This window comes from Cryptomeria japonica, chromosome 3, assembly GCF_030272615.1.
Source record: "Cryptomeria japonica chromosome 3, Sugi_1.0, whole genome shotgun sequence".
NCBI lineage: Eukaryota > Viridiplantae > Streptophyta > Pinopsida > Cupressales > Cupressaceae > Cryptomeria > Cryptomeria japonica.
The window spans coordinates 481,929,141-482,001,229 of record NC_081407.1 but is presented as its reverse complement, the minus strand read 5'-3'; the positions used below and the strand labels follow the sequence as shown (position 1 = coordinate 482,001,229).

Sequence of the window (72,089 nt, the reverse complement as noted above, 5' to 3'; positions counted from 1 at the left end):
TTAACCAAACAAAGGAAACATCAAGATAAATGAAAACATTAATACTCAAGTGGTAGCCACGACATTAGGTGTGGCCCCTTTATCCAAATACTTCTGGAAAAAAAATTACACCTCTTTTTGAGTCTTTGCATAGTATAATGTTGAGATTGATAAATAATTTAATGTGTTGAAACTTCCTCCCATCAAGCCAATTGATACCTCCAAACCTTTTCCATCTTATCATGATCCCAAAACCTTTTGCCAATATCACTGCCAACCCGATTATGACACTGAGAAGTGTTATACTTTAAGGAGTAAAATTCAAGATTTCATTGATAATAATATCATATATGTAGCTAGTGTGAATTACAAAGGAAACAAAATTGTAGCACCTCCTATTCAAAATCTCCAAATATTCACCAATCATTTGCCTTTTCACTCAACTAATGTTGTTGAATCTGAGTCTCTTGCCTTTTCTCCTGATGACCTTGGGGTTAAATCTAATAATATTGTGAATCTTGTTGACAAACCTACACCTCCTAAGGACCTATGCATTACCTTTGATCCTAATGAAACTATTGGTGCACTTGATGGCCCATTATATATCACTGCAAAGATCAAAGATAAATCTCATGAGGAGTGCTCATTGATCCAGTGTGTATAGTGAATATGATCACTAAAGAATGCCTTTACATTTTACAATTGCATCAAGTAACATATGATAAATTTAATGTCATGGTAAAGGTGTATGATGATTTCTCTTGCCGTACTATTGGCTTTATTACTCTTCCCATTGAGGTTGGTGCTAAATGCTTAGATGTGACTTTTTATATCATTCCTACATTGGATAAATTTCATGTGAAGTTGGGACATCCATGGCTCTCTTCCATGAAAGCTATCCCTTCTACTATTCATAAATGTCTAAAATTCCCTCATCATGACACTATCATAAAAATTAATCATAGCATGTACCAACCCATGGCAAAGCATGGAAATTTCACTCTTGATTACTTTTGGCCTACACAACTTGAGCCTCTAAAGTCTCGAAGTGTCCTTTTTCTATCTTATCATAAGTGAAAGAATGAGATGATATTACCTTTTAGTAAGTCTAGAGATCCTAGACCTATTCCTCCTCCTCATGATGGACTTGGTATCCTTCCCGCACCTTCTATCCCTCTCATATATGCCATAGTATTGCCTCCTATGTCTTACAAAGGAAATTGCTTGCCATCTTGTTAGAAATTAGGATCTTAGGATATTAATCATTATAAACAAGATCATAAAATAAATGAAATGATAATCATACATGCATAAATGTACACATTACACAAGATATACATGGGGAAAACCCTTTCGGGTAAAAAACCCCATAAAGCATCATTTCATTAAAACACTTACAAATATAGTCTATCATAAAATAGACTCGAACCTAGGGACACTCTTCCAATACTTCCACATGGCCAATAATACCTCATATGCATAGTGATACAGCTCACCACAAAGCTCCAAATTCTCACACCTCTCAAATGAGAGAGAACCTCCTTAAGTATAGGAGGAAGGGTGGCTTCACTAGTCACACCTTTTCAATAGCCCCCACTCATAAATAATGAATAATCTAATAGTTATTAGATTATAATTATTTCAAATGGGATATGCTTATAAATCACATAATATATAAGATTTTATAACCTTATATTAGAACATTATATATAAATGTTATAAGGATGTGATCCCTAATAACATTATGTTCTAACACTCCCCCTTAATGTTAATAGGGGATCACATGTCAATTTCTATTGAAGAAAAAAATTAAGTACCCCAGTAACATAGGTCTTCTTTGACAGTGATAAATAGGAACACAAATATATGCCAACATGAAGATCGTGCATTGTGGACTACATGAAAGTCATCTTGTCATAATTTATAATCCCAGTGTTTTAAAAATGATTCTATGAGGTCTTACAAAACTATATTGGAGCCGCGGTCTCCTCAAATTAGCCTCTCTCTAGGTTCATTACATAGTGCCCGTAGGACTTAATACAATGCTTTCACAAGTGGAAGATTTACAAGGAGAAGAATTTATAATATGCCCGTAGGACTTAAGCACAAATGTGCCTATAGGACTTATTAATGCCTACCTACAGTAATTAAAACAAAAAAGGAATTACATATGCCTATCTACAGGCTTAAAGGACTTACTAATGCCTATATAGGTCTTATTTCATACCTATTAGGACATATGCCTACCCGTAGGATTTAAAACTAGGATTTAGCCACTAGGTGGTGTCATTGACATGCACACTCCCCCTCAATGGAATAACCTAAGGCCAAGCATTATTTGAATTTGGAGCATATTATGCCTAACGGTCTTATGCCTATTAGGTCTTACATTTAGGATTTAGCCACTAGGTGGTGTCATGTACACTCCCCCTTAATGGTATCACCTAAAGCCAACCACTGCATAGAGGATTTCAAAATGATGGCTAAAATTTCAATATATAGCATGTGCCCATGATATTCAAAGTTTCTTTATTATAGAATGATTTCACTTGAGTGAGGTGCCCATGATCTTCAAGGTGCCTTTATTATAGAATGCTTTCACTTGAGTGAGGTGCCCATGATATTCAATATTCATTTTGATCTTTAGAAATTATATTATCTAGAAAGACTAAAGTAACTTCAAGTAATATGGTACTTTCATATGTATCCAAATGGAACTCTTCCATAAATCTTCAAGGCCATATTGATTCTTCAAGAGCTACATTCATATTTTGCCCATTTGATTCAAAGACACATAGAAGATAGTCTTCTTGTTAAAGTATTGCACCATCCATGTAATAGAACTTGCACCATATGTTTTGAAGGCATAACCTCACCATAGAAGAAACAATATAGTTAGTAACATAGTAATCAACTTCATTTTTGGTGCAAAGAAAGAACATAATATTATTTTTTTGTCATTTTCCAAAGATCATATAATATTCCTTATAAATGTAAAATATAGTCCAATAATTCATAGCAAGGAGATCAACATATATTTTCATTAGAATAAGAATGAATAACTAGTTGTCTTGTTTAAAAAATAGACATACTACTACATATAGTAATGATCCATAAAAAAAATTAGGCAACAGGTGAGCTATCCTTTCCAGGTTTGCTCCTTAGGCGGTTATAAGGGCGATAGCCACCCATTATAATAAGGTCCATTAAACTCAAGAAGTATTAAAGGGTTCTTTCAATACATGATATTATATATAATAAAAAAATGTGAAATATAGGTAAATATTTTACCCCTTATCATATTTAATCTTATAGTCAATTAACAATTAATGAGATATCATGTTATCTCTTTATTTAATGTGGTTACAAATTTTGAGAAACTTTCACACTCCAATAGTAAAATGGGGGCAAGCTTAAGTCTTTAACTTTTTCCTTTTGAAGAATATTTCATGGATTTTTAAGTTGTAAGATTAAGAGACTTTCTCATGCAATTGAGCCTCTTCTTATTTCCCATATATTGACCATAAGCCTTGCCTTATTAGGTATGTGATAGTCATCAATAGTGCAATTTTCTCTAGATTCATGGGGCAAAATCAATGTGATTAAAGTGCCTTTTTACCCACATATTGAAAGAATTTCATATTTACTACATAGAAATAGATGCTCCAGAAGGCTTGCACACACAAGAATACTAGTTCCTTGAAAAAAATTTACAATTATATTTAATAGCATGAAGTTGGAACTTAAGTTTATTACCAACTATGTTTATATAATCCATATTGTAAACATTCTCTTGTAGGTGCTATCTAAGATCATGCTCCAATTTAAATTACCAAGTAACCTCACATGTTCATATATCATGATTAGGAGTATAGACCAATATTTTATTGAACATGAAGTTAAAAAGTATAAAAAATTAATAAAATTTTGAAATGAAAAATATTGTCACTTCTCATTAAGGAGGTACATGACCAACTATCAAAGATGAGAAATTATTTTGACATGATGGGAGTGCAAGAATGATCTCAATATATTACCCATCCATTGTATCCATTGCCACATGGCCACTGTGGTCATTATTGTCACCCTTGTCCTCGTGCTTCTCCAAAAAATTGTTATAGAAAAATGATCCCTTGCCAGCCAAAGGTCTAATACACATTTTAAACTAGATATTACTCATCCAATAAATTGATCTTATCTAATATTTTAGGAAGGTAATGATCAAAAGTTTTGTTGTTTATGGATGGGTTGGTTGTCTTTAGCTCCCTAGTCTTAGGAATCATTTCTATTGCTTCAACATGGTGATGTATTCAAAATATTAAAATAGTAATATGATCACATTAGAGAGGCATACGATTGGGCAAGGATTCAAAATGAGACATACCTAGTCATCTTAACATGAATTGTTCTTGATTACGACATGGTCGAGGCATAAATCATTGATTGATTTTCGACTTTGTTTGTAGTTCCATAGGCAACAATTTTTTTATAACTCTGGTTTTTTTTATATAGACAGTGTTACCATCTGATCTGAAACTAATGTGTTTGTCTTGAAACAAGATGAACAAAGACTTAATAAAGGTTATTAGCACCCAAAATGTAGAACTTTTTATATTGGTTACTAGTGGCTCGATAAGATTCTTGAGCGACAGATCGTGGATGAGCACAAAATTTGAAATACGTGTGCATGGATAAGAATATCTATGCAATAATCTTTTTTAACACTACACATTGTACTATAAAAAAAGTGGAAATCCATGCAGATTGACAAATAAATGAAGTTTCCTATCCAGTATATGTGTGCATTACTTGGTGCTTATAGGATTATCATAAAAACATAAAAGATAATCATTCACCATAAACAATAATAGCCTTCGGGAAAATGGTAGCGTGAAGGATGACATAGAGAGCACGCTCGGGGTGTTTCTCGGACAGAAGACTTTGACAGAGGCAAGCATTAATTAGTGGAAGTCGGCTGATATAAATAGAGGTTCGATCGAGCTTCTTTCACCTTAGCGTGTATTTCCTTGTTGTATTGACATCTTTGCAAGCATTGTATACTATTGGCATGAATATCTAAAGAGTGTTGTGGACCTACATGGGTATTTTCTGTCATTGCTTCATATTCTAGATGTAAGGGGTGAATGTTATCTCTTCTTTCAGCGATATTATTGGCCATTACATTTGCATGGCAGAATAGTGGAATTGCTTTCAAAGTTGTTTTTTCTCAGTGACCCCTTCCACAGAATTGGTGATATAATTAAGAGGTTTGAAGTGCAAATGTTAAATCCACATTTTTCAATGTCATGCAGAAGGTAAGCAAATTGTTTGAAAGAATTCCTCAAATAGATTATATCTCATGGACTGCGATGATAGCTAAATAGGTACAAAATAAATGAATTTGATTTCTCTATATAGGGAGTGTCATTATTGGCCATGTGAGAAAGGAGACGTCATTATTATTGGCCATATGAGAAAGGAGATGTCAGTTGGGAAGATAGCCACCTCGGGAAAATGAATTAGTAAAGGTTGCGACTCATTTACCTTCAATCGGTTGCAAAGAAAGCCCTTTTTGACTTTTATAAGGATAACTGTTATTTCCTTGAGTAATATAAGGACACAAACTTGTATGAAAAATTACATGAAGATAAGAAATTTGACATAGATGAAGGCTTCAATAAGTGGTTCAATTTCTTTGAAGATTTCTTTTAACAACTCCTATTTAAATAATGGTTTGATTAAGTTTATACTTAACAAACTTAAATATATGGATAGATTAAAATTGTTGGAGTTATCTTTTCTTAGCTAATAATTATTTATTTAATTATTAGTCTATTATACTCCATTCGTAAGCTAAACTTAGGAATCTTATAATTCTTTAGGGTTTTCTCCTTTAGGGTTTTGAGTATCCTTTTATAAGGATTCTCTCTTTGTATTTTCATAACAACTGTAATTATTGAATTGCATTCTTGTTGCACAATCAATATGACTCCTCTTTTTTGGATCTCTGAATTCTAGTCTCCATAGCTATTTTGCTTCTCTCTTTTTGTGACAGGTTTGCATGTAGGTGATCTTTGGGAGCTGTAGAGTTGTTTTTTCCTCAACTCCAATATGGTATTAGAGCTCCAGATCTGCATGCCCCTATTCTCTTCATGAGAGTTTTTGGGCCTTGTTTAGTTGTTGTTTTTCCATTTCTGGGGGTAGCTGATTTTTTGGTACATTTTGGTGCCAAAAGGACCTCTTAGATGGATTCAGAAGGCTGATTCCATGAATTTTGATATATAATTTGCCTATTTTTGGTGATAGGGGCATCAAGGGCGTGATTTTCTATTAACACACTTTACGAGGTGCAAAAACCTGTATGGTTGTACCTGCAAATGCATTAGAAATTTTTTCTCTAATTTTTTTTTTCGTTAACCCTTTTTATGCCCTAAAAGAGGGTTTTTTTTTCTTTTGGTCGTAACTTGGTCATACAGAGGCGTTTTTTTGAAAACTTTATATCGTCGGAAAGCTCTTTTTGAGCTCTCTTCAGATCTGGAGGTTTGATCTTCTGATTTTTCTTTTTTGATGGTGTTTTTTTTTTCTATCAAAGCCATAAATTCATTTTTGCACTCCAAGAGACATAACTTGAGCATCTGAACTTCATTTTTTGAAAAATTTATATTGTTGAAAAGCTTGTTCTGTGTTCTTTCCATTAATATGAGTTTTCTTTCCAGATTATGCTCCAGGTATATTTTATTCAAAAAATTTTCTCTTCCGCACTCTGGTGAATATCTTGGATGTTTCAGGTCCTGGGATCTCTTTCTTTGAGTAGGATGTCTCGTCTTTGGCTGTTCTTTCTGTTTCCAGTCCTTTGTCTTTACCTGGTCACGTTCTATTTCAGTGGAGGTTCTTCAGATCAGCAGTTACTCTTCGACAGTGTTTGCAGCTATTTCATGCTTCAGTGGTGTTCTTCATTCTCTCTTTTTTGTTCCTATCTTCTGGAACACTCTTGTTTGGAGGCTTCTTAGTCCTTCACTTGAGCTTTCATCTCTTCTTGGAGATGAGTTTTGTTCCCACTAGGTTTTCTACTTTTTCTCCACTTTACAAAGATTTTATTGTACTTGGGTACCTCATCAGGCCTAATTGTCGGGACCCATTGTTGATTTCCTGCATTTTTTACATGCTTTTTTTAGTCCTTAGTTGTTTTTTAGATACTCCCTAAGTTCATCTTAAGGGGGGTTGTTGGAGTTATCTTTTCTTAGTTAATAATTCTTTATTTAATTATTAGTCTATTATACTCCATGCTTAAGCTAAACTTAGGAATCTTATAATTCTTTAGGGTTTTCTCCTTTAGGGTTTCGAGTATCCTTTTATAAGGATTCTCTCTTTGTATTTTCATAACAACTGTAATTATTGAATTGCATTCTTGTTGCACAATCAACATGACTCCTCTTTTCTGGATCTCTGAATTCTGGCCTCCATAGTTGTTTTGCTTCTCTCCTTCTGTGACAAGTTTGCATGCAGGTGATCTTTAGGAGCTGTAGAGTTGATTTTTGCTCAACTTCAATAAAAATGTTGATTAAATGTTGTAATGTATTTTTCATATTATTTCATAAAAGAAAATGTCATTATCTTATATCAATTATCATCAAATTACAAGTAAAATGGTGTTTTATTGAAATGTCATGTTCAAGAGCTATGAATTTTATTTTTCTTTGATAAGTTGAAAAACAAGTTTTTGACTTTTATAAAGACATCAAATTTTATAAAAGACTTCATGAATTCAATTTTAAGGTTAAACACCTCAAGTTTCTAAGCCTTGTATCAAGCTATTTTTTTTTATAATTGCTAATCTCACATATCTCTCTAAAGAGAAACAACATCCAACTTTCTAAAGGACTTGATCTAGTAACTAAAGCACAACTTTCTATACAATTGGCACTAAAAAGGGTTTTGTGACTATGTACTTCTCTTATAATGGACTAATTTTGAGTTAATAAGATTATGAAATTTGATGTTATTAAAAAATATATGTTATACTTCACTTAATAATCAAATATTTGACCCTCGCAATCCAATGCTAAAAAAAAAGAAATATTATTGAAAATATCACACTTATAAAAAGTAATAGTTAGAATTTCCTTACTTGACCTTGATAAATTGATTTTAAATCAATAGAGAAGGCACACTAAATATATAGCACAAATGGCCTTACACGTGTGTTGATTTAACATAAATAATTTTTCCATCAAGTTTTATATGTCTTCTAGTATAACTTGTAAAAATGATTAGTACTAGCCTAACCTGCTCTGATACCATGTTAGAAATTAGGATCTTAGGATACTAATCATTATAAACAAGATCATAAAATAAATGAAATGAGAATCATACATGCATAAATGTACACATTACACAAGATATATATGGGGAAAACCCTTTCGGGTAAAAAACCCCATAAAGCATCATTTTATTAAAACACTTACAAATATAGTCTATCATAAAATAGACTCGAACCTGGGGACACTCTTCCAATACTTCCACATGACCAATAATACCTCATATGCATAGTGATACAACTCACCATAAAGCTCCAATTTCTCACACCTCTCAAATGGGAGAGAACCTCCTTAAATATAGGAGGAAGGGTGGCTTCACTAGTCACACCTTTTCAATAGCCCCCACTCATAAATAATGAATAATCTAATAGTTATTAGATTATAATTATTTCAAATGGGATATGCTTATAAATCATCTAATATATAAGATTTTATAACCTTATATTAGAACATTATATATAAATATTATAAGGATGTGGTCCCTAATAACATTATGTTCTAACAAATCTCATATTTCTCAACCTAGTAGACCTTATCTTGTTCCTCCTCCTCTAAAGGAAGAAAATAAACCTATTTCCATTGATACTCAACCTTCCCAACCTTCAACTAATACTAAAAGAAACCATTGTGCGAGAGAACACCAATGAAGATGTTGTGCTAAGGCTTGTGAACTTGCTTCTCAAACCATTTCCTCCTCGAAGACACCAAATGTTGACTTGGTCCCATTTGTCCAGCCTTCACCTAACCCTAGGGAGGAAGTTCAACCTAAATCACCAAGATTAAAGATGCTTAAGAAAAATGATGGTTCATGTGAGAGATCCCATTTTTATTAATTTAGATGATGATGTTGTTCATGCTAACAATGTTGATTCTAATGATTCTGATTATTTGTATGAGCTTGTTGATGTTAATAATGATCTATCTAAACATTTTTCAAAGGCATTAATCCTAGCTCCCAGTGACAAACAAAGTGACTCATTATTAGAGCATGGTACTTGTTTGGAACTTGCAGTAGCTCCATCTACCATGCTTGAAGTTGCTCCTCTTGCATCTTGTCCACCTTCCCCAAAAAATGTTCAACAAGATTGGGAGGCGAATGATTTGCTTAATTAGCTTCATTCATGTCGTAGATTCTCTCTCCTTCTTTTTCTTGTTCATGAGGTGTTATGTTAGGTTCTCTTTAAATAATCATTGGCACTCCATTGGTGCAAGGTAATAAAAAGGTCGAATATGTTGTGACATTCTTAAATTTGTATCTCAATTCTTCTATTTGTTGTCCCTTGTGTTGTCTACTCGGGGACGATGCAAAGTGTTGATATCTCTTTTGGTCTCTTCCATGTTGACTCAAATAGACACATGTTCCCTTCTTCCATCGTGCTTGTGATGTCATGCTACCTTTAGTGGATGAGGTTAATTCAATGCAAATATTCATAATATACATTATTTATCATAAGAGCATATTGAACCCAAAGTTGGTGGACCCCTTATGTGTTTTTTTATTTTGTGACCAATATCCTTTGATTTGTCCTCTCTTAAGGGTATCTCATGATAGTTCTGATACTTAAAGTAAGTACAGATCCAATAGCCAACAAGGTGAGAGGGGGGGGTGAATCATACAAACTTAATCTTCCATAAAAACATCAAATTCAACCTCGGTAACATATACTTCAGTAATATAACCAAAACTGCTAAACATGCAAACTCAAAAGCATATAAACATCATAAACCTCATAACACCAGATTTAACGTGGAAACCCAAATAGGGAAAAACCACTGTGGGATTTCGGACCCACTAAGAAATATACTCTTCTAGAGTATGCTCGGTTAAAAGCAAATCCTGTTAAAGATTACAAATACATTGCTAGATGTGACCCGGTTAAGGGATTTCCCTCAGATCTGTTAGGATCTTCACCTTGTTAGAGGTGACCTTGTTAAAGGATTTCGAACACTCAATCAGAATGTCACCTTGCTAGAGGGTTTTACAAATAAAACTGTTAAGTCCACTCGGTTAAGAGATTTTCTATCACTTTCACAAAATAACAGTAATAAAAATCTATCTGCAACTTCACATCTAAAATGCTAAAGCAGATTCTTATTTGCTCAATACAATCTAGACATAGAACTAATCTTGTCCATCTGCTGGGCTTCTATACTCTGTTATTCAAACAGGTCTTCAAGCTTTTGTGCTCGGTAATCACTATGTAGCATCCCTGTGCATACATTTGCCCGCATACATTGTTTATCAACAACTCCCTATTTATAAACAATTAGCCAACCCGCTTAATCTCTTTGATCACATTTCCCATGATCAATCATAGCCATCAAATCTTCAATCTTGTCCAGGTTCAATGTATCCTTTGATCTGAATCACGTTTTACCCCACCTAGGAACTTGCATACATTTCTTGGAACTTGTGCTAGGGTAATGTGGTTCAATCTGCGCTGTAGATCTTCATGCCGATTTTCCTTTGCCATAGATTCATTAACAAACTTCATGCACGACATACCAATCATTTAATTAGTTCCAGCTCATCAACTTCCTTCATTAAATAATGCATGTAACCATTTAATGTATTCTGTTACAGCTCGGTTACAACTCGGTAACAACTCGGTAAATACTAAACTTCACTCGGTAGACATTCCGCCTTCATTAACCGATAGCGATAACCTTAGGGTTTACCGACTAGGTTCTTTGCTCGGTAACATAGTATAGTATTAACCTTACAATTTACAACATATGTATGATGTTAAAACAATCTAAACATCATGATCTCATCATTGTCTGACTCGATAATAGTTTCCCATTAAATACCTTATTCATCCCCTTATTCATCATATTCTTTCTGTGTCTTTTACCAACATCTTTATACTCATCAAATTATACTTCTCAAGATATGGCAAAATCATATTGAATTAGAAAATCAATTTCTTGGCATCAATGACAAAATAATAACATTAAGACAATAAACATCCTTAATCAGTTATATCCATAATCATCAACAACCTTCTCAATATCCTTATTGAAATGCCAACAATCTCCCATTGTCTGTTATAATGCCAAATGCCAACAATCTCCCCCTTTGGCATTGATGGCAAAACCAATTGATTTGACCTAATTGATTCGGATTGCTGTGAGTTGTTTGTGAGATTCTGAAATGCTCTCTTCCTGTCATCAGAATTCTCCCCCATACATTAGACTTCTCCTCTTTTCTCAGTCTTTCTTTTCTGCTTTTTTTTTCAGTCTTCTCAGTCTTTTCCAGTCTTCTCCCCCTTTGACAACAATGCCAAAAAGTAAAGAATTAAAACATAATTTCTTCCTATATGAAGTGAATTCCTACTGTAATGTGTCCACTTAGTCTCGGTCAGAGCATTTTGTCTTCAATTCTTGTTTCCTGTATTGTATCCTGCACACCTTTAGAAAACATCCTAAAGTGTGTAAATCAGCATCAACTCTTAAAAGATATTCGATAGAGTCATCAAATTGATGCTTTCACCAAACTTGGTCAGTGAGTAGAAGATAGGGGTAGGACCCCTAACTTAACTCTGAGATACTCAAAAGTGTCCCTTGGTAGTGGCTTGGTGAAGATATCTGCTATTTGTTCCTTTGTGCTAACATACTCCAACACCACTTTCTTCTCTTGAGCTTCTTCTCTAAGATAATGATATTTGATAGAGATGTGCTTTATCTTAGAGTGCATAACAGGATTCTTCGAAATGTTAATGGCACTAGTATTGTCACAGAATATAGTTACTGGCTCGGTAACTTTCTCATTTATACCTTCCAACAATTGTTTGATCCATGCTATGTTGGTACAATTCAATGATGCAGCAATGTATTCAACTTCTGCTGTTGACTGTGAAACACATCCTTGTTTCTTGCTAAGCCAACTCACTAATCTTTCTCCTAAAAAGAAAGCTCATTCACTTGCGCTTTTTCTGTCATCAATGTTGCCTGCCCAATCAACATCAGTATAAACTTTTAAATCAAAATCATTTCTTTTCTAATATACTAAGCCATAATCCTCAATGCCTTTCAAGTATCTAAAAATTCTTTTGATTGATGTCATGTGTGTTTCCTTAGGATCTGCAGAGAATCTTGCAATTATACCTACTACATGTGCTATGTCTGGTCTGCTGTGAACAACATATTGTAGGTTTCCAATCATGGATCGGTAAAGTGTCTCATCAACAGACGCAGATTCATCATTCTTTGATAGTTTATAGTTGGTAGTCATAGGAGTACTTACTGGTTTTGAATCCTCCATTCCAAATTTCTTCAAGATTTCCTTTATGTACTTGGATTGAGTAATGAAAATCTCATTTTTCATTTGCAGTATCTATAAACCTATAAAATACTTTATCTCACCGATTAATGACATCTCAAATTCTTTGCTCATTTCATTTCCAAAGTTCTTGCATAAAGAGTCATTTCCACAAAATATAATATCATCAACAAATATGGCTGAGATCAGTATTCCATTTTCATCATTCTTCATGTAAATATTGTTGTTTTCACTTGTCCTTATAAAACCAATCTTAATCAAATAAGAGTGCAATCTTTCATGCCATGCTCTAGGTGCTTGTTTCAGACCATATAATGCTTTGTTCAATTTACATACCTGATCTTTACTCTTGTTTTCAACAAATCCTTCAGGTTGTTCAATAAAAACTTCTTCTTCTAATATTCCATTCAGAAATGCAGATTTGACATCCATTTGATATACCTTGAAGTTTTTGAAAGCATCATATGCCAACAATGTTCTTACTCCTTCAAGTCTAGCCACAGGTGCAAAAGTTTCACCATAATCAATTCCTTCTTCTTGGGCATAACCTTTGCAAACTAGTCTTGCTTTATTTCGAATGACCTCACCTTTTTCATTTAGCTTGTTTTTGAAAATCCACTTTGTACCGATTACATTTTTGTCCTTCGGTCTTGGGATTAGTGTCCATGTGTCATTCTTCTTGATTTGATCAATCTCTTCTGTCATAGCATTTATCCAATCTTCACTGTTAAATGCCTCTTTCACTATTCTCGGTTCAAATTTAGATATTAGACATGTGTTCTGTCTCAGTTTGTTCCTTGTCATCACTGGATCATCCTTATCTCCTCTAATCTGACTTGGTGCATGATGTCTTCTAACATACTTGGCTAATACAGGCTCGGTAGGCTCTGTATGATCTTCTTCATCACTCGGTAACTGGATATTCTCTTCATTTTCTTCAACAGTTTTCTCGGTAGGACTTGCCGATTGAACATAGACAAATTCATCATAATCTTCTGGTTCTTTGGAATTTCCTTCATCATTTCTTTCTGCAAATTCATCAGTTTTCACATTTGCACTTTCTACTATTTTGTTAGATGATTTGATCAGACATTTAAATACTTTGCTTCTAGAAGAATAACCTAAAAATGTTCCTTCTTCACTTTTCTGATCAAACTTGCCATTTCTATCATCTTTGTGTACATAGCATCTACTTCCAAAGATTTTAAAATAAATTACATTAGGTTTCTTGTCATACCAGATTTCATATGGTGTCTTCAAAGTACCTTTCTTCAGTTGTACTCGGTTCAGGGTGTAAACTGTTGTGCTTATTGCTTCCCTCCAAAATGTTTGTGGCACTTTCTTTTCAATCATCAGGGTTCTGGCACAATCCACAATAGATCTGTTTCTTCTCTTAGCAATTCCATTTTGTTGTGGAGTTCTCGGTGCAGAGACTTGTCTTTTAATACCATGATCATTGCAGAATAAGTTGAACTGATCAGATGTGAACTCTCCTCCTCTATCCGATCTAAGACATTTCAGTTGTCTTTCCTGTTTCATTTTCAACTCTTGCCTTGTACCATTTAAACATTTGAAAAGCTTCTGATTTTTCTTTTAAAAACATTACTGACATCATCCTTGAATAGTCATCCACAAATAATATGAAATATTTATCACCATAATAACTTTGAACTTTCATAGGACCACAAAGATCAGTGTGCACAAGATCTAAAATTCCCTTAGAAGTGTAAGACTTACTCGTAAAGCTTGATCTTGTCATTTTACCCATCTGGCATCCTCGACACATAGTATTCTCAGGTTTTTCAAGACTCAGTAGACCTCTTACTTGGTGCTTCTTACTTATTTTGATCAAATTATCAAAATTTACATGACAAAACCTTTTATGCCATAACCAGGTATCATCTATCTTTGCATATAGACACTTGTTCCGAGTTGAGTCAAGGTGAAATGTATTACCTATTGTTTGTGTCCCGGGTAGCAGCTAACTTTCCATGCTTGTCATGAACTTTGACAATTCCTTTCTGAAATTCTATTCAGTAACCTATATTGTTTAGCTGTGCTACACTCAACAAATTGTATTTCAAACCTTCAACCCAATAAACATCATTGCATCTTGCATTGTCAAGAAGTGTTATAGATCCTTTACCTCTTACTGGACATGGTGCATCATTACCAAGTCTTACATAGCCTCCATCATAATCTTCTAACATAACAAACTTGTGTTTATCACCTGTCATATGATGTGAGCATCCACTATCTATGATCCAAGAATCATTAGTATTTATGTGAGATATTAGGGATTTTTCTTCATACCTTTCTTCATCTGATCCATCTTTGATAGCCACATAAACTACTTCCTCTGTATCAGTTTCATCTGATTTATCATCGTTGGATTCCTCATCGGCTATTAAGCATGTCTTTCTATCTCTTCTTCTGAAGTCTGAGTGTCCTCTGTAATGATTATCTTTTTGTCTGTCATCTCGGTAATCTCTCTTTTCAGTAGAATCTTTGTCAGGACAGTTAGAAGCCATATGTCCTATTTTATCACAATTGAAACATTTCAAAGGTAGTTTTCCTTTATACTTACCTTTGCCTCTCGGTAACCTTCTGGCTAATAGTGCTTCAAACTCTTCCTGCTTTCTGATTTCCTCATACAGTTTGTGTACTTCTTCCATGTTCTTACGAAATCTTTCACTTGCTCCACTGTGATCTCCTTCAGAGTACTTGTACTTTCTTTCATTGTAATCATTAGATTCATCAAGATGAAAAGAACTAAATGCAGATTCAACTTTATTTACCGAAGATCCATTGTTATCAAAGTTACTTAACTCAAATGCATAAAGCTTACCAATAGTAGCATCTAAAGAAACTGGCATATTAGGTACAGACCTCAATTCATTGATTGCAGAGACTCGGATTGCATAAGCCGGTAGAAGGGTTCTTAACAACTTAATTGTTATATCATTTTCTTCAATAGTTCCACCTGCTCCTTTGATTTGATTGACAATCTCCTTTAGTCTTGTACTGTACTGGGTTATGTTCTCACCTTCATTCATCCTTATAGATTCAAGTTGTCCTCTTAGACTGTCTACTTTTGCTCTTTGAACATGCTCATCACCGCCATATACAAATATGAGCTTGTCCCACACTGCCTTTGCATCATTGCAGCCTTCTAGATCATTAAACTTTGAGTCGGTCAATGCAGATGTTATTTCAATCGTTGCTTGGATATGTTCTTGTTTTGCCTTTATTTCTTCCATAGTCAATGGATAGGTGCTTGATGTGATGAAATCATTCTCCAGATAATATACAACATATTCTCCAATTCTTGATAGGTGTAGCTTCATCCTTTTCTGCCATGTAGAGAAACTTGACTTGTTCAACTTCGGTGCATCCCTCTTATACATCTTTGGATCTTTGCCTCAAGTACCTTTAAACTTTTTCTTCCGGAGTCCAAAGCTCTGATACCAATGGATAGTTCTGATACTTAAAGTATGTACAGATCCAATAGCCAACAAGATGAGAGGGGGGGGTGGGTGAATCATACAAACTTAATCTTCCATAAAAACATCAGATTCAACCTCGGTAACATATACTTCAGTAATATAACCAAAACTGCTAAACATGCAAACTCAAAAGCATATAAACATCATAAACCTCATAACACCAGATTTAACGTGGAAACCCAAATAGGGAAAAACCACCGTGGGATTTCGGACCCACTAAGAAATATACTCTTGTAGAGTATGCTCGGTTAAAAGCAAATCTTGTTAAAGATTGCAAATACATTGCTAGATGTGACCTGGTTAAGGGATTTCCCTCAGATCTGTTAGGATCTTCACCTTGTTAGAGGTGACCTTGTTAAAGGATTTCGAACACTCAATTAGAATGTCACCTTGCTAGAGGGTTTTACAAATAAGACTGTTAAGTCCACTTGGTTAAGAGATTTTCTGTCACTTTCACAAAATAACAGTAATAAAAATCTATCTGCAACTTCACATCTAAAATGCTAAAGCAGATTCTTATTTGCTCAATACAATCTAGACATAGAACTAATCTTGTCCATTTGCTGGGCTTCTATACTCTGTTATTCAAACAGGTCTTCAAGCTTCTGTGCTCGGTAATCACTATGTAGCATCCCTGTGCATACATTTGCCCGCATACATTGTTTATCAACAGCTCCCTATTTATAAACAATTAGCCAACCCGCTTAATCTCTTTGATCACATTTCCCATGATCAATCATAGCCATCAGATCTTCAATCTTGTCCAGGTTCAATGTATCCTTTGATCTGAAAAATGTTTTACCCCACCTAGGAACTTGCATACATTTCTTGGAACTTGTGCTAGGGTAATGCGGTTCAATATGCGTTGTAGATCTTCATGCCGGTTTTCCTTTGCCATAGATTCATTAACAAACTTCATGCACGACATACCAATCATTTAATTAGTTCCATCTCATTAGCTTCCTTCATTAAATAATGCATGTAACCATTTAATGTATTCTGTTACAGCTCGGTTACAACTCGGTAACAACTTGGTAAATACTAAACTTCACTCGGTAGACATTCCGCCTTCATTAACCGATAGCGATAACCCTAGGGTTTACCGACTAGGTTCCTTAGGGTTTACCGACTAGGTTCTGTGCTCGGTAACATAGTATAGTATTAACCTTACAATTTATAACATATGTATGATGTTAAAACAATCTAAACATCATGATCTCATCATTGTCTGACTCGGTAATAGTTGCCCATTGAATGCCTTATTCATCCCCTTATTCATCATATTCTTTCTGTGTCTTTTACCAACATCTTTATACTCATCAAATCATACTTCTCAAGATATGGCAACATCATACTGAATTAGAAAATCAATTTCTTGACATCAATGACAAAATAATAATATTAAGACAGTAAACATCCTTAATCAGATATATCCATAATCATCAACAACCTTCTCAATATCCTTATTGAAATGCCAACAATCTCCCATTGTCTGTTATAATGCCAAATGCCAACATCTCATTGTGGTAATGTGCCTATCTTTTAAATGAATGCTATATTATAGTAATTTCTCTTTATAAGGTGTACACAATCGCTTTAACGTGGGGGCATACACTCCACTCAATATTGCACTTTATGCACACACCATGATATGTTTTGATACTCAAATTACTTTGTAAATTAAGCATTTTTGCTTTGTAATTTGGTATATTTCTTTTTCAAGATTCATAGTAAGAAAATATTACTAGGCTAGAAGTCATGTTCTCTCTCTCTCTCTCCTCTTTCTTATGATGTCCCTTTTGTCTTGATATTGGAGTAGTAAGATCCTAAAGTATCTAGGGGTTTGGTGTATCTTGTCTCTTTGATGTCTTGATGAAATTTTTCATTACAGACCTTTGTACTTTATCGTGAGTATGCTTAGTCTCATACTCTTGCTAAAGTGGGGCTAAATGTAGCATCCTAAATTGTACTCACCTACTATTTTGTCCTCACTTAGGTCTCACTTTGGCATTTCATCCTCTGAGGCTTGATTGAAGCATTAATTTCGCTCACAACTTTCATTCATGTCACCTTTTTCACCCTTTTACCAGTTTGACCCTCTTGTTTGAAACCTTGACTTTCAAGACCAAGGCGTCCATGCCTTGGGCTCCTCAATTGGGCCTCAAACTGGCCCCTCTCATTGATCACATTTCGAGAGTGCGAAATTAGATCTCATAACAACTTAGGTCAGAAATTTAATTCATTTTTTTACAAGCAAGTATAAAAGGAGGTCTACCCCTCTCATTTCTAACCTAATTTGAATTCCTAATCAAATCAAGAGACCAAAATTGATATCATACATTCAAGTGAGCAATCAATTAGTCTTCTATCAAGCATCGAAGTAGAAGTGAAGTCAAGATTCATGCATTGGTGATGACATTCATGTTCTATGTTTTATGAAGACAATCTACATGAAACCCTTATTCCTTAGTGAAGACAAAACACAAATTTATTAAAGGTATATCATTAGTGTCTCATTCATTCTCAACCTTTACCTCAAAAGGAAATTATTTTACTCCAATACTTCATTTACAATTTCAATTCAATTTCTTGGTTAATTCCAAAACCATGGTTTGACCTAAGGCAAACCCCTATTCCCAATAATTTCCCCCTTCTTTATGTGTGTAGGAAAGAGGTAAGCAGTTGCATTCAGGAGGATCGACAAGATTCATAGAGATGAACATGTTTAGCTTTCAACCATGAGAAATTCAGAGGACCATAGTGAATTGATACTACCTGATCTCGAAAAATTAGGCCGAACTTCTAGGAACGGTTTCAAATCATCTTCTTCTACTCAGATCTAGGTCAGTGTCTCCATATGACATCTATAGCTCACTATTTCTATTAGATTGCTTTAATAATTCACTATCTTTCCCTAATCTTAAACAATTAAAAATCAATTCAATTAAAGAAGGATAGAGCCCCATCAAGGAGGCCTGAAATTTGACCAAAATCTAGATCTATCAAGGCTATATTTATTAAATTCCTCTCTCCTTAATGCATTGGTAAATTAGAGTGATTTTATTAACTTAATTTAACCCTAACCCTAATTTTTCCACCATTATAGGGGCGAAGTAAGAGTATTGGGTATTGATGTTTTGTTGTGTTCTAGCGAAGGGGTTTTGTAAGCTCTAATTGTGTGGTGGAATATTTTAATGACTAAATGTGTATCCTACTAGGACTGAAGTGGAGATTTGAGATGTACTAGTCATTTCTTGAGAGGAAGTGTTGCTATTTGCTTGAGATGAGGCATTGATATTTGCTTGAAGATTTGAGGATGATGAGTTTTGAGTTGAGCTCTAACTTTGGGTGTTAATATTGGAAGATATAGGAGCTCGTGTGGAAGCCACATTAGTTTAATCAATTGGTGGGGTGTTGAAAAGAGGATTGTTGTAGAAGCACATGGATGTAGTGCTTTGTGTGGCACTTTGGGTGGTGCTCACGAAAGGAATGCTAGTGGATACTTGTTGTGAAGATGGCCCTTGCGAGGATCCCGACTTGTGAGAAGTTTGAGATCTTGGTGTGGACTATTGAAGTTGGGGGCGAATTGGCACCAGTTTGCTCTAACAATAGGAAGTACCTATCCAGGTCATGGTTGAGGAGCACATTTATGATTGCAAGGATTTGAGGGTCTTGTTGAGCATCATCAAGTTATTCAATAGTTAACATCTTTTGGATGTTTTCTACAGAATATGGATCATAAGGATTGGAAGTGGTAGCATGATCCATTAAGGTAGTTGCTTTTCGACCTTGTCTACATGGGTGTGATGTAAGGTCCATAGTACCAATGGGATTGAAATCAGGGTCATTGTTAGGATCCATTAAAATTTTCATTGTGATCGGGTAAAGGTCATATAGGAAACCTAAAAAAAATGCACTGAGGATGACAAAGAAGACAATTATGTTTTTGGTGTTTTTAAGAATCTCGAGGATGATGATGTTTTTGGATTTTTGAGGTAATAATTGGATGATCACGAAACTAAAGTGCACCCATTTTTTTTGGATTTTTGAGAAAATAATGAGACTAATATGCACTTATTTTTTTGGGATTTTTGAGATTTTAGGAAGATGATCTGGTGATTAACTTAATAATAGACTATGCAATTGTACAAGCTTGATTCCTAGAAAATTTATGAGCTTAAACCTATGGATGTTCACCTAAGAAATTGAAAGAGACACTTGGACCCAAAAATTAGATGATGGTTGATTGACAAATTGATAAAAGTTGTGACTCTATGCTAGACTAATGAGCGTAAGGGTTGAACTTGATGACTAATAAGTAATGATAATTTGATGAACTCTTGGTATATTGACTATTTGATAAAAGTTGTGACCCTATGCAGGACTAATGAGTGTAAGGGCTGAACTCGATGACTGATAAGTAATAAGAATTTGATAAACTCTTGGTATCTTGACAATACTAAGGTTTAACCCTTAGACTTGATTTCCTAATTTCCTTGAGAATTGCTGATTCCTATAATGCAATTTGTCTAAGGGCACCAATGTTTGCAAACTTGACTTTTTCTTTAAAAGGTCCCTAAAGGAAACTAATGTTGTAGGAACAAAAATAGATGAACCTACTAATCCTAATGACCTTGTAAATCACGGAGTTGAAGTAGATTTTGGATCCCAATTGGACAGTTGGTGACCTAATTGAATTTCTAATTTTGACTGACAATTGCATGACTAAATTTGGCATATTCATAAGAGACTAGTATTAATTACGTAAATCAACTATTAGATGTGTGAAATATTGTAGGCAATTGCATGATAGATTTTAGTAGATGCGTAAATTCAAATGCAGTTATGTGGCATATTTATTCATTGCATGACTAAGGTTTTCAGATAATTTTGTGTAAGTTCTTCAAGGAAACCAAATTATTAGGCAATTAGAAAATAATACATACAGTTTGGCTGCTAAATTGGAGTACTCTAAAATTCAGAGTTTCACATTAAGGGCTTAAATTAGCCCGGAAACATACTGACTCTACTAGTATAAACACAATGATTTTCACATTAAGGGCTTAAATTAGCCCTGAAGATTTAGAGACCTTATGAACTGGGGAATTTTTGTTTTACTGTGAGAGGTACATGAGGGGAGGGGTATCTACAAGGTATGATCTACACTCCATGAACTATCAAGCATAAGGTTTTTGGCCTCTAATTACGAGGGTTTTTAATCAATATTTGGGGAAACTGACACATACACATTCAACAGTGAGCCACTTTAGTCTCTAATCAACCTTGTGTGGCTCTAAGTCCACCCCCAAATTGACATCGTCGACATATGATTGTGAGATGGGCTACAACTTTCACTCTCACCCTTTTTGTATAGCATTCCAAACAAAATACCGCTTGAGGTCAAGCTAAGGGGTGATGAAATCCCCAAGGAAGCCTCTCTTACTAGAATCCTATGATTTTCTCTTACACCTAGGCTCCACAAAGGCAAGGGGAGAGGATAATTCTTATAGGATTCTGGGTAAACAATAAAATGTGCCAAAGCACCATACATACAAGCAATGATTAATTATCCCTTAGAAATCCAAATGTTTTCTAACTACAAGCATAGAAGAATAGAAGAAATAAAGATACGAAATCCGATTGTTCTCCAAGGTTCCCACAAGGCACTCGTTAGTAGTTTGAAATGATTGATTTCTTCCGTCTACAATTGTCACATGCTAAAAATAAAAAATTAGTATCAAAACCCCTAACCTAGAGAACCAAAAAAACATAAAATAGTAACATTAAATGATAGAAAATACAAACATCAGCAAAAAATAAAAAACTTGTACCTTCCAAACCTAATCAAACGATTGCATGAATCTATCTCGCAATTGCATGAAAATCGAGTATCAATTGCATGAGTTCTTCTACAATTGCACAAGAAATCACGATCAAATGTGTAAATCCCAATAACAAATGCGTAACTTCTCAAGCAATTGTGTAATCAGAAACCTGTAACTACAGATTTCCAAAATTGCACAAAAATCAAAAGTTATCTTGTTATTTGTTCACTTCTCTTATTTTTTATCACTCAAGGTTACCACTCGGCTCAAAGATGAGACCATACATAATTGATCTCGAGAATTAAAAAACACTTGTTTATTTTAAGTCTGAATCCAAATGCGAAAGGTTGATTTTGATCCTAATTTGTAAATGTGAGGAAAACACATCAAACAAATTATCTAAATCAAATATTGATAAAAAAATGGATTCCTTATGATTTTTGATAAAATTCAAAAAAAAATTGCTGAAAAAATGATTTCATATGATCAAGTTATGTGCATTTGAAGTTTGCAAAGAAGATATGACTTTAAACATGTGCACCTGATTTTTAGAGCAGTATCTAGAAAATTCATTTATACCATAGTGTAGATCTTTGAGTTAGCTTTCCAATGGTTTTTGAATTTCGAAAATCTGATATTTCGACAAAAAATTATACTGGATTTGGTAAAACTGTTATTTTATGAAATTACAAAGAGGAGGGGGAATACACTTAAACCCTTAGGTGCTCATTTGTGGTCCCCATGTGACCAAAGGCCAAATTGAAGGAGATGGGATGCTTTTTTAGATCTTCCCTGGTCTTCCATATGACCAAGGGCCCAAGGCTTGCAAAATTAAAAAGAAATCAAAATTTCAAAAGAAGCTTTAAAATTAAAAAAAGTAAGTAAATAAAAAATTCAAGTTTAATTTACATACTATATGCATAGCTCAATATATTTTATTGTTTCAAATGGTGCAAACAAAAGGAAACCATAAAAACTAAACTAAATGATTCCTTGTAATTGTAAATCGATAACTTAGTTTTGCACTTAATTTTGGCTCAATTTGGTAAAAATATCTTAATGTAATGACATAGTGACAAGTGGCACACTCTTGTGCCACGTTATATTATGGTATTTAAAGGCATTCACTGTGCAATTAATTTAGCTATTTCATCAAGGAGAAATTTACTAATCTCATTTTAAATTCTAAAAGGAAACAAAAGAATTAGATCCACACTTACATATAGGCTATTTGCATTGTCTATGTATATTGTCTTTAATATGTCTTATCTTTGTTGATTTGATCCATTAAGGAGGTTAGAATTAGGATAATTCATTTACATATTAAGTTAACAAACTCCTAAATGATGTCTCAAACAACATATAACAAGTTGATCTACTTGAAAAGTGAAGACGATCATAATTTTAAGGCACATAGTTTACTAGATCAATTTTATACAAGAAAAGTAAAAAATGCATGTTAAAGTAAGTTTGCACCATTCAAGATTGATCTTGCGACGTGTGAAATTGAACCACAAAAATGGTAAAATTGATACGAAATTTTAGATAATTATACATTCATTTTTTATTTTTTTATTTTTTTATTTTTTTATTTTTTTATTTTTTTAGTTTTAAGGTAAGTTGTGGACAAGGGGTCCACTCCCATATAACTTGAAAACAAAATCACAAAATTCGCATGACCCAAATGGGTGTGCCTCAAAAATTACATTTTCTTCAATTGTTCCTTTGTTGTATAAAGCATCTACTTGGGTCCTTCATGCTTTCATTCCTGTAATGTCACTCCACATCCAACAACAAAGCTTTACTGATATTCGACCAATCTCAACAGCAATACTGTCAAAATACAAGCAAACCATCTGAAGCCCAACAACAATGCTATCAAAATATAAGCAAACCATCCGAAGCCTAACCAGTATAGCCTTGAGCATTGCCAAAAATCCATCTGCAACTCCCAAAGCTTGTTATACCCGAGTTTTTTTGCTCAATGTGGGAGGACCCAATTTATACACCAACCAAATGTGCTAAAGATGTTGCTTTATTCAAGCGATCTAAGATTGATCAAAATTTGTTCCATGATCGGTCTAATCGAACAATTTCCAAAGCCCCATGCTCATGCTGAAAATTTCAAGGCAACACTACAATCCCGTGCTAGTGCTCATATGTCTAGATTTCAACTACTCCATTAGATTTAAGAGGATTCCTCATCGACGAGTTTTTTTAGTCCGTCCCATCTATCAATTTCCAGTCCAATCACATCCTTATCCTTTTGACCAACATCACAATTTGCTAGCAGATCCGCACATCTATTGGCCTCTTTGTATATATGATTGATCGAGAAATACTCAATGTTGCAATGACTTAATCACTTTGTCCTCTCCTATTTTTAGTTTTTTGTTTTGTATTTGCTCTTTTTTTATTTTTTTATTTTTATTTTATTTTATTTTATTTTTTTTGCCAGTTGCATTAATGTAGATCATTGAGTCTCCCTTGATGTTGATATGGTCCCATCCATTTCTTATACATAATTCCAGACTTCAAGCCAGTGCTTCAATCTCTGCCTCATTATTTGCTGCCATACCCAAATTCCTTGAAGTAGTAAGACCATTCTTGAGTTGCCTTTTGATGGACCGATAAAATTCAATTTAAACCTTGCCTTTAGATGCACCATCAAAATTCAATTTAAAAATCCCAATTATACATTCATTTTTAACTCTACATAACATCAACATTATTCTTATATCATCAATTTTAAAACTATTTACCCCTACGCCTCACATCTAACCTTATTGACTTATTACAATTATTTCTCATTTATTATGGAGGTTTTTTGTTTGCTGATTGTTTGGATATATTCAACAATTAGCGTCGATAATCTATTTATGTAAAGCATTTTTATTTCTTTGTTGTTGTAAGTCGCTTAATTTTTAAAGAGGCGAGTACCTAATGTGACCACGCTTTTAGAAAGAGCAAGTATTTAAGCTTAGTATAGCATTGCTCCATTATGACGATGCTGTAGAGAGAGAGAGAATCAGCCATTAACCATTCGCGCCGGCCACTTGTGTTGATCGTACGTAGCACTGGCTTAGATAGTGGCGTTCAGGTGTAGCCGACACCTTTGCTTCTTTCTCTCCTTTCCCTCTTCTGCCTTCAACTTTCAAGCAACCACTTGATATCTTTTTTTTCATCTTTGCGTGCGCGTTTCTGCGATAGTCGGGCTCTGCTGCTTGGTTTGTTTATTGTTCTACTCAATTGCAGATTTTATTTATTTCCACTTCAATTTCACCTGCAATTTGACTTTTCTGACCTCAACGACACTGGAGCATAAGGAGACATTGGAATTTAGCTATCCAATATATTTGTAGATCTAATGGCGGTAGGAGGCAAGGAAGAAGAAAGGGCGGAGGAGGAGGATGTGGCTGTAGTATACAAAACCAAGTTAGTGCAGTTTCTGGGGCGATCCATTCCCATTATTCTTCAAAACGACAACGGGCCTTGCCCTCTATTAGCAATATGTGAGTTTCATTCTGTAAACCCTAATACTTTCCTTCTTTCGCTTCCTTTTAATTACACGTTCCTCTTCAATTTCGCCTTTTTCCGCCACATACTCTCTATCATTTGAAAAATACTACCTTCATTTAAATGCTTATTGAAAAATTATTTCCATCTTTGATTCTTATTTATCATCTAAAATTTTTGTTTTCTAGATGTAGCATTTCTAAATTTATGTCTCCTAACTATTATAAATTATATCATCTGCAGTCTGGCAGGCTTAAGTTAATTCCTAAATCTTGTAGTTCATTTTTTTAAGCTTTTGTTTATGATTATTTTTTCCCCAGCCTTTTTTTCGTGAATTCACTTTATTGATGAGATTCTCCAGGGTTTTGCTTTTCATTAGTATCCTAAAACAGGCTTATGGTTGGTAGCGTTAGGATTTCAGAATACATCGAAAAAGAATGTAAAGCTTTTTGGATAAAAATGTGTAGAAATTTCTACATTGGTTACCGATATAAAATACAAAATATGTAAAAATGTTTACACAATTATGTCCAAAAGCCTTATGGTTACCGATACAAAATACTATAACTATGCCTGTGAGGTTTATACATTGTGCTTACAATAGAGAACAGAGCAAGCTTTGTCATGTACTGGGAACACGACCATTGCCAATTGTTGATTGATAGGGCCAGGTTGTCCTGGTATTGTAATCTACCAAGGAGTAGCTTTGTTATGTTGAATGTGTGCTTATAGAAGAGGGTTTCTTTGATGCATCATTTTTTACTTTCTTACTGTGCATGTTGATGGCAGGCAACGTACTTCTTTTACGAAATATAATAAGTTTGAGCCCAGAAACCACAGAGATCTCATTGCAAAGGTTGCTTTCCCTTGTCGCAGAAAGACTACTGGATGCAAATAGCAGTAGTGAGGTAATATTTCTGTATAATGGATTTAGCTGTAAGAGAGAAAAGAGCAAAGTTGTAAGCCTATTAGATATACAAAATTATCTAGGATTCTAGAGTTTTTGAAATGAGAATGTCTTTGCAATATGGTTGTGCAGAACAAAGATTCTGGGTATGTGCAAAACCAGCAGCAGAATATTGCAGATGCAATTGATTTACTTCCTCGTCTTGCAACTGGGATAGATGTGAACGTGCGCTTCAGACAGTATGTTGTTTGCCCACCTTATTTAATCTGGTCAATGGATATCATTATTGAATTCATTTAAGTGCTGGAAGTAATCAGACAAAATGACTGCCAGTTTATTTTCTGTCTATGTATTCTTTTTATCAATCTTCTTGCTTTTGGGTTGTCAAGTTTGGGTTCACATTATTATGTTCAGATTTTTAAACATTTTTTCAGCATACATGATTTCGAGTTTACAAGAGAGTGTGCAATATTCGACTTGCTGGATATCGGGCTTGTGCATGGCTGGATTATTGATCCCCAGGTATGAAGTTATTGAGGAAATCTTTGAAGATCAATCATTCTTTTATTCTTTACTTAGTGATTTATAGGGAAATATATTTAGTTATATCTAAAAACTTGAAAAGTTAGTTTTATACTGATATAATCCAACATTGTTTATTAAACCAGTTGCCTTTATAATTTTATGTGTAATGTTAATTATGGGTAGCTTGGACAGCTGTTCGTCCTTACCCAGAAATAACAGCATTAGTTATGGGTAGTTTTGGACAGCTGTTTGTCCTGACCTAGAATTAGAAAGTGGTTGTTTTTGTCAAACAAGTATTGTTAGGATAAAAACAATTGTTATTTAATAGTGGCTCTTTTTAGGTGACACCTCATAGCCAAAATTAGTTATTGGTTATTGAGTTGTCTTAATCTCAGCCGTTGGTTTGAATTAATCTTGGCCGTTGGTTTTCCAACAGAGTAGTATAAAAAGGGGTCATGGGTCATTTGGAAAATAAGAAGTCTTGAGAAGAACTTGCAGTGATAGCAAATAGTCTTGCAGTGTTAGCAAGAGGTGCAGTGATAGCGTTGATATAGCAGTGGAGGATATCAGCAGGAGATATTAGGAGTTTGTCGGAGTTCTGCCAGTAAGAGGCAAGGAATTCTTTTGTAATTCTTATATTGCTGAAGATTAATATATTTTCCATCTGTAGAACTGGTTTTCCCTTAGGGGTTTTTCCAGGGACGATTGTCCAAAAATATTGTGTCCTTGTGTTGCTTATTTCTTTCCGTATTTTTAGTGAAGTTGCAGTTGTGTTATTTTTCGATATTCAGCTGTAAATTTATTTTCAGCAGTTAAATAATTTTTATGAGATAGGAGATTAATAATCAGTGACTGCAATAGAATTTCTACATGGTATCAGAGCTTTGTTGAGGGTAGAAAAGGTTTACCCTAAGCAAAGGAAAGAAATTTGAGTTTGACCTTTTTCGAGTTATTGTTTTCCTTTATTTCTTTGAGATGGCCTCAGCAGGTTTGAGAGATCAGGACAGATTGGATGGTGCCTCAAATTTTGGTGTCTGGAAAGCCAGAATTTCTTTATTGCTGGAAGAGAATGGTATCAAGGAATATGTTACCAGTACTGTAGCTGTACCTATAGATCCAGTACAACTTGCAGCATACAAGAAGGATGATGCCAAGGTGAGGAGGATAATCCTTGATGGTGTCAAGGACCATGTTGTTCCACATATCGCAGAGTTAGATACAGCAAAGAAGATGTGGGACGCCATTCTGAATCTGTACCAGAATGCTACCACTAATTGGAAGCTGATTCTCAGAGAAAAATTGAGGAATACCCGGATGAACAAGGGAGAAGATGTTACAAGTTACCTCACCAGGCTTAGACTTGTCAAGGACGAGTTAGCAGCTGTTGGAGATAAGCCAAATGAAGACGAGCTAGTAAGAATAGCCCTAAATGGGTTTACTAAGCAATGGGATGTCTTTGTTCAAGTTATTAATGGACGAGACACCTTACCTAGCTGGGATCGACTATGGAGTGATTTCACTCAAGAGGAGCTTAGACTAAGTCTTGTCAATGGAGCCAACAACAAGAGTCAGAAAAGTGAGGTAGAACAAGAAAATGTTGCCCTAGCGGGAAAGGGGAAAACAAAGAAGGGATCTAGCAAAGGAGCAAATTCACAAATTGAAAAGAAGAAGAAGGACCTATCTAAGGTCAAGTGCTTTGGTTGTCACGAGTTTGGCCACTATGTCAGCGATTGCCCACAAAGGAAGAAAGATAAGAAGGGAAAGAACCAAGTGGCAGCTTCAGCAAGTGCAGAGGAGCTCTCTAGTAGATTGGAGGATGAGTTTGCACTCATAGCTTGTATGATTAGCTCAACCTCACAGAGTGTCTGGTATATAGACAGTGGGGCGTCATTTCATATGACAGGAGTTCAAGAGTACTTCTCCAGCTACAAGGAGGAGAACACCAGAATCCAGATCTCTATGGGGAACTTGTCCAAGCTCAACTCAGTTGGGAAAGGGACTGTTCAGCTTCAGAGGGAGAATGGAAAGGTAATTCCTCTTCATGATGTGTTGCATGTGCCAGGCTTAGGTATGAATTTGGTTTCTGTATCTGTCCTTCAGGATAAAGGGTATAATGTTCTCTTTAGAGGGATGCATGTTTTGATTAAGCATAAAGATTGGAAATCACCCGTATCTATTGGAGTTAGGAGTAGTCGCTTTTATAGGTTGCAGTTTGATACTCCTAAGGCACTCATGAGCAGCAGTAACCCTAGAGATCTTGGAGAGCTATGGCATAGGAGGATGGGCCATATTCATCATGGAGCACTTAGATTGCTTCGTGAGACGGTGACAGGTGTTCCAGAGGTGAGCACGGAGCATGATGATGTATGTAAGGGATGTGTGTTGGGAAAGTTTGCGAAAGCATCTTTTCCAAGGAGTGACACCAGATCTACGGGTGTTCTTGATCTAGTACATTCAGATGTATGTGGACCAATGTCGACAAAGTCTCTCAGAGGATATGAGTATTATGTTACCTTTATTGATGATTTCTCCAGGAAGACCTGGATATACTTCTTGAAGACCAAGGATGAGGTTTTCAGTCGCTTCCAAGAGTTCAAGGCTCTTGTGGAGAACTCAACAGGAAGGAAGATAAAGGTTCTTCGGTCAGACAATGGAGGCGAGTACAAAGGAAATGACTTCCAGGTTTCTGTACCAGAGAAGGAATCAAGAGAGAGTGGACTGTTCCTTACAATCCACAACAGAATGGAGTTGCTGAGAGGAAGAAGCGTTCTATTTCGGAGGCAGCAAGGGCTATGCTACATGACCAAGACATGCCCCGCTACTTATGGGCACATGTAGTACAGCAGTCTACATTCAGAATAGGGTTCCACACAAGGTACTAGGGAAAATGACACCAGAGGAGGCTTTCACGGGGAAGAAGCCAGATGTTGGTCACTTCAAGATATTTGGGAGTTTGGCATATTGCCTTATTCCTGGAGACACACGTACCAAGTTAGATCAGACTGCAGAGAAGGGGTACTTTGTTGGGTATAGTGAAACTTCAAAGGCATATAGGATGTTCATTCCAGGGACCAGAAGAATTATTATCAGACGTGATGTCAAGTTCATGGAGGACAAGGCGTTTAGAAGGTCCAGAGATTTGCCAGCAGATGATCGGAGTGAGCAGCCAACGAAAGCTCCAAGTCTAAGTCAAGGACAACAAAGCTCAAGTACAGTTACTAGTACAAGCATAGACTCAGGTAGTGAAGATTCACAGAGTATAGAGCAATTGGTGCAGCAGGATATGCATCTAGATGATACAGAGGTTGATATTTCATCCTCTACAGTTGGCAGTAGGAACCATGAGGTTCAAGACATACAAAGGGATACTCAGGAGTCTGTGGGAGCTCCTAGGAAGAGTACAAGACAGAGGAGACAACCAGCCAAGTTCAATGACTATGTGGCATTAGTCAGCCAGTTGGTAGATAGTGAACCTTCCAGCTATCAGGAAGCTACAAAGCATCAGGTATGGCGAGATGCTATGGTTGAGGAATATAACTCAATAATGCAGAATGATGTATGGGAGGTAGTGCCTAGACCAATTGATAGAGCAGTAGTTGGATCGCGCTGGATCTTCAAGATAAAGCATGGTGCAGATGGTAGCATCGAGAAATATAAGGCGAGGTTTGTGGCCAAGGGGTTCTCTCAGAAGGAGGGAATAGACTATGAGGAGACATTTGCTCCTGTGGCCAGGTATACTTCTATACGAGCTGTAATCTCATTTGCAACACAGATGGGATGGCAGATCCATCAAATGGATGTCAAGACAGCATTCCTTAATGGAGAATTGAAGGAGGAGGTATACATAGAACAACCAGAAGGCTTTGTAGCACACAACAAAGAGACCCACGTGTGCAGATTAAAGAAAGCCTTATACGGACTCAAGCAGGCTCCCAGAGCGTGGTATGAGCGCATTGATACATACTTGCAGGAAATGGGCTTTGTGAAGAGTGAGGCTGATGCAAACCTCTACTACTTGGTGGTTGGGGGTGAGGTTCTCATTCTTGTTCTATATGTGGATGACTTGTTTCTTACTGGTGCGCTAGGGCTCATAGAGGATTGCAAGAGGGACCTTGCAGAAGAGTTTGAGATGAAGAATTTGGGACTTATGCACTACTTTCTAGGCATGGAGGTGTGGCAGACTGATGGAGAGATTTTCCTTGGTCAAGGGAAATATTGCATTGAAATCTTGAAGAGATTCAAAATGGAAGATTGCAAAGCCATGTCTACACCCATGATCACTAATTGGAGGAAGGTAGATGCATCCAAGGAAAAGGATGTTGATCCCACCCTATACAGGCAGCTGATTGGTTCGCTCATGTATTTGGTCAACACCAGGCCAGATATAGCTTTTGCAGTAAACTCTCTTAGTCAGTTCATGGTAGAGCCAAAGAGAGTGCATTGGACGGCGGCTAAGCATGTGTTGCGTTATCTTCATGGTACAGTTGAGTACGGGATCAGATATGTTCCAGGTGAAGGTATCAAGTTGATAGGCTATACTGACGCAGATTGGGCAGGCAGTACAACAGACAAAAGGAGTACTTCAGGATGTTGTTTCAGCTTGGGATCAGGAGTTGTTTCTTGGTTCAGCAGGAAGCAAAAATCTGTGGCCTTGAGTTCATCAGAAGCAGAATACATAGCAGCCAGCATGGCGACGTGTGAAGCAATATGGCTTCGGAAGTTGCTAGTAGCCTTGTTTGGTCAGAAGGTTGAGACTACGGTGATACACTGCGACAATCAGAGTTGCATCAAGTTGACTGAGAATCCAGTGTTTCACGATAGATTGAAACATATAGACATCAGGTATCACTTCATCATGGATTGTGTACAGAGGGGGATTGTTCAGCTACAGTACATACCTACAGAGGAGCAGGTAGCAGACATTCTGACAAAGGCATTGGGGAAGGCAAAATTCATCTTCTTTAGAGATAAGATGGGTGTCGTGCAGAATAGCTTCCTCGCTAAGAGGGAGTGTTAATTATGGGTAGCTTGGACAGCTGTTCGTCCTTACCCAGAAATAACAACATTAGTTATGGGTAGTTTTGGACAGCTGTTCGTCCTGACCTAGAATTAGAAAATGGTTGTTTTTGTCAAACAAGTATTGTTAGGATAAAAACAATTGTTATTTAATAGTTGCTCTTTTTAGGTGACACCTCATAGCCAAAATTAGTTATTGGTTATTGAGTTGTCTTAATCTCAGCCGTTGGTTTGAATTAATCTTGGCCGTTGGTTTTCCAACAGAGTAGTATAAAAAGGGGTCATGGGTCATTTGGAAAATAAGAAGTCTTGAGAAGAACTTGCAATGATAGCAAATAGTCTTGTAGTGTTAACAAGAGGCGCAGTGATAGCGTTGATATAGCAGTGGAGGATATCAGCAGGAGATATTAGGAGTTTGTCGGAGTTCTGCCAGTAAGAGGCAAGGAATTCTTTTGTAATTCTTATATTGCTGAAGATTAATATATTTTCCATCTGTAGAACTGGTTTTCCCTTAGGGGTTTTTCCAGGGACGATTGTCCAAAAATATTGTGTCCTTGTGTTGCTTATTTCTTTCCGTATTTTTAGTGAAGTTGCAGTTGTGTTATTTTTCGATATTCAGCTGTAAATTTATTTTCAGCAGTTAAATAATTTTTATGAGATAGGAGATTAATAATCAGTGACTGCAATAGAATTTCTACATGTAAGACCGTTGAATATCTGACTAATATTTTAGCATCTAGAGATCATCTAGGAGGTAGTTGACATTTAAAGAATGACAGTGCATTTTATTTCTTTGTGCTCCGGGTGTTGATTATGTAGTTATACTTGAATTTCCAACCAACAGTTAAATTTTGATTAGTTTGGGGGTATGCAGACACAATCCCAATTGAGTATAATGCGGAAAGGAATGCCATGTTCAAAAGACTCAAAAGATTTAAAAGATAAACTTCTGAAAAGGAAAAATGGATAGCATGCAGTATTTTTGCTCTTTAGGCTACATCTAGATGGAGAAGAATAGATAAGTATAATATGCTAAGTAACTTTTTTTTAAGATCGAAGCAATATCACTTTTGAATGTGATTAACTCAAACAAGTTTTGAAGTACGTTTTCCTTATAGTGGGCCTTGGAGATTGATGGTCTTTAGATTTTAATCTGTAGGCAAGATTTTGCTATTTTGTGTTATGGAACCATATGGTAAAATGCATAGTTTGCAAACTTTGCGAGTACTCTCCGAGTTGCCATACTCTCTATTTTTTTGCTCTGTGAGTTTTACAAGTTTAACTTGCAGTTTTTATAGACACAAGAAAACGTGGGTGAAGTGCTGGTTAAATGTGTTTTTAACACATTTTTTTGCTATAAAACTTATGCGTTTTCTCTTTTGAGATGTCAATTTTTAATTTAATACATTTTGTAATTGAATTTTAAAAAAAAAGAAGTTTTTTTTAAGAAATTTTAAGTTTTAGTACTTTCTAAGTTGCCGAGTTTTTGTCAAGTCCTTGCTGAGAATTTGCCAACTTTTTGCCAAGTCGAAAATTTTGGGCTTGCCGAGTACTCTCTGAGTCGAGGTCTGTGAACTACAGTAAAATGCACTAGATACCATTGTAAAGCATTTAAGAAGAAATTTCTACCCATATTGAAGGAGAAAAGAAAGTATACTAGAGTTCATGAGTGACCAAAATAGGTAAATGGGACTCAAGAATGGATCCACATGCGATAGACAATAATTAAGAACAAAACTAACAAAATTGAAAATCCAATTCTAGGCCATTTTACCGTCCCATGTTTATTTTATTTGAATAATTGTCTGGGTTGAGTGTGACACCTCGCGAAGCCACAAGTAATCAAACTGCTAGGCAAATCGAAGATAAGATTTGTTAGGAAGTGAAATTTACGCCATTGTGAAACTTGTTTTGATTGCTTTCCAACAATGTGTACAAGCTTTGCAATTCTACTACACAATTGTAATATGAGCTGTTGTGCGTAATGTTTGAGCTGGTGCTAGAATGATGCTTGTAGATTGACTTGAAACTGTTACACCAGAGACAGAATGGGCTACCTTGTTTGACCCGAACTCGTTGGGTCTTTGACTTACGACTTCAACGAGCACAGTTTTCTACCATCACCAATCATTTTATTTTTCAAAAAAAAATCTGGCTTTCTTGTAACCAGAATTTTCTTCCCTTTACTGTAGAATTAATTTAAAAAGACTTAGATGTCAATAATATTATTTATGGTGAAAAATGCCCTCTGTTGCTAAAATTGTGAAGGGAGACACATTGTTATATAGTAATAGCATTCACCCATAGACACAAATCTGAACTGATACGGAAATCTGAATTTGGAAGATGAAAACTGTCTAATGTACTATTGCATGCTGATAGAATTCGTCAGATACACAACAAATCTACTCAGATTCTAATGCTTCTAAGTTAATAATCACTATACCAGGAAATGAATAAAGAATTTTTATATTCATCATTTTGGAGCTTAATTACAAAGAGTAACTTACATATATATAGGCCTTTTGGATCTATGAATTCAGGAGATGGCATGTCCAAGAGGCAAGAGTTTAACTCACATTTACTCCTAGTTAGGAGGAGAGTTAACTTACTTTAAACAGCATTATAGATGGAGTATAACTCATTTTAGACTAGGTAAGTATCAATCAAGTGCATAAATCAACGCATATGACTTATTGACACAACTACCTAAGTATGCTTGAATAGAATAATAAATAAAATATAAATAGTAATTATTCTAGCCTAGTGAACTAAATTGAACCTAGACTATTGATAACATTTTATAATTCTAACACCCCTCTTAAGTAAATTTAGGGAGATAGAAAATCCTCAAAGGTGGCTCTGGGAAACTAGCTTGATCACGTCGTTATGTAAAATGTGTTCCACTCTAGATGAAGATAGTGTAACCCCCCAGAGGAAGAGAGAAAATCTGTATGAAAAAGCTTTATTCCAAAGAGAGGATGATGTATGAATGATTCTGGAAGTTGCTTGTGTACCTCGACACCGATGTTGAACTGTGACTGAAACAATACAAATGGCAATCGATTTGAGATGAATCAGTTGTGAGTTTCAGGAACATTAACCAAAAGTGAATGTCTCTTATTTTGAGGTGTGAACCAATATGTTGAGTCAATGTGGTGTAGAGAACAAAAGGATCTAGATGCCTTGTGAGCTTTTATCAAGATGGAGGTGGAATCATAGTGTGTTGTGTGACTAAATTGCACATCCCACAATATGTCTAGTTGAGTAGAACCATTGGAAGCTCATGGATTAAGCTCTCTAGGATGGAACTTTATTTTAGTTTGTAATTACAAAATGCCCATGAGTTAGTCCTCACAAGACAAGTACAAGTTAAGATGTTTGCATTGATCACCTCTACTGCCTTCATCTCCACCCCCAAAATAGGTCAATTTAGACACCCTTAGCAAGTCGCAACATTTGATACTTCATAAATTTGTGCATTTACAATGTAGAAGCTATTTTTTAGAGTTTGACAATGTCCAATGTAGACTAGACAGTTGAAAGTACAATCAAGTGCTAGCATAAGAACTAATATTAATAGCCAACACCGGTATGTAGTGCTTGCAAAATGATTTACTTTAAAAATTGGGACTCAAATCTGAGTTAGTTTGTCAAAGTTACAAGGCCTAGAAGTTCATAGAATTGGGGCTGCATAGTAAATACTGAGAAAATTGATAGAATGAAAAAATTGGAAGTCATCGATATAAGTAGATTATACTGTTGCAAAGTTCACAAAATTCTGGCCTATTTAAAAAAAATTACACTAAAAAGTACCTCTATATGGTGTTGAGATATTACTTTTTCAAATTAGTATCCACTTTTGAAAATTGCATCGAGAGAGGGGGTCTCTACCTTGGTGAGTGGTGCTATTGCGTTGGTCAATGGTGGTTTGCTATTGCGTTGGTCAGTGGTGGTTTATAGGTGGTGCTTGAGTGGCTGAGTTGAGCAATGATGGGGATTTGATGTCATTTCGACTATTAGTATGGTGGAAGGGCTGCTAGTTTGTGGGAGTGGTGGGATCATCGACTCTTGATAAGGTCTTGTAGATCTTGTTGGTGCCTTGCAGTGGGGTATAAGACTATACTCAAGCCTGCTATTGGCTTAAAATTTTTTATAGAGCATTTTCAAGCACAATAAAAAAACTTTTGAGTAAAGAAATTAAAAAAACATATAAAAATAATGTGTTTCATGGGTATGCGTTCCCCCTTATAGCTCATGTCCCCATCCCTCATGGCGTTTTGGGGACAATGGGAGGTTTGGGGACGTCCCCTTGTTTCCCTCCAACTTGCCAAATCGTCGGAAACTGACCCGGGACAGCTAAGCGTCCCCACAGCTACAAGACGTTTTTTCAATTTTTTTTCATTTTTGCTTCATCTTTTCAATCATCCAAAATTTGCACCCCTTCTACTGTGGGTTTTTTGTCACATCTAACGCTTTGTGCAGCTTATCATTGCTGCCCCTCAAACTCGTTAGGGTCTCCACACACACACACACACGACCTGCACACGTGCGCGCGCGCACACACACACGCGCACGCATGCATGCACACATGCACGCACACGCCCGCGCACACCCGCACACACCCGCACACCCGTACACACGCACACGCACACACACACACGCGCGCACACACAATTTTCTAAGTTATTAGAGGAGATTGTCATTACTTCAAAATTAATATAGACACATAATTGCGACATAAATACACACACACCCACACAATTTTCTAAGTTATTAGAGGAGATTGTTATTACTTCAAAAGTAATATAGACACTTAATTGTGACATAAATAATTGTAAGTTGATTTAACAATTTACAATATGCAAAAATAGAGTTGCATTGGAAGATAACCCAAAAAATGGGTCACTGAAATAGAAAAACGTTTCATTTGTTTTTCTCATTTGTAGGTTTTGTAAATGCATGAAATGAAGTTCTTTAAATTAAATTTAGGAAGATTTATGTCAAATTTTAAAAAATTCAAATCACATAGTATCCGACATGGTTGAAAATCAAGTTTTTTTGGCCACGCGTGCGTATAGTATTAGATACTTATCTGGGCCATATCGGATACGTATCCATTTTGTATATGGGGATGCGTGTGCCCAAGGAAGGACAAAGGAATTTCCAGCTCTGCTTGCATGCCTAGCTTAATTTCTTTTTTTTGGCATTTTGTCAAATTGTTCTGATTTTGACAAATTTGATATCAATCCGTATGTTTTCGGCCATTCTGGATGCAATGTTGTGTTTTCTTTCTGAGTAGGCCACTTCTACAAAAAAGTTAGCCAAATCCTCCCTCCAATTGGCTAGCTTTAACTTGCCTGATTCAAGCAAAATAAATGTGGATCCTAGCTAATCTAGCTGTTTTAGCCATAATGGTGAGCTCAAAATAGCACCACCATTCACTAGATATGCCTAAAATGCAGATGTACTTGCATTCATTACCTAGAAATGAACTAACATTGTGACATCATGGCTCCAATAACAAGTTAGAAGTTGTGACATACAGAACAAATGTACCCAGGATCTAATGCCTATAAGCCAATCACAAAATCAAGAAATGGTTAAAGAATTTCTATATTCAATATCTCTTGAAGCCATGAATCAAGAAGATTTCATGTCTAAAAGGTAAGAGTTTAACTCACAATTACTTATTAGGAGGGTTAACTCACTCCAACTGGCATGATTGATGGAATATAACTCAACCTAGAATTAATAAATGCCAATCAAGTGCACGAATCAAGGCATATATGATTGGTTGACACAAATACAAAAGTGTGCTTAAATGTAGTGGATAAATAAAATATAAATGATAATTATTCTAGCTTAATGAACTAACATGTGTCGACGTATAGCTAGGTTGGAGCCTTCTAGGGGCCGACCTAGCACGTTTGATGGCTAAGTGGCCTGTCGGCCTTAGCCATAATGATGATATAATTTAATACGTAATCATGGGCGGCAGCATGTAACTTGTGTAACTTGTAAAGCAATTAGGTCTGGCCCTAAATGGGCGAACCCCTCGTGCAATAATGTAACTTGTCAACATGTATTGGTCTGGCCCTAATTGGGCGCCATATGTAACTTGTAATTAGGGCTGACCTATATGTAACTTGTAATTAAAGGTCTGATCCTATTCTTGGCACCAAAATTATGCAAGGCCGACTAGAGACCTAAAGAAGGCATTGACACCTATATATGCAAGGTGATTTGAGGTCAAATTACAATCAGATCAGCAAATCATCTGTCTCTCTAATGTGCGACTTACCTCTGCACCAGTGAGCCATCTACTATTGGCGAATCATCTTCAGCGAGTTATATCTGCTATTCAGGCTAGCGATCTGCCCTCTGCTTTCTAATCAGCAAACATTGCAAGTGAATTGATATCTCCAGTCAAGCGAATTCTGTGTAAGGCTGGCGATCCATCTTCCAGGCTGGGCGAAGATCATATATGACTACACAAACATCATTCAAAGACAGCGAACTCCATTCTGGGCTGTAAAAGTGATTCACAGTGATAGTGATCAGAACTTCAAGGCAGATTTGTGTATCTCAGATAAGTTGTGTTCTATTTTGGATTGTGCCCTAACAAGGAACATTGTAAATCTGTTACTGTGGTTGATTTAATACAATCTGAGATATTCTTTGCTGGGTTTTTCACCTCCATGAGGGAGGTTTTCCCAGGGTACTGCTGTGTTATGTGTATTGCATTTATTGTTTTCTGTTCTTTGTTATCAGTCTGATCACAAAATTAACAACATGAATCTAGACTAGTGAGAATATTATATTCTAATGCCACAGTAATTGAACCCTGGCTCAGTAGTTGTAGAAGTCAATTTTGAGCACTTTTTTGTTCCTCTCTTGCCATTATGTAATCTGTAGTACATATTATCATTCTACTGGCAACTTTGACATGTTAGACTCCAAATATACTTGGATGTCTTGCAGAACTCTTGCACTGATTCGGTTGAGTCTGTGGAGAGCATCTTACTCTATTTTGAGACCTGACAAAGATAACTTGGAGTACATGTGGCTGGGGTATGCTATGATATTGATTCAATCTATATTACAGGTGGTGGTCAATTTGGTAGCTATTAATACATTTGACTGAAATTCATTGAAGAGCTTAACCATGCTTATTCCATTGTAGTTTGACCAATTTTTGGCACAATAAAGATAAAGAAAATTTTGATAGAATCGGCCAAAAAGATTACCTTTTTCATTCTGTGGCAGATGTAGTTTGTAGTCATCGCAAAAACAAAGAATGCATATTAAATAGGCAAATGATAACATCTTGCCGATAATAGGGTCTTAAATGTCATAATAGTTGGAACACCACTACTAAGTACAAAGTAAATGGCAAAATAATGTAGCATAAAATCTAAATCTATGTGGCTATGCTTATTAGCTTAAAGTCTGTCCTGTTAGTACCATTGTTTGACTTTGGAATTAGGTAGGACTTACTTTAATGCAGATCTGGCAGTGGAAATCTTTCTTCATAGATGGGGTGTCGCTTGAGTTGTATAGCTGAAGTTGCTTGCTATCAACTTAAATAACCTTATTTGGCATGCTGTGTGCAAAAATACTACATTTCTATTGATATTAATATGCAGAAACAATAAGGGCAGAGTGCCTAGAAGAGTTCTCCTACTCAATCACCTGATTCAGTGCTTTTGTGATCTTGTCATACTTTAATTAAGTTCTTTTTGAGTTGATTTTTGTAGATCATCATTTAAAGTGAAATATTTCCAGGATAAAGTCTGTTAGTCTTAAAGTAGGTATAGCTTAAGTTACATGGCTCATATTTGGCAACATGACGAAACATTGAAAAGTAAAATTATGATTTATATGTGGCATAGACCAGCAAAAAACATGGCAAAATAGAAAATGACTTCCTTTTCATTCCATAAGAAATTCCCTCAGTTAACATTAAAATATGCCTCAATGAGGCGACATCCTTGTCATAGAGGGCTCATGATCAATATTAAGGCATTTGTTAATTTCACTATTTCATGCATTGTATTTTGTTCTATTAAGCATAGTCAGGAAACTTAGACTTTGATGATAACTTGACAAGCTGAGGGGTGATAGTAGACTTGGTAAAAACTGGGGAAAGATTTCAATATGCTTGTTTCAATGGAGTTAAAATGTGCAAGTATTTGGTCAATTGGAAGAGAATCGTTCTTATGGTTAATTCTTGAAGGGTGCTTCCTGGAAGTCAACTAGAAAACTATGCATCTTAAAATGTGGAAGTTGTTTTTTTCCCTGTTCTGTAGCACATTATTAATTTCTCTGATTGGGAAGATGCATTTTAGATTGACTGAGATGATGTGTGCACTACATTACTTTAATTATTATGGTCCTTTCATCTTTGATTTTTGAATGTTAAATCTAATGCTCATTACTATTTTAATAAGGACGAAGACACTGCCAGAGTAATAGGATCAAGCTCATACAATACTCTTCAGGAAAAGCTTGTAGCTTTGAATGAGAGAAAAACACATGAGTTGAACACTAGAGTCATTGAAGAAGATTCTGTTGATTTTGCTGCTGCTACTACTGCAGCATTAGGGGTTCCTTCTCCATGCCTTTCAAGAGGAAAGTCATTTGAAGATTCTCCAGTTTCAACTCCTCGTGGACAAAGGGGAAGAAAGGGTGATGTTGAGGAGGTTGAAGAACTTAAAAAGGTATTGAGTATATCAAAATCTGGTTTAGTAGATGTCACCCCTAGTGATATCAAAGATATCAGTGAATCGGCTACTCTGCATCCTTTTGTGAGATTCGATAAACCGGCATGTGAAAGTTCATCTGATCCATCAGAGCACCACCCTCAAGATGCAGAGCAAGTAGGTTTTGTGAGTGAAGAATTGCAAGGGAATGGTAAAACAACTGTTGAGAGTGAAAGCGAGGTTTCTGCTGTTTATTCAAATATATTAAATGATTCAATTGATAAGATGCTTGAAAAGACTTATACAGAGCAGTCATTGATGGACAGAACTGGAGGAGACAATGCTAAATCTGAGGACTTTAAATCTGGTGAACTAACTAAAGTAAAAGATCTGGATCCACAATTTTTATTTGTGAAAACCTCATCCTCTTTCCCTGAAATGCACAATAAGTTTAGTATGGATGAGAGTTGTAAGGAAGAAGTAATGGTGAAGAGCCCTTGTCAGGAGAGTATCATTGATTCTGCGTGTGGTAAGCCAACTGAGGGTCTTCAGGAACAAGAAAGTAGTGTTTGCAATAATGCTTTATCTCAATGGGGACTTCCTCTCTCTGACAATAAGAGAGAACCAATTGACAGCTCAGAGGATGTTAGTTCAAGTTTAGAGGGCAGTGAACCTATATATGAAGGGGAAGAGTGCATTTTAGCTGATACTGTGCTTCCAATGTATGAAAATAGGGAGCCTCTTTACGAGGGTGAAGTAGCTTTAGCACAACAGGCTGACAAACAAGCAGTTTTGCAAGGTAATGGAATGGCATCAAAAGATGTAACATTGCTTCAAGAATGGGAGGAGCCTCTGGGTACAGCAGATAGAGAAGGTAAGCATGTTGTTGCATGCTTCTTAGGGAAACTAACATGGAATTTTGATTAAGGTTGTTTGCTTCTCATTCTTGAAAAAGTAATTGCAGCCCAAACTGCAGGAGCTTTGATTGACCATTTTCTGAGGAGTAATGCAAGCCAATTGACTGTTTATGGGTAGGGTGCTGGTTGATTTCGAAATTTGGTCAACTTCTATGCAGCTCATCAGATTTTGTTTTTGTAGTGGAAATTTGAAATTTCACATTTTAAAATCTTTTTGTATGTGCCTCTAGGCTTTTCTGTCTGCAAGAAGGATTGAAGGAACGCGAACTCTGTGTTTTCTTTCGCAACAATCACTTTAGCACAATGTTTAAGGTCCGTGGCTTCTAGAAACTTTTCTGCTTTTCCCATTTGTGTGTTGTTAAGGGTGTCTTATAACCTTGTTCATTATAGAAAGTTCTATTGAGTTTGTAATGGGTTTCTTAATCTGTAGTTGAATGGAGATATCTACCTTTTAGCAACAGATCAAGGTTATATGAATCAGCCAGATCTGGTATGGGAAAAGCTCAATGAGGTATGATGTTACTCTTTGTATTTGCTGGCTTTTCTTTTGTGTAGATTAGTATTAATATGCAAAGGAATTCTTTTGTTTTCTTTAATATATCATGATTCATGATCATTAGGCAATAGTCTCTGCATAAAATCTTTGTCTACAATTGTTTTTGCTTCTTCTTTGCAATTGTTCTTTCTGGTTTGATGTTACCTTTTTAATTTGAGATAATTATGATTAAAAATTTGAATGGTTTGTCAAAAGGATGAACTTGAGAAATGGAACTGTTTATTAATAGTTAAAACTAGCTGGCTGCGTGTTCTTGTTGTTGCCAATATTTTGGAAGATTAGGAGAGTTGGGTTCACTGATGTTTTTATGGTAAACAATCCTAATTTCTTGAGTATGCTCATACTTTCACGTATCAGGTCCATGGAGATACTGTGTTCATGACTGGGAAGTTCAAGGAATTCAAAGCAGAAGAGCAGGTTAACCCTGGCTGGAATCAAAATCATGCTGCAGCTAGCACAGCAGTAAGTATTGGAAAGTTAATTTATCGTATTTGGGATGAACATGATTTAAATGAATAATGTGTAATTGTTTTTGATCTGGTATTTTTCTTGGGTTTCAGGATTATATTGCCTCTGTGACAAGTACGCAGCAGTTAGATTCAGCACTTAAGTAAGTCTTCACTACTGGCTTAGCTGTTATCAAACTTATTTTCAGTATTGTCTTCAATGGAAGCTTTGGCAGTGTTGAAGCTTTTTTCCTTTATTTTGTAGCAAACACGTGAATCTAATTAAAGACGTAAACTCCACTTCATTTTGCAGAAATGCCTTCATTTAGAAGCTAGTTTTACTTTTAAGGCACTAATCTCTCAAAGACATGTGAATTAGGAGCATGTATTTATAACTTATTTATTTCAAAAGTATCATCAGCCAGGACTTAAGAATAAGGATTGCATGAAAAATTATAATGAATAGGAGTCTGTGTTTTGATTTTGACTATAATCGTGCATTGAATACATAATGAGCTCAAGCTTACTTGTGATGATGAACATTTTTGCTAATTGGTCTATTAAATGATTAAATGCCAGAGGAAACCCTAATTGTTAGGCAAAGGGGCATTATGTTTATTTGAATGACTTATCTAGGAGTCTTATGATGATTATACATAGCTTGCACTTTCAAGCATTGGTTAGTGTAGATTCTGAGTACTATACATAGCTGCACTTTCAAGCATCAGTGAATATCTAAGTTATTGGTTCTTCCCTTTTGGCCTGGGTTCGGGTTCTGGTTCTTGCCCGGTCCTGGTTCTCCCTGGGTTCTCCTTGGGTTCCTCCCGGGTCCTTCCCAGGTGGCCGGGTTCCCTGTGGGTCCTGCGTCGCAGAACCCACAGGGAACCCGGCCACCTGGGAAGGACCCGGGTGGAACCTAGGTCGAACCCAAGAGGACCTGGGTGAACCCAGGAGGACCCGCGTGAACCTAGGCCCGTGGTTTCGAAAAAACAGGGCCACGGGTCAAAAAAACAATAAAAAACAATAAAAAAGACTTTTTAAAATAGTTTTTTAATAATAAAACTCTAATTTGCCCCTTTATGACTTTTTAAAAAAGACTTGAAACTTGAATATTATCTTTTTTGCAAATTATGAATATGATATTAGACTTTAGTTATTAGTTTACTGATTACATTTGCGATATATGAATATTTATTGGCATTGGCAATTAATAATTATGGATTTATGATTTATGTATGGAAAGTCACATTGTATATTTTATTTTTGTATGGATTGTATATATATATATATATATATATATGTATGGACGAACCCGTATCCGTACCCAAGATTTTTTTTTTGGCCAAATCCGCGAATCCATACCCGAATCCGAACCCGAACCGGTAACTTAGGTGAATATAGATACTGAGTACTAGACATGAATCATGCTATTTTGATAGTTGCTATTGTACCAAAAACTGTTTTTCTTGATCACCTAGTTAATCCATTCAAGCAGAGTGCTTATTATGTGCATTTGAATGACAGAAAGAAGGGCCCATACTTCTGAATTTGGGATTCTGGGACACATTCATGCTTAAATCAATTGTGAAATATCCCAGACTCGGATATTGCTTCAAATCTAATATGGGTTTTCATTTTTGCTCATTTTGCTCATCATAATATAATATTGTGACATGCAAACATGCAGATTGAACATGCAAGATCAACAATACAGATTTTTAAGGAAATCAATCAATGTAATACGGAGAATCTAAATAAGCCAATGGTATTCTTTGATATAGAAAAGTATTACTGTTTACAAACGCATGCTGCTGTTACAAATCAAAAGATGCCTAATGCCATCAAGTAACACATACTCGGAATGCCTCCATACATAAAATAACAAACCCTCTGAAAATCTGCAAGATAGATCATCTAATCTCCATGAAAACTGATCAATGATGTGCAACCGTGAATCCTGAGATGAATTCACCAAGTGGGCTGATCTGGGTTTCCATCCAAATAGCCAAAACCTCTAGGGTTTCCGTCCTAGGGTTTACCGACCCTGAAAGCTAAAGCTCTCAAGCTCTCAAGGAAAAGTTTCTTTGAAAATAACCACTCAAGAATGAATTCTCATTACTCTTTTTTTTCCTTTTATAATACTTTTCCTTTTTGAAAGTAATACTTTATTTTATCTCTCTTAATTTACTTTTTTCCGCAAAAGTGACTTTACTTTATAATTTTTCATTGATATTATTATAAAGTCATTTTAAAAAATAAAGTGGTCCAGCTGCTGATTAATTAAATTTAAATAATCCCATAGGACTTAAGACTATTTAACATTTAATTAATTAATTATCACTCGAAGAAAAGGGGACATTACAAATTGTAAATATTGTATCCTCAATCTACAATCACTTGGTTGTTAGACTGGTCATGTATTATATGGAATAAGTATGTTGGTTGGCAAGTAAAAGGTGAGGACTATTGAATGTTGGGTATATCAGTTGTATACAATTTTTTGGGGTTTGTCCATGGAGGTCCCTGTACTCTGCCCAAATTGGTCTGATGGGTTCCCTGGTGGTCCATCCTGATCAGAGTGTGGAGGGACTAAGTATGGGCTGGGCAGTGTCCTGGTGAGGGACCCTGGTCATAAAAAATGAACCTGTAATTGAAGAAACATCAGTCTCTGAATCCTCATTACTATTTTTGGGAAACACAACCCCCTTTGGAATCTCATTTAAGAATTTTGGTTCATAAGAAAATTATATACAGGGGAAACCATCAATAAGTTTATTCTGCACCTGTGAATATATAGTTCCTGTATCCAATCATACTCCCCAACTGTTTCATTCTTGTCCCTGTATTCAATGGTACTCCAGCGAACCAATGTAATGGTATAAGCCGCTGGTAACCCAAATTTTATGTTGTTTCCTGAATCACAATATCCTCCCATTAAATCAAATTGTTTATTTTCATAATGACTATATTTATTTGTTAGTAGTATATTTTATAATACCATATTATATGTTAGTAATATGATATTAATAAATATATTACTAATAAATAAATATTTAATAATTATTGTTAACACATTCTTTTTATTATTTATTATTAATATATATATGGTATACTTATTATTATAATATATTTTATAAATGATATTATTTGATATTTATTTATTTATAGATAATTTGGCTGGAGGCATCTTTATGGGCCCCAACCTAGGAAATAGAACAATTGTACATATGCATTCAGCCAAAAAGCCATTGGAGTAAAACAAAAATACAGAGAGTTATTATCATCCTCAATATAAAATGCCTTGTCAGTTTGGGGGTAGAGCTAAGACCAACCAATACTGCCAAGAGCCAAATGCACCAGCTTCATGCCAAGAGCCATATACATACCACAGTAGGGGAGTAGCAAAACAACTTGTAAAAAATCAGAGGCCATGACACATATGGCATCAACTCCTAGTCTTCAGTTAAATTTGTCTCCAAAATTGGAAACCATGCAAAGATCCCCCTGGAGTAGATTTAATAGGTTCCCCACCTACGCATACCAGAAGAGCTAACCAGAAGAGCTAACCAGAAGAGCCAATCTCTTCTCCCCCTGTAGCGTCTTTAACATGCACCAAACTACTGCATTCACCCATACCCTCATGTGGTTTAGGTGCAGAGACATCTAGTGCTGAGAAACTAAACCCATGTATCACTTCTTTTTGCCTTTGCACTCTATGAGTAGAGTCTACACAAAAAACCTGTATTGGTATGCTTACTTGAAACCTCTAAATGCTCCCTAGAGTGCATTACCATTAGCCCTTCTAGTAGTTTGTCCACATCATTGTAGTATCCGTGAAGGAGATGTAGTACCTGCTGTGTACTCAATTGTCCACTTGCAATGTCTCCTTTTTTTTTGCTAACCATACCTTTGCCAAGGGCTCTTCCTCTAATAACTTCCTTTCTCCCTTTTGACTTTTAACACCCCACTGCAGACAACACAGTTCAATTAAAATCCTTTGAAATAAATATTTGCAAAAGCCACAACCTTAGCTTTCAACAATGGCTTTGCCAATATGGATATTCATATAACAACCATGCAGCTCATAGCACATGAGCTAGGTGCTCCTTCCATACCTATACTGTTTGTACCTAGCACAATCTCAACAAACCCTAATGCCACGTGGTCATAGTAGGAGAATATGGCCTCCAGTTGTCTATCCAATACTGGACCTTTTCTCTTATGATCTCCCACAAGCACATTTTTATGGTGAGTCATCTTAAGTTAAAATAGGAGGACCAACAACTCAATTCTCCACACCAATACGCTTGTATGCAATTTGCCAACCTCCATTGAAAGAGCCACCACTACATATAACCAAGAACTGACAATGCACATTTGGCAGAACATTTAATGACAATGAATTCTACATGTGAGAAGCGTGGGAGCTATCTTTCCCCCCTACACTGTGCCAAAATGATCTTATATTGAAATCTCTTCCCACATATAAACAAAACACAGAATGAAAATCTAAATTTACCAACCTAATTCACAAAACTGATAAGAAGCTCCTCTAGCAAGGGAGTTAACAAAAGATAAGGCTGAAGATATAATTGACTCCTCAAATTCTGCCTAGGATTTTGGGAGATGGCTGTAAATAGCAGTTATTGGAGATTGATCCAATCCATAATTTGCTTGAAAATCAGTAGCTGGGTTCAAAATTCACTGGCAATGTTGATAGCTTACCTTCTCAAATTTTGTTTCAGTCCCCAATGCCTCAGCCACATAATGCTCAAGTCTCCAATTTGGACTTGTTCCCTTTTGAAGGGCTTTTATCACTACCCTGGTATCTCTCACCACAATCAGGCACAAACTTCAACTTTGCAACTAGAACCTCCCACTCAGTTTCATTATTTGTTCTGATCCCTAAAAAATAGGGACTTCCATACACAAAGCACCCTTTTAAATTTCTGAGACAAAATCCTCCACCAACATTTCCTGGGTTACCCTAGAGGCCCCATCAAAAATTAAACTTCATACAAATATTTTAGCAGGGGGAATCCCCTTCTTATTCACCTCATATTTATTAAATTCTTTGGGCATCCAATTACTTCTTCTGATTTTATTTTTTCACAACCCTTGAGTCAAAGATCAAACTGCCAACATAGACTATATATTTTTGATATGGAGGAAGACAAACTTGTAGTTCATATATACAGATAGAGTCCTGTGTGTGTGTGTGTGTGTGTATTTTTTTTACTGAAAACTGCTGAACTTAAACCTGAACTGGCAACATAGACTATACATACTTGTGATATGGAGGAAGACAGACTTGTAACTTAATATTTGAGTATGTTATGAATATTTGTATTCATGAAATATTGTCATGAACATGAGTATTCATGGAAGCCGCAAATGAAAAATAATAAGAATATATGGACTATTAGTTGAGGTCTATTGAGAGTTGTTCAAGTTTGACAGATTCACAGGTAAAAAAAAGCATACTAGAGAAATATTTGGAATCAAATTGTAGAAATGCACATGTTGGATATTGTCATGTGTCACAAAGCCATCAGGGTAGCCCTCGAACTAAACATGGCTTATGTTTAAGAAGTGAATTCTGTGAACAGAAGTAAATCTGATTAGGGATAATAATTTGCCAGTTTGAAATAGGTGTATAGAGAAAAGGTACAATGTGTTGCACTTCCAATGTGGAGGCTCCATGTGTGTAACTCTTGATCATTTGGGTGAAGTAAGTAAAGAGTAAAAGCAGAATAATAATGATGTTAAATTGAGTGTCATTTGAGACCACGTCTCTTGAAATAAATTGTGAAAATTGAAATGAATGTTGACAAAGATAGGAAGGCTCAAAGAATTTGTAATATATGAGTTTAATCAAGAGCTATATGGCTATAGAGGAATTAAGATGGAGAAGACTTGTGGGTGAGTACATGCGAGCTGCACGTGGTCTATTGGTAGCCATACATATTACACATGCTTGCCTTTCTAAGTTCCAAATAAAGTTGTTTTATTGGTTGTTTCAAGCTTTTGATCATGTTTTCTTGCTAAGCACTGAAATTAAAAATCATGTCAATTTCTTTGTGCCAGTATAATCACAAGAATGGTCATTGTTCTTGTTTTCTTGTAACATTATCTTTGTCAGAGCAAGAAGAAACAATAGTCATCTTCCCCTTACAGTCATGTTGGGCTGATGGATCATTTTCTAGGTATTTTCAATCGTACTTTTAGAAGTTTAGGTAGCATGCACATAAATAGAGAACATTCAGGCTTCTGTGGCCACTTAGACAATGATATATTCACCCTTGAAGTATTGCATGCAAATTAGAGCTTTTTTGTTAAAGTGCGTTCATCATCTTAAAATCCCTTGCTATCTCTGATCTCCAATTTCAGGTAACAAATAACATTTAGATTATGACGATAATATTCATTTTAATAGGTCTCTATGCCTTCTGTAATTGCATTTGCTATTTGGATTTGTGTTATCCATCATGGGATAAATCTGAAAGCCTATTCAAATATATATTTACTTAAAATCAAAGATATGGTCTAGGAACTGGTGAAAGTGAATTCAGTTGCCTTACAATTACATTCTGCTGTTATGAAGTGTGGGTGTATTTTAAATCTTTCAGCTTAATACTTCCATCCTTCCCCTTTCAGTTCAATCTTCTGATTAATGTGTGCCCTTTTGAGAGGAAGTTCTATTCCAGAGAATGCTTCCAATATAGGGATCAAAATAAATGAAGCTGATAACTAAATGTAATGTGTTGCTGGTCTGCCAATTTTCATCTTCAAAGGCGAACAGGTGCTCGCTGATTGTATTGTTCTTTTTTTCTGATGGGTAATGGGCCGAAGCCGATAAGGTGTACATACCCTACCCCCTTGTGAGATTTGAACTTGTGACCTCTTTTCAAGAACACAAGTTCAACACCACTAGGCCAACTCAGGATGTACCTTGCTGATTGTATTGTTATGACTATGTTTTGTAACCATTAATTTTCCTAATACAACTATACATAAGTTGTGACTGTTGGTGCAACTATCTGTTAGGGCAAACAAACTAAACAGCTCATATGATCTGTTGTAAACTATATTTTCTTTGTTTTTATGGCATGTGCTTTGTATCCCAAACTCAGGTTTTGGAATAAAGTAGGTATCCTTTCTTAAATGACTAATTTATGACTTTGCTGTAGTTCGGATCTTCAACTTGCAATTGCACTTCAGCAGCAAGAATTTCAACAACAACAGCAACAGGAGAAACATATGCAGCAACAACGGCAACGTGTGACACATCCTTCTGTGGCAGCTAGTTCCAAGATGGTAACGGGTCCTGAGGTATGGATTTGAATTTCATGACTGCATCTGGTAGGATTTATATTATTATAGTGTGCTCACCTAAATGCTTGTGCAATGAGCCTATTCTCCATGGCCATATTGTTTTATACCATTAATAGATAAAAATAATAATCTGCAAAGCTTTGTTGAATTTCAATCAAACCCAGTTAGAATCCATACTTGATAGGAAAATATTAAATAGTATTACATTGCTTGCAAAGCGCTACAGGCTTGCATTTTTTGGGGGATATTTTATTTTATTAGCTCTTTGCAAATTTATACTTAAACATGGCATTGATGTTTGATGTCTGAAAGAAAGGTCTAAATGGTGTTTGCCGGGATGTAATGCATTTCTTATCGCTAATAAGTTGCATGGTTTGTGTTTTATAATGCTATTTTTGGATGTGATCTGAAGAAATTTCATCCTTGAAAAATTTGGATGATTTGCGATGTAGAAATGTAAGTAGGATGTGCATGCAATCAAGCCTATTTACTGCAGGTCTGTTTGTTTTTCTAACTTCCACTTGCTTTAATGAATATAGATTCTATGTTTGGATGAAGGTGCCATCAATCTTCTAAAATCAATGTATTCAATTATTCCTTATGTTGTTGTAAATCATTCATAAGGGATGAGGGATTCACTATCAGCAGTAATTAATTTTTCTCGATAGGGTTTTATTGTTTTGATAATTAATTTTTACCAGGGGTCGGTGTTCAATTTTTTATCAATAGTGAAGCTGCCAGATAAGCATCTTGGAATAATATAAATTCTTTGTTTGGATTAAGGTGCCATCAATCTTCTAAATTCTATGTATTCAATTATTCCTAATGTTGTTGTAAATCATTCATAAGGGATGAGGGACTCACTATCAGCAGTAATTAATTTTTCTCGATAGGGTTTTATTGTTATGATAATTAATTTTTACCAGGGGTCAGTGTTTAATTTTTTATTGGTAGTGAGCTGCCAGATAAGCATCTTGGAAGTTGTGGTGGTTTTGGGTGCACGATTTTCCAGGAGGTTGTTATGAGATTTTTTTGTCATGTTGCATGGTTATTATTAAAGCTAAAACATCGTATGCTTAAAAACAATAACCGCCTAGAAACTAACAACAAATCAAGTGCCCAATTTTGGATATACAGTATTCTATACTTGGATTTTTCCAGGAGTGTCAGGATTTGATAACCAACTTGGATCCTCCATTTAGGGGGTGGAAATGCTATCTAAGCAGTACTTGAGGTGGTAGTATTGTAAGGTAATTAGCAAAAGTGAAAAAACTCTGTTTCTAGGTTCTGAAGGATTGAAGATAGAAGAGGAGAAAGCAAGGGTTGTATGTAATTTTGGTTTTTGAAGATAATATAGACCTGGGTCTGCCTTTTTGGTGGATTTTTTTTTATGAATGGGTTTCTCTATGTAAACACTGTGTTATGTGTTTATTTCTTTTGTTCCATAATCCATATATTTTTGTGATGCTAATTTATTTTGTTATAATCTCCATTTGGTTTACTACTGGTTAAATTAGTTTAACAGTTGAAATCAGATTTCCATTTTATATTTTACCTTCATTTCTAACATTCTCAGCTTCCCATTCTTCGTTTTGATCAACGTAAGTGGGCTGTGCCACTTTGCACTATTCGTACAGTACAATGATTTCATATTCTAGCAGCTTATCCATCTTCACCCTGACTTTATTCTTTGGGTGATATGAAATTTGCAAAGGCCCTTGTCACACATTCTTCTCATCTTCATGTAGAAGAATTCACATTTTTGCCAACATAGGAAGATTCCTTGCAGATCTGCATAACTAAGCAAAAGTATCCTGGAATTCAAGTTTGGGATTGATGGTATCTTTATGATATGATAGATTTCTTACATCTTTGATACTGCCATTTTTAAGGTTTTCAAGTACATTCTTTTTAGTTTTGATTTTAGGTCCACATCACATGAGAGGGTTATCTCATTGTGGATGTGTTGAAATTTTAATCATTTATTAAAGTGTGTTAGTATTGTTTTCAAATGTGTTAGGCATGGTTATTGGGAAATATAGGAAGATACTCTTGTTCTAATTTTTCCAGTGTGTATTTGTGTAACATATACTGTTTTAAGGCTTCATTTTCAATGAGCAACATGCTAGCTATCATGAGGATAGCTTAAGTTGTACTATAATGCTTCATATTTTGAAGTTATGAACAATGGATCGTTTTTGAATTTGCTCAATTTTTATCTAAAGTTTCCCAAGTTACATTTTTACACAAACTTCTTAGCCATAGAGAAGTGGAGGTGATACAAGCCTAGAGAATAGTGGCTATTTTTTATCCCAATGCTAAATATTAGCTTCTCTGCAGTGGTTTTCTGTAGTATAATAGGGCATCCATCCATTGAAATTCTTTTTTCAGTGATTAGGTAGATTTATTCAAGTGCACAAAACAACAACATATTTCTATAACATAAAATACACAAACCTATAAAGGGTATTGGTGTGTCCAAATTTTAGAGTTGAATCACCATCCTACATGATTATGGAATGATATTATCCCCTATTTATAATCTTGAATCCAATAACATTAGGGTAGGGTGAACCACTTATGGTCAAGTTATCCATTTAACTAATGTGCCTTTGCCTACAAGGTAACCCTTTGACCGATATGACTTAACCCAAAAGACCTCTGTTGTTTGACTAAGTTATTTTAGGGTTATGTGTACCACATCTTGGCTACTCCTTAACCCCCATTTTACACCATGATAATAAATATTATTATGGCATCCCTCTATAGCATGTTTCATCTTTTAAGCATGTGGAAATCCATATTTCATGATTTTTTGAGGAACATGATCATCCATCCATTCATATGAGATCCTTATGGATGATTGTATTCAATGGTTCCATGCTTTAGAGTTAAATTATGTGGATTCATGTAGATCCATGATAATTAGTTCTTTGGTCATATGTATAGGCATAGTTAGTTATTTGGTTCCATGACATATAGTTCCTTTAATGTGGAGTACCTCAATAGCTATTGATTTTTTGTGCAATGCCTTCCAAGGTTGTCATCTCTTGTGGTGATGTGCAAGCCTATATGTCTCGATCTTTGTAGATTTACCCTCCTATTTCATTTATTTTACATTCTTTATCTTCTTTGGTTCTTGAGTAGGTGAATGGTTTGACCTTCCTTCACAAGCAATCAATTTCTCATGTTCTATAGTTTCTTGATCGTTTAGGGGATTTGCATTTGAGTTGGAAGGCATTGTTTATTTTGATCTTAATTGATTCCTCTTGCTGTGGTCCTTGTAAATTAGAATTTTGATTTCATACGAAAGCTTAAATACGTTTAGTTTGCACTTATATCCAAGAACAATATCTAAACCATCCATGGGAAAAGCATAAAAAAATTAACATGATATTTGTCCAAAATTTAGTTTTGTAACTTGGACTTTCGAAACTCTTAGCCTGAAACTTTAATTCAAACTTGAATTTTTTCTTGGTATATTAAAAAGTACATAATTCATAAAGTGATTTTAAATAACATGCAGCTTACTCTTAAAAAGCATAAAAGAGGTTTTAGAGAATGCATAAGTATATTTTCTCCTATGATAATTGATTGTCAATTTAGAAGATTACAAATCCAAAACATATTTCATAAATTTATCTTTCAACTTAAACTCATTGGCTGCACCCTCATATTAAATGTAAAAAATTGTTTTGAGGAACTAATTCATCCTTAAGCTTATCATCTTCCATTGCAGCATTTCCTGATGCTTTTTCTTCTAGTTCCACTTCCCTTCCATGACTTCCTTTTCAAAATTAGCTATCTCCTTAATGAATACGGGCTCCACATCCTCAACAAGCCAATCTAAGTATGAATTAATGCCACCCAAGCTAGTTGCATTAAAAGTCTCACTCACCCCTACTTTATTGATTGACATGGATTGTGTTACACAAAGACAAGGCCATCAAGACACCTTTGTGTTAAGTTGTTTTTCCTCTTCATCTGAATGGTGTTAAGCATGCTCCATTTTCATTCACCACTAGAAATGCTATAGGGTTGGGACAAAATTTAGATGGCTGAGGCATTGGAGATTTGGGGTTGCTCCATTATAATCTTCCCATTAAAATCTTTGCAAAGAGATAATTTAGAACCTTGTGAGTACACTAGAACTGTATCTACTAAAGAAGTATAGTATTCATGTAACTATGATTGAAGTTTTAAAGGGCTTGATTATTTTTATCTATTTGTTGGTTCATTTTCCTTAAAATGGAGATATGTGAAGAAAACAACCTTCCCCTTGTGCTATAGTAACTTCTTAATAGTTGTGTTTTAAAGGGTTTTGTCAAGTGTCATCCTTTCCATCCACATGTTAATAATCTCTTCATTGATCTACTTCTTCCATTTGAGATCAATGAAGAAAAAAATGTGGTGCAAGTAATAAGCCATTGCATGTATGTGTTCATTGATCTACTTCTTCCACTTGGGATCAATTATGCATCAAATGGGTTCACATTTTCTTTTATTTCTGCTATAGTAATGTTGGATGGCCTTGTCGACATTGTTAGTGGCCTCATATAGGGAACCCATTTTGGTTTTTTACCCATCTACAAGTACTAACTAAACCCTACTCAAAGGTTGGTCACCTAAAATAAAATGGTATAGATTTTTAAATTAAAGATGACAAAAATTACGAGAAATAAACAATAAATAAAAAGTAAATAGTAAATCTAAGAATATAAACTTAGAAAGTAATAGAGTTGATTATTTATAAATTTGTTATTAAGTTTAAAACTACCTTGAGCATCTTGTTTGTGATCTTGACAAACATATCATTAAAGATTCTCTTCATGAACCTTTTGCTTTTGGAGTGAATCAATGGTATGCTAGAGGATTATCTTCGCCACTTTGTGTGGTCAGACCAAGGGAATTGGCCTTGTTTGCTGGATGCGGCCTAGTTCAACTACAACTTGCAAAAGTCTAGTGTGTCATTACTCATTGTTCTAGTTGGCCATTGGGCAACAACTACTTTCTCCACATATACTATACTGCAAGTATTTTGGAGTGGACTTCACAGCAATTGAGTATTTGAGAGGGTGGAATAATCATGTCGACTTGGCTTGGTAATACCTCATCTAGGTGAGCAATATAATGAAAAGTTATGTTGATGCAGATCGAAGGCCATTGGAGTTCAATGTGGGAGACTTGGTGTTACTTAGGATGGACTTGAACTAGTTCAAGCCACCCAAGGGATTGAGTGCATACATGATTTCTTGGTTTGATGGACCTCTTGAGGTTTGTTCACATTGGCAAGGTCACATACAAACTCAACTTGCCACTCCACATGAAAGTCAACTTGGTGTTCCATGTGAGCCAACTTAGGCCACACCATATATACAAGGAGGATGCTCTGAGGAATATTCCAACTTTTGGTCCATCTTACATTCTAGACAATCCTGAGCACCAAATTGCAGAGGTATTTGACATGAGGAGCAGAGTTTATGAAAGGATGGCATATTGGGAGTTCCTTATGATTTGGGAAGGTAGGCTACATGGTGAAGCTACTTGTGAGTGAGTTGATTCCTTGTGGCAATATGAAGACAAAGTTCTTGAGTTCTTGCAATGGGACTCAACTCAGAGAACTTGATTTTGATTGTAGAGCTCCTCTGTAGGTTGGGAGTTGAGAATTGGCATTGAGGGCATCGCTTGAATAGGTGGGGAGAGGATAGAAGGGATTGTTAACTATTTATCTTGGTGCATTGTGTAGATCTTTTGTCCACGTTCGAGTCTTGATTCAGAGAGCGAGAGACTTGATTGCACTTTGCCCAAGTGTGAGGATATGTCCTTGTGAGAACTGCAAGTTAGGAGTGAACGACTGAAATGGGCCGAGTCTTGGCTGTGTCTCGATTATGTTGGATTCATATTTGACGTTCTAGTTACCTAAGACGACTTTGTAGTCCAAGTAGTGCTTGGTCTAGTATGTAAGGCAAGGTGTGGCTAAATATCTGCGCTCCAACATGTGGACCTTGTGTTCATGACTGTTGGAACTGCTCGTGGATCTTTCGAAGTCAAGGTGAGTGAAATGAACTAGAACGTCAACAAGGTTACCAAGGTGGCACAATGTCGAAGTTAATATGTGAGTTTGTGTACAAGAGCGTGTCCTTGGTATGGTGTGTGAGTGAAGAACTTGGAGCATGTTGGTAGAACTCTTTGAGTTTAAAGAGTGTGGCCAAGCGCATTTATCCATTAGAGAGTGCAAAGGGACAAAGTCTGAGTGCAAGAGTGCTAACAATCTATGCTGGGTGTGAGCCAAAGAAATCATTCTAGCAGAAGTGTGAATTGGTGAGTTTCGAGATGTTGTAGAGCAATTTTGTGACCCCATATTTTGGTATTGGCAAGTTGAGCGTTGGTGCCAATACTCCAACATTGGAACTTTGTGTTCGGGATTCAATTTTGGCGTGAACGTGGTGTGAGTTGTGTGGAGAGTCCAAATAATCCTTGGGTTAGTCTCGTGAGTGAAATTTGTCATTCATTTTTGACAAAGCTTGACTTGACCTTCGTGTTTCGAATCTAAGTATTGTATTTGTAAAAGTGAACAATAAAGGATTCTTTGCTCCAATCTTTGTGTCTTTTAGCATTGTTGTATCTTGCATTATTGTTTTAATTTCGTGTAGTGGTAACTTGATTGCTGGGATAAATTTGATAGGCGTAGTCTATGGTGTTAGCTCGTTGGGACCTCAGGCCAATTGAGTTGCATTGATTGTGCCATGTGAGGCTATCCAAACCAGCCCCAAATACAAAGAATCCAACAACTAAGTGTTAACAAATAATCATCCATATCAAGGTCCTTAACTATGATGCTCCTGAAATACTCATTACTCTCAAACTCAAATCCGTCTGTTAGTAGTAGAAATGGGGGTACGTCACTAAGGCCATGTGCTTCAACCACTTCATCCACCATGCCTGCAACTTCTCCATTACATGAAATTTGATCCCATTTTGTTGAAGGACCCTCCTTATACCTAGGATCTACTCAAGAGAGAAGATGAAGTGAGCTATAAATGTACATCAGGTTCTTTGCTTTCTTAGACCCTAATCAGTTCCTATTTAGTGATTGAATAAAAATGTACTCTAACTTCATTTACAAGATGAAGAGTTGGCTACTTGTGAGAGCAGTCTTATTGCAAATGATTGCAACTCATGGGTTTCACCTCCATGGTTCCACCACAAATCTATAGGGTCCTTTGCATGCACATCATATAAATTGTCCATGAAAGGAAAATCACCATGCCCATATGAAAACTTATTCTATTGACTCCTTATAATCAAAGCATCCTCACCTTGGCCATAAATCTCTTTTATGTAGCCCAAAACCCATTCATTACCTCTATCCTCATATGGAGCCCTCTTATTGGTCACTTGTATATCATACCATTAAGGATTTAAGGCATAGGTGGCACAAAGAAGTGGTGTGTTAAGTTTGTTCCATATTTAATGTATCTTTTCTAATATTCAAGGATATAGAGAAAGATCTTTTGCATCTGTTATTTTCTTGACTCTTTCACAGGTGGAATCCATTTCTTCATAAATTTCTCCCATACATGGCTTGTCTAAATTTGCAAATTTGATCACCTCATGTATGGGCCTAACTAAGTCCACAACAAATTTAATGTTAGGGCCTAACTAGGTCTAAAATAGTTGTTTGAATTCAATAAATGTCCAAAAGTGTTTGGGAGTGATAGTTTGAGTTGACTTTATGGATTGAAAAATAAGAAGGTACATGACTTATTACTAAAAATTATCATTGTGATTCTTGTGCCTCAATTTTTTTTGACACCCATTTTGGAAGCTTGTTTCCAGATGAGATCAAAACCTAAAATAATCAACCATCCATTTAAGTTAGTCTGTTACATTGCAATTGTAAGAGCACAGAATTGAGGTGTTTATAATTTTGTGGTTAGTGGTTACCATTTCTTTAGTTCAACATGCAAACAATTTTTTGTGTTTAAACTACTAACGTTAGACTTTTTGATAGAATTGAGAATGTCTTTTAGATTTGAGATGCAATTGTAGGTTGACGTGTTTCAACTTTATATGCAATAGTTTGGTGTGATTGAAAGTTTGAAATAGTATTAAAGCCTTGGTTTGATATTATTTGGTGTAGCATGGGTAGGGAGTTCAATGAAAGACAATCTAAACCTAGTGTGCTACACCAATCCTCAAACAACAATCATATGCTAGATGAAAACAACAAAACTATATGAAGAACAATTTGTAGTAGTCACAAAAATATATGAAGTGATAGGTGGATAGACATAGGTTCGTGCATGTCTAGGAAGTTGGTGATTGTGTCCTTCTATGAAAGTAGTCCTTATGTGACACAGTGAGTCAAAAAGGGTCCAAAATTGTATGGCCCTTATAAAGTGGCGCAATGAATAGGAGAGTTGGTAAATCAGCATGCACTTCCCTCTTCAAATATCCAACTGAATTTCTTGTCTCGACTCAAGTGAGTTACTGGTCAAGCTACAAGCGTATTGACCGAACTTTTAACATTGGATGAGGAGGATCCACTTTTTTTGGAACTAGAGGTGATCTTAGATAAGTACAAAAGTAACTTCGCAATCATGCTATTGAATAGGATTCTGTCCAATGGAAAGGACTGCATCTTGAAGATACCACATGGGAGCTTGCCAATATTCTTTAGAATTTTCCTCATGTCAAGTTTGAGGAAAACGTTTCTTTGAAGGGCAAGGCAGTGTTAGAAACCTACATTTCAATATGTGTGTGTGTGTGTGTGTGTGTGTGTGTGTGCGTGTGTTTTTGTGTACAGACACGCACACACAAGGTAGAATCAGCTTGATGCATATGCTTTGTAAGTTACCTCATATGCTGAATTAGAGTAAAATTAAATTTCTCGCGTGCATGGGATTGTAGTAATTGTCTTTAGCGAGACTATATATATTGTAATGACTTGGCAAGTGCAAGGTATCTTGAATTGTGTAATGGGAGTTTATGCTGTATTGGGAGAATTGACTCCTCAAAGTGACACCACTAACATAATGCACAAGCATTCTTTTTTGCTTTTGTTTTGCATATATTTTCTTTTAAGTTCCTTGCAGAATTTGAAAAAATAAGGGCTTGAATATTTTGTTTAATGGGTGGATAGATGACAAGAATTGCATATTGATCAACTTTCTAGTGGTTTTCGTCGACTATTTGGTGTTCTGGAGTACATTGATATCTCCCACGAGGTTAAATTCTGAGATGATGCAATATATTAGAGGAGATTCTTATTGAAGTGGGTGTAAAGAAGTCATCCAACTTGTGACCAACAATGTGACAAAATGCTCATTAGAGGAAGAGCCTTGTTGAGGAAGGACACTACCATTTTTTGGTACTCTTTTTACAATCCATTGCATTGATCTCCCATTTGAAGACATGGACATACAACAAAATTGTATGGGTGAATATTATGTTTGAAGAAGTAATGAACAGCTTTTTTGGTTGCTTGACTTGATGAGAGAGTACATAATTTGCCATCCGCTTTATCACATTGCTGCCTCATTAATGTTCCTTAAAGCATATGTTTCTGAGCATCGGGTGATTGAATGTCTCTACATTTGAAAAGCTAAAGCAGAGAGTGTCATGAAGACCATTCTTAATGATGTGTTTGTTAAGAGCATGGATTAGATTCTCAATGCCACTTTCAAGCTTAACAATTCAAATTTACAAAGTAATCAACTCAATAATTTTCAATTTTGTATATCTTACAAAATATTTAATTTTAGATTAATTGTTTACTTTTTATTCGTTGTTATTGTTTAAATTATTATTAATTATAATTTAGAGTATACATACTATTTTGTTTGAAGTGACAACCTTTTGGTCTGGTTTTATCCTTGGTGGACTGGGAGAAAAACTCTGGGTTATGTAAATGAAGCTATGGAGAAGGTCATCCAACATTACCATAAGAAAATAAAATATAGTATGAAACCCATTTGGCATAAAGTTGATGTAAGGTGGAACAAGTAGCTCAACCAACACAATACATGTAGCGGCCTATCATTTGAACCCCATTATTTTTTTTGGGTTCCTGTTTGGCCAATGAGGAGGTTATGGACGGCCTCAACACATGCACACAGAGAATGATACCCAATAAAACCCTTGGAGAATCTATTTGTAATGAGTTGTAGATTTACATTAGTGTGGAGGGGAGGTTGTTTTCTTCGTCTATATTCATTTGAAGGAAAATGACCCAGCAACTAAGAAAAAGTGATTTTTTCAAAAGTTTATTTGTAGTTTAATAGATGGTAGACTTTTTTAATAAAACAAAATTATAAATATCCTTTTTGCAAAACATATTGGGAGATTAAAGTGCAACAATACCAAACCTTTAAGCCCCAGCCATCCACATTAGGTGCCAGCCTTCTAGCACCTTGGGGTGTGAGCATAATTGAAGTATGTTTGAGGCGATTCACATGAAGAAGTGTAATATTTTGATTGAAAAACATCTCAATGATGTTGTTTATTGGACAATACCACTTTTTTGTTATGCATAAAAAAGATGGAATGGAAGAAGTGCCATAATGTGATTGATATTCAAGACAAATCTATTGGACAATGCCACTTTTTTGTTATGCATAAAAAAGATGGAATGGAAGAAGTGTCATAATGTGATTGATTCTCAAGACAAATTTATATTTTGGATTCAATGGTGAGGATGTGGAGCCCTCATTTACAAATAGATGAAACAGAAGGCTCAAGAAGAGCTGCACTAGATGAAGATATCCTTGAGGAATCTTTACTATTGAACCTGAGGGTGCAGCCAGTGAGGAGCTTTATTTAGAGGATAAATTTGTAAAATAATCTATGGATTTGTAATTTTCTATGATGATGATGATGAATCACAATATGACATTACAATGTGCATTGTACTTGTTTTAAAGTTTATTTTATGATTTTTTTTTATATGCCAAGCTTTGACCAGTCCTGAATCGGTCAAAATTTTGGGCCGCTGAGTTGTTGCTGAATCCAATTTTTGAGATAATGATTTGAACCTTGACAACACACTAGGGATTTAAAAGCTGGACTTGTTGTGATTGTTTTGGAAGCAAAACCATGTCAAAAGTACCAATGGATTAACAATTAAAGGAAGCACCACTCTCTTGATTTAGAGTCTCTGAAGAAAATTACACTTTACCATGAAATTTACATGAATAAGGATTTTTTTTTTGTAACTCTCAAAGTTAAGCCAAACAAAACTAGTGGCAGATTACATTTCACTACACTTCACATTGTACACCATAATTAACAGTTGGTATCTGTATTGATTTATTAAAAGGTGGGACCTTCACATGGGGAGTTATCTGAATGAGAAATTTTAATGTGATTTCAAAATTCACAGGTCTACTACTATCCAAGAAGCTATGAGATTTGTGTTAAATATGGGAAAGATGAATTACCTACTTATTGTGTTGAACCAAGGGTTAGGCGTTTGTAGTATGAGACAGGTTTCTCACCACTTTCAATTCCCAATTTGCAGCTTTACTCATGGCATAAGAATAAGAGAGAGAGCGAACGGATTATTATGATAATTCTTTTTGACCTAGACATGAATACCCAGAAAAGTTTTGATGCTTATAAAGTACTAGGAGATTTACAGCCTAAATAATTTTTAAATCGAAAACTAAAAACTTGATGATCAGTAAGGTGTCCGTCTTGAAGTCCTAAATAAGTTCTTGCTGATACTTGTTTAAGTTTAAATATTGGATTGGGCCCTGAATGGATGACCTGTCATATGATCAAGGAACATTATAGATCAGGACATGTTAGGTAGTGTCGAGATTAATCAACATTTGGAACTGTTGTGTTGCTCTGTGATTAATTTTAGCTATTTTGTTCTTTGCAGGCACCCAGGGCTAGTACCTCTAGCTCTAAGCAGGAAGCTAGAAGTAAGGATAAGTGTGTTGTAATGTAAAATTCTCAAGAACACAGAAGTAAAAGGAGGTCTGTTGTACTGTAAAATTTCCAGGAAGATGTAACCGCAATTCCTGTCATTTCTAATGTACATGATTTGCTTTTCCTTTTTATTCATTTCAGAGTCACTTTAAATAAACCTTTAGATTTCAGGCAAAGCTTCACAGCAATGTTTACAACAGCAAAAGCTCAAACTAAATCTTATTATTGATTATTTTTTGACATGTAAATATAACTTAAGCAGGTAAAAAATAGGACCTTGAGCTTTTGCTGTTTTACTAGAGGCCTCTTAAATTTTGTTATGAAATTTTGAGGCATGAAGTGTATGGAAATTTTAATCTGTATATAATAAAATTTAAGGGATTTATTTTTGTATTTTCTTACAGGGTATTATCCTTGTCATTTTAATATAACTGAATTTTCTTTTCAGTTCCCTTTAGATTTCTCATTTCAGTTTTTGTACAGAAATTCATTTAAATAATGTAGGTAAGTATCGTTTATATCGAACATGTTGCTTTTGATCATCATCTTATCTAACCTTGTACAGGATGTGTTTGGCCTAAACTGTTCAAGCTCAGTTACACACGTGACCTAACTTGTGGCATCCATTTCAATGGACTGCAGAGAAACTTATCAAATTGTATGCTTCCAAAGATTGTAGGAAGATGGATGATGATGCAGCTAAGTGAAAGAAAACATATTAATATAATGTATTTTATCGCCAATAATAAATGAAGATTTCAGTGTGAGAAGATTATGTATACATTAGTATTTGTCCTGCATGTTTTTAATAACGGTAATTTCATTCCTAATATCGATAATGACCATGCATGTATTTTAGTGAGCCACTCCATCTCACACCCTCACTTGTCTGTGGTGATATTTTTCTATTTTATAATATCATTTTTTTAATGTTTTTTTTCTTGGATTTGTTTAAGATAGACACTGGTAATCACGTGTCTATTATGTCAGAAACATTCTTTCATGCAATGACAGCGCTAAATGGGTTTGTTTCAACTATCTTTTAGTTCTATACTAGCGATTTGATAACTGTTCACTCTTCTTATTGTTAAGGAGGAGACACAATGATCCAAGTACCGGGGAGTCTAATTTTGCATTATTTCATAGGACATCAAACACCATGATTTTAATAGCTTAGTAGCTATTTCAATTTATGTTTGTATTGATACATATTTTGTGTCAATGAGCAAATACGTTTTGATCCATGCTAATATCTAAATTCACTTGAATTTTATCTAATGCTTATTTTGTAGTGTGCTTGAACCTTTTCGTATGATCAGTATCTGTTAAATCAATAGTTGGCCATTGACAATAGGCTGTGTACCCTCTTAAATGTAAAGAAAGAATTAACCAGTATGCATCTTCAGGCACTGTAATTTTTCCAATCAACATGTTTGATACAAATATGCACAACTATGCCTATAATGCACAGATTAGAATAGATTGTTTCCCACATTAGCCTTTTTGAAGAAAGTAAAATAGATTTCAGATGTAAGTAAATTTTGGCAGTATAATGGCATGCAAATTAACATTTAAGAATAAGAAAGAAAAAGAACAGTTAGAACAATATACGTGGAGGAAGTTCTTTCAGATAGAAACCTCACGTTCAAATCACTAAACCAATGTATTTATTTACTTCCAAAACATTTTACAATACACTTGAAGGCTTAGAGCCTTAATAGGGAGGTTTAAGGGAGATTTACATCTTATTTCTCTAGATGACATTTGATAGAATAACTTTGTAATGAAGTTTGCTTTCTTTACGGATTATTGTTTTTGGTTCGTGCCCATTTTTCACAACATAGAAACCACGATATTATGGTAACAACCACCGAATAGCATGGAGATTTGTTTTTGGCATATAGACATTTCATATCACAAAGCTATAAAAGTAAATTATAACAGATAATGATTAAATACTACTTATTAGTTAAAAAAATAACAAATTAAATGAAAAATACTACTTATTAGTTAAAACAATAACAAATTGAATAAAAAATGAAGTTTGTTTTCTTTAGGGTTATTGTTTTCAATTGGTGCCAATTTCTCGCAACATAAAAATTATGATATTATGGTAACAACAACCAAATAATATGGAGATTTGTTTTTGGCATATAATATCACAAAGCCATAAGAGTAAATTATAATAGATAATGATTAAATACTATTTGTTAGTATGTGCATCCATAGATGACCTTCAATGTACTACAAGAATTATTTGTTCAAGCTAGAATGACAACATTTTTCTTTTGATTGGTAATATGTTTTTTTATTATATTATGAAATAAAAGCACTACATTAACAGAGAGTCATTTAACAACCATCCACCCAAAACTACCCACTTAAACCCCCAAAGCACTCAAAAGAGAAACAAGTATAAAAAAACCACCATCCAACCACCCGCCAAACCAGCTTCCCACACCCAAGTAACAGTTAACCGAGCACAAAAAACGTTCATTACATCATTGCCATAATAAAAAATTCATTGGTAATTCAATTTTAACAAACAACTACTAAGAGTATAAAAGTTTCTAAACTAAAAACTAGACTATGCACATGGCGAGCTAAAAACAGGGGTACCCAGAAACTCTTCTTGATCATTGACAAACTTCCTCCTCCTGCTTCACTACCATGGCATTTGAATCTACACCCGTGCCTTCCGTGGCATCTCCACCTTCATTCAGAAATATTTCCATAGGTGCATTTCTTGTTGCCATAGCCTCGGACATACATCTAGTTCGCGGCCTCAACCTCCGTCCATTCATCTCAACCTCCCCTACTTCCACTTGTGCCTGTCGGATAATCTCTTCCAGCTCCAAGATTTGAACATACAACTTCAATGCCTCCCAACCTTGCCTCGTCGTCTCCCGGAACCGAGCCTTCACTTCTTCTCTCCTCTTGAGAAAGGGGATGTTCATACATTTATTTTTGAGTTCTACCTACTCAATCGGAATTCCTTCTGACACATTGAAGCCTTGCCCCAGTACCACCCACTCAAGTAGTGAATCCATGTTCTACTGATAATCCTCTGGCACAATTATCCGCATAACTTTCCTAACCTCCTCACATAGGGTGCCCAATTCTAACCCCCATGCCATAATGAGCGAGTAATCATCCACCCTTGATCAATACCTATGGCCGATAACTGCCATCTCCTCTCCCAGCACCAGCTACACAACTTTCAGAAACAAGGGCTCCCTTGACTTAAACATGGTCTTCAATCTTCTCTCCAGGATCAGCCCCCAAAATTTCGGCATCAATTTGTTGGTTTGAAGCATGAAATTAGCCTCCATATCGTCTGCCACTTGCAAAACTGCTTTCCTCTGTCACAAAACCACTCTCTCGACCTCCAAAAGTCACTAATCATTTGCACTGATTGGACATTCATTCTCAAACTTTGCATAAATGCATCCTCCGTTGCCACTGCAGAATTCATCGGCATTAATTGCCAATGTCAATGAAAATTGCCTAGGCTTGCGTGCAAGGGATGGGAAATTAATCTCACACACTTCATTCGGGCGGCTGTACTATATGAAATCAGGGATTCAAATCATGCCAATGGAGTATGTCATCATCCTTGTCCCACCACTTCATCATTCCTTTATCTAACTCGCATGCCATGTTGGATAAAACATTTGCTAACTCATTGCCACCTCTTCTGATATGGGTTATACAAAAATATTGAAAGTTGCATAATTTCAAAACAATCAAGGCTATGATCTTATTTAATCTCCAACTTGGGGTTACCCCTTTCATAATTGCATTCACTACAACCTTAGAATCTCCTTCAAGGTGCACCTTCAGAATCTTCATGTTAACTGCTAAGTACACAGCTTGCGCCTTTGCATAATTATTGGTTCCATCTTCTAGTCTCTTCGCACCCTTAAAGAGGATCATCCCACTTTCATCACGAGCAACACATCCCGCCCCTGAGATGCTCAGATTACCCCTAGATGCCCCATCAAAATTTATTTTAATCCACTCATGCTCCGACTTACTCCACGATTCCTCCTCCTTTCTCTATTCTTCACCCGAAGGATGAACCCTTGGAAACCCATGAATATGGTAGCTAAAATGACAACATTATTAGTAAATACAATTTAATATTTAATTTTTATTTTTCCAAAAAATCAAAATAAAAATCTCTCATTTTGGTTTATTCATTATCGTAAGACATGATTTAATATGAAATTGAGAATTATAATAAGATATAATTTGATAGATAAAATATAGGTTAAATGAAACATAAATGCCTTTCATTATTTTTCTTAACTTATCATATTGCAGGTCCTTGTGTAATCTTTATCATTAAAAAAGTTGAGATTTATGATTTTTGCCTTACATGGTTAATATTTAAATGTATTCTTCAATAAGTTTTGCTATTAATTCTTCTTCATAACACATTTCATAGGCTATTTTATTTTTCAAGCTTGCATTTTTTTGTTCATTTTCTTTATTATTCATAGCTCTTCCAACTTTTTCAGTTTTTCATTTTTTTTAATCAATTTGTGGTAGTATTATCACAAATATATTTGAGTGAATCTACCACTTATGGGTTTAGCTGAACAATTTTGGAAAAGTAACACAATACTTAGAATAAATATAGGGCTTGTAAATTTTTATGTTCTAATTTATGAGCTAAGAAAAATTATCAATGATGGATCATTTTAAATGATAATGAACACATGAGGGGATAATTAGGGATAGTGAGAAGAATAGGGTAGTGATGACAAATGATATATGTGCATTGTATGGTTCACCTCTCCCTAATTTAAAGTATTGATTGTCCTTGAAAAACAAGGAGATAGATCCGAATACTATTTTATATAGTTATAATAAAAATAGGAAAACATTAACAAAGTTAAAAGATTAAAATTGGTTGGTTTACCATATTATATGTCAAATTATGCTTAATGTCTTGTAGCCAAAGTAATTTAGTAAATGTGAATATTCAAGAATTGCAACAAAAGCTATGAGTAGTGTATCATGAAAGATTCTTGTTCCGTCGAAGCATTCATGGATCATATGTTAGTAGATTCCTCCACATTTAATAATCTCCATTGAATGTGTTGTAGTTTGTAGGGTAGTAGCTACATAAGTGAATTTCAAGAGGTTCAATAAGCCTTTAGATAAAGTGAATTATAGGAGGTGCAATAAGCCCATAGGTAAATTGAAGAAACAATAGAAGCAATTGAGTGCATTAGAAAAATATTTTATGAGTGGATCCCTCTTCTTATTCAACTTATATTTATTAGATTCTTTGGGCATCTAATTATTTTTTCTTATTCATTGATTCTTTGGCATCCAATTATTTTGATAATGATAAGTGATTGCTGGCAAGCTAGATTTTAATCATCTCATTTAGTAGCATTGAGAAAATAAATTTTACCATTGAAAATTTATTCAACTACAATCTGTCAAAAATGGTTTTCGAATTGTACTTGTCTAACAACACCTTAAGATTTTCATTGTTAGAATTTATTGTATTTTTTTCGTTTTTTATAATTATATATAACGACACAGAAATAGAATCTTTCTTATAGATATTGACTTGATACCATCCAAAACTTAGAGATTCTTTTGAAGGCCTCTAGTGAAAGTTATTATTTAAATGATTACCAAACCAACAACAAGAAATATGCCTTCACAAAAATCTATCATGCACATTTTCACACCATCTAAACTATTTTGTTGTGCATGATAGATTGTGAATGTTGAGAAATATACAAGTTCAAATACCAAAGGTTGTGAATTTAATCTTTACCCAATAAACTAATCAAAGGATGAGATACAAGGTTTGGACTATTACAACATGAAAATTTGAATCTCATCTGCAAATCAAGCTGCCTTAATGTGGAAATACAATGCTTAGGAACTTCTTCTGAATGATGCTAAAAATTAGCCAATTGTAACATACACCCTTGATTTTTTTTTTTGTTTTGAATGTGTTTATAGGAGAAGGGGGGCATACATAGAATTGTTTTGCAATGATAATACTTGCAATGATGAAATAACTTATTAGATAACAATATTTAGGAAACCCCACCTTGAAAATAATGATAACTAGTTCATAAATTTGCATTACAAAGCAATTACAAACATACCCAAAAAATATGATTGACTTGGATAATCATTTGTACTAGCAATTAGCTCCAACAAGCTCCCTAAGATGGATGCCAAAAGTGATAGGTCAACATTGGGGTAAGGAATACACTAGTTTCAACTTGGTCTAAATGTCAATCCGGGACGTAAACTTGCGAAAGGTGTTGCGGCTATATGCCACAAAGGGGTGAAAGTTGTGAGCTGAGTGATTATGAATGCAACTGTGAAAATAAACCTACAACAAACCAAAATAACTCTAGTGATAAGAATTGTCATTTCCTCGCGATAAGAACAACAACAACTTATAGCAATTACAAAATTTAAATAAACTGCGAATGACACTTGCAAATAACGCCAATTAAAAATAAAAATAAACACACTGGTAAACTATAGAGTCACCGGATGTCCCAAGAAGTGGGCTTTGCGTCCTTAGTTCGTCGGTGATGAAATGAAATGACTTTCTTATGTTGCAATTATCATGAAAATATTCCTTTATTTATCTGAAGATATTACAGAGTTTCAATACAATAGTCTACATACCATAATCCGATTTCACTACTTTTACCCGACTATATATATAGAGGTCAAGCTCTAACAAATAATAACAAGTAGTATACTACAATTTTAGAGGCTTACGTGAAGCCTTGACTGTCACTCATAAGTTAAAATGAGTATTTGTAATAACTGCACACATGAATAGTTTTTGATTTTTTCACACAGTGTCTGTTATGACATATCCACACTAAAAAGATAGCGTTGAGTTGGCAATACAGTCAAAACATCAACAAAAGATGAAACCAAATATAACTACCTAGATTCAGTGTAGAATCTTAGTCGTTGGTCATAAACTATTTTGTTGTAATCAACACACAAAAATAAGAAACTTCAGTATTTTGGTTCTCTCCTCAACATCTCGCAAGTATATCTTCAACACGAGTTCTTGTGATTATTTAAATCTCACGCATAGTCAACACCACCACCACCTTGGAAGTTAACATCATCTATTGAAAAGATCTCATAATTAAGTTGCTGGTCAAAGAGCAATATACAAAAGTTCTTGTCCAGAAAGTGATAGGAAGGTTCTATCTGACAGGAAATCTGCATGCTGCAAAATATATTTCCAAGGCTCAAAATAAAAATACTTGTTAGTAAAAGCAATTATAGTAAATTTCATAATTTAATCTCAAAATTATATTAAATATCTCTTATATATATGTAACCATATGCAACATTAAGGCACCAAAATCGTATGATATAGAACGAAAAATGGAATGTTAGAATGGGTATGACGATGTATGAAATAGGCTAGAATATGACATAAAATGAAAAATAATTTACTCTCATCAATAAGCCTCATTTGTCAATAAAACCAATATCCAATGCTATAAAGAAACCCTAGGCACCTCTCTCAAGTTGAATAATCACTAACAAACCTCAATGGATGACCCCAAAATTCTCACGCCACACCCTAGATAGTACAACTAGCTAGATAGAAAGTATGATCAACAATGGAAGATACCAACAACTAATAATATCCTCCAACACTCTCCAGTCAATCTCTTACATGTTTGATATAAGAATGAACTTTGTGAAAATTGAAGATATAAATCTTCGATGAAGCCAACTGTGATCTCCATACGAAATCACAAGATAATCTTCTAGATTGGATCTGTCACCAACATAGAAGATGTTTCTTGTAAAGATTTTTGTCTTAACAAAGCCATGGGATGAACAAGTTTAACTAGCAAGAGAAGTCTCAAAAATATCAAATTCCAAGCACACAAAAAATGAGATCACAAACTTGTCTTTATAGGTCCTTTAAAAGCCACACCTAACCTATGAGTCTTTTTTTAATTTAATTTTAAATCCTAATGTCTCCCTATAAGTGGCACTTATCCCAAAAATGGCCCTTTTATTAAATATTTGGACTTTATAATTTGGGGTGTTCATATAATCCTCAATTAAATAAATTAAAATAACGATAGTTAAATATTTAATTTAACTTTATAACTTCATGTTATTAAAATTAAAAGCATTAAATTATGTCAAATATCAAGATAATTGCACCCATTGACAAAATTAAAAATAGGAACATTGACAACTGGCTTAGTTGGTGCTCGAGTTGACTTACTAAAAAATAGTAATTATGAGAAATATAACCAAAATCACTCCAAAAAGGGCGTTATGCATGTCTCAACTGCCCGAGCTTATTAGGAGACCTGTCACTACAAACTATTTGATCAAATTGTCATCATGTTTCTTAACCCTAACTTATTGGCCTATGTGAAGTTGTTGAATTGGTTAATAGTCCACAATGTTGTTGTACTTAGGAGGTAGACATTACACCAATATATCATGTTTATGAACACTACAAGTTATGTGAATTTATAATTATAATAAATAATGATTACCTTCACCATAAGATAGCAACAAAAAGGCATGAATCATTAACATAATATTATCACATAACATAGGATTTACATGGAGGAACCTTTGCGAGAGAAAAATCCACCAAAAAGAGATATCAAGTATTCATTATCAACAAATAAGTGTGATTACAATACATTCACTTCCATTATCCTCTTTGCCTCCAACACATGGCAACACTAGTGTACCTATGAACAACCTCTTTGTGCCTCTCACCTATCCTTGTTGTCATAGAGCAACTCTAGATTAAAGTATTCCTCTCAAGTTATACACCCAAGGAACTTATATAGAATGACAAGAGCTCCAAAACTACCAAAAAATAAGATGTCCAAAGCAAGCTATTCATTCCAAACATTTTCTATCTTTTGATTGCCTCCATAGAATGCCCAAGGACACCGATTTTGACTCTAATACTTTCTCTCCAACTTAGGCACCTAAACATAGAAGACAAACATTATAACACACTAAATGACAGAATACCAAGAGACACCTATTGCCTCTTCCAAGCACCCACTTGGAGAAGCCTAAAGGTCACTCATTTTCCCTTATGCCATTAGTAAAACTATTCTTGACATCACATGTTGGAAAAAATATTTAATAGTCGTGTTCACAACCAACCTTTACTATTGCTAATGGAACCCATCACCCCATATGAATGTATTATAAGCAATAGTGACAATAAATATTACAAATTTTCCCAATACACCCTAAGTGCCTTAGGACAGTTTCCAAGGATATTGGAACCTTAAAATATGAAATAGAATTTACAAGACAGATGACACCTTAATCCTAACATTTGCAAGGTACACTATTGATGAATATCTTTTATTTTAATCAAAGCAAATACAAGGTAATGTTGTGAAAGATCAATGATATTTACCCAAATTATCCATTATGCCCATACAAATTCAAGTAGGTGGATAATCCCTATGGAGTGTCAGAATTTGCATTAGAATGTGTTTATGTTCTTTTTTATTACTTCAATTTTTCCATGGATGTATGATTTGTGAATAATTGACACATATTATAGAACTGTAAGAGACTTGATTTTCATGCGTTGAGTTGATGTTGTCATTTATATGGCTGGGTATAGAGTATGATAGTATCAAGGTTGGTGCAAAAGAGAAGTTCTATCGATGAATTTTGATCACTTCAACCAATAGTCTTCATGTGATCTCTTAGAGAGAAAGAGAAAGAAAACTTACACCTTACCATATAGTTAGCAAATCCAACATAATGCAACCCTAGATGTTCATCTAGAGAAGTAACATCATTTGATATTGGTTCAAAAATGTTGGGTAACCTTGATAAGAAACTTGCAAACAAATTCTCATGACCAATCTTATCAAGTTTAGTAATGTTTTTGATTAAGGTAAAAACAGGTTTTGAAGGGACCCCGAAGCCTTTTACAAATGGAACTTAACAGATAAAGCAAAAAGAGACAAAAAGGGACAAACCAACGAAAAGCCAGCAAAAAACCATAGAGAACCGACTAAAGCCCCACAAAGCCAACAAAACCAACCTAACCCAAGAGAAGAAACTAATTAATTTTTTTCAGGGCATTAACCAAGGTGTTGCTAATCCCATGCAGTTCTTTGATGTTTTCCCTAAGATTAGGGATATCCTTACCAGAAGCAGCCACAACTTTCTTGACACTTGCCCTGGTCCTCTTAGCAGCACCAACTGGAGTAGCTTCACCACTGCCAATATGGATAGTATCTTCATCCATGTCAAGGTCCACCACCGGTTTA

General features: G+C 35.3%; 1 protein-coding gene across 2 annotated transcripts; it reads left to right on the top strand.

Moving 5' to 3' along the window:
- The first annotated feature begins 24,871 nt into the window (after positions 1 to 24,871).
- On the top strand, positions 24,872 to 62,169 carry LOC131045273 (uncharacterized). 2 transcript variants are annotated; one of them, XM_057978831.2, is made up of 12 exons: positions 24,872 to 25,422; positions 26,216 to 26,334; positions 26,466 to 26,572; positions 26,768 to 26,855; positions 40,328 to 41,453; positions 41,556 to 41,610; positions 41,727 to 41,808; positions 41,927 to 42,007; positions 42,410 to 42,514; positions 42,613 to 42,662; positions 49,689 to 49,830; positions 61,721 to 62,169. In XM_057978831.2, the coding sequence occupies exons 1-12, from the start codon at positions 25,278 to 25,280 to the stop codon at positions 61,787 to 61,789; spliced, it is 2,169 nt and encodes a 722-aa protein (XP_057834814.1). In that variant the 5' UTR covers positions 24,872 to 25,277; the 3' UTR covers positions 61,790 to 62,169. The 2 variants fall into 2 exon arrangements, with proteins under 2 accessions (XP_057834814.1, XP_057834807.1); XM_057978824.2 differs by having other exon boundaries at positions 41,544 to 41,610.
- The last annotated feature ends 9,920 nt before the right edge of the window (positions 62,170 to 72,089 follow it).

Coding starts and splice junctions, on each gene's coding strand:
- LOC131045273 (XM_057978824.2), top strand. CDS start 25,278: ATGGCGGTAGGAGGCAAGGAAGAAGAAAGGGCGGAGGAGGAGGATGTG. Junction 26,573..26,767: donor GTGAACGTGCGCTTCAGACA/GTATGTTGTTTG, acceptor ACATTTTTTCAG/CATACATGATTTCGAGTTTA. Junction 41,809..41,926: donor ACTTTAGCACAATGTTTAAG/GTCCGTGGCTTC, acceptor CTTAATCTGTAG/TTGAATGGAGATATCTACCT.